The sequence below is a fragment of the Sceloporus undulatus genome, chromosome 2, assembly GCF_019175285.1.
Source record: "Sceloporus undulatus isolate JIND9_A2432 ecotype Alabama chromosome 2, SceUnd_v1.1, whole genome shotgun sequence".
Lineage (NCBI taxonomy): Eukaryota > Metazoa > Chordata > Lepidosauria > Squamata > Phrynosomatidae > Sceloporus > Sceloporus undulatus.
The window spans coordinates 182,695,778-182,767,866 of record NC_056523.1 but is presented as its reverse complement, the minus strand read 5'-3'; the positions used below and the strand labels follow the sequence as shown (position 1 = coordinate 182,767,866).

The following is a 72,089-nucleotide window of genomic DNA, read 5'->3' as shown; positions in this document are numbered from 1 at the left end:
GGATTTGTCCTGCAAAACCTATCCCATAGTTCCTCTGGAAAGAGCTTGGGTCCCAAAATTCGCTTTGCCAGAGCCCTCCCATTGATTCTGTGCTCTGAAGGGATTCTCCCTGGCTGTCTTGGGAGACATGAAGAGGGGAGTCTGTCCTGCAAAACCTATCCCATAGTTCCTCTGGAAAGAGCTTGGGTTCCCAAAAATCGCTTTGCCAGAAGCCTCTCCCATTGATCTCTGTGCTCTCTGAAGGGATTCTCCCTGGATGTCTTGGGACGTCTCTTGCTTTATTTGGCTTTCACTCTCTCCTCTCTCATAGGTCTGCAGCCTTTTGACGCTGGGATTGTTCTCTTTTCTTCTTTTCTGTCTTGTGTCTCTATCCCACTTAAACTGACTGCCTTCTCCTCCTTGATCCCATTTTCCAACCCTGTGTGTGTGTTTGCACACATGTATATATATATGCATATGAGTGTGTGTGTGTGTGTATATATATATATATATATATATATATAAGGTAATTATAAAGTAACAACTTTTTGAATTTATGAAAAAACCCTCATCTGTAGTTCCAAACCCACTGTAGAAATAATACAGTTTGAGACCCCTTAACCTGCCCTGGCTCAGTACTAAGGAATTATGGGAACTGTTGTGTTTGTGAGACATTTATCCTCCTCTGCCAGAGAGTGCTGGTGCTATAATAAACTACCATTCCCAGGATTCCCTAGTACTGAGTTATGGCAGTTAATATGGGGAGACACAGAAGAGGACGTTTGAGCGATTAAGCGCCTTCATTGGTCCATTTGAGGAAAAAAAAACGCCAAAAATACATCAGTTCACAAACAGTCAATGAAATGGAAACGATGCCAAAAGATAAATCGCTTCCAAATATTCCGGATTAACGTTACATCATTCTGACGTACTATTGATTGACAGCTCCAAATAAGGTATGGAGGAGAAGAATCGCTTTATTTAAACACCGATTTCATGCCAAGTAGGAACGACTGCAGGTAAAAACTTCGATTTAAAAAACCAGATGGGAACGAAGAATAAAAGCGATTCGGAACGCGGGATAAGACCAGGGTTATTTTGAATCGGATCTATTAAAAACGTTGTATTTTAAATCGTTTTAAATCTTAAGTGGGAACATCCCCCTAGATACCAATTTAGCTTTACTTAATGGTTTCTTTTATTGTTGTGTTCCTTCAAGTCATTTCTGACTTATGTCATCTCAAAGGCAAACCTATCATGTTTTATTTTTTGTGAGATTTTCTTGACAAGTTTCTTCAGAGGGGTTTGTCATTGCCTTCCTCTGAGGCTGAGAGAGTGTGACTTGTCCAAAGTCACCCAGTGGGTTTCCATCGCTGAGCAGGACTCAAACCCTAGTCTTCCAGAGTCAGAGGGTGCATGTACAATGTAGAAATAATGCAGTTTGACACAACTTTAACTGTCATGACTTCATCCTACAGAATCCTGGTATTTGTAGTTTTATGAGGCACCAGCATGGAAGATAAAGCTAAAAAACTACAAATCCCAGGATTCCATATGATGCAGCTATAGAACCTAAAGTGGTGTCTAAGGGCATCATTTCTACAGTGTAGATGCACTCCGAATCCAGACTCACACCACTACACTACATGGCTCACTCTTTCACTCTACTGGGTGCATATTGTTGTCTAAGAAATGCCTGATGTAAATCTTCAAGTTGAGGAGGTTGATGAGGCTAAACTTGATACCCTGTGCTGCTTTCTGTTAATGTCCCTCCCTGCTGATAGGAGAAAGTAGAGGAATGCCGAGCACTTATCAAATCAGGGTTTGAAAAACGACGCTGGGCCATGGCCGAAGAGGAGCAACTGCTTTTGAGGCAGCTTCATGAAGAGGAGCAAATGACAGTGAAGAAGCTGCAGATGAACTGGGCCTTCCTTGCTGAGCAGTGTGCAGGGCTGCAGCAGCTGATCCTGGAGATGGAGCAGAAGTGCCAACAGCCAGCAGCCTCCTTCCTCAAGGTGAGGCTCTCAGGGATAGCCAAGAGAGTTTCAAGAAGTTACTTTTGTATGTATTTGTTTTTGTATGTGCCTACAAGTTGCCTGTTAACTTATGGTGAGCGCATGAGTTTCATAGGGTTTTCTTAGGCAAGGAATACTGAAGAGGTGGTTTTGCCACTTCCTTCCTCTGAAATATAGCCTAAAGCACTGGTATTCACTGTCTGCCTCTCATCCAAGGTCTAACCAAAACTGATCCTACTTAGCTTCCAAGATCAGACAGGATCTGGTGCCTTTCGGGGACTGGTTCCCAAACTTTGGTCCTCCAAATATTTTGGACCTCATGTCCCCAAATTCCTGATTGTTGTCCAAGCTGGTTTGGACTTCTGGGAGTTGACATCCAAAGCACATGGAGGGCTAAAGTTTGGGAATACTGCTTTAGGATATTTAGGGCCAAGAGTATCTTTGTGTACTTAATAGATTTACATTACCTCCTTCCTCCCAAGAGCTCAGGTTCATGTATGTGGTAATTCTTTCCCTTATCCATTTTGTCTTCTCAGCAACCCTTTGCGGTAGGTTAGGCTGAGAGAAAGTGACTGATCCGAGGTTCCTGAATAAATTTCACAACTGAGTGGGGAATTTAACTGTGAGTCTCCAGAAATCATAGTTTAGTATTTTCCCCACTTATCTTCATTCTCTTTTGTGTAAAAAGCATTCTAACAACTACACCACACTTTCAGTCATGCAGAAACATTAAGCCTAAGAAGCTAATGAGAGGTTTTCTTGACTGGAACAAATTAATAGTCAAAGAAGAGAAAATACTAAAATTGTTTCTCCCATTTGGCTTTAGTAACCAAGTAGATGCACTTGGGTTCAGAACTTGATTCATTCATAAGACTAGATTACTTTATAGGGTACAGAGTCAGCAGTGATGACTGCATACCTTCTGAAGATTTTCATACCAGTGCTTTACCACTGGTAAAACACCAGCAAAACATTTAAGAAGTGTGTGTGTCTGAAAGCCTGATGTGCTTCCTAAATGTCAGGGGATCATCCACTTGCCTCCAGTGTCTTTGAATCATATGGGGAGCAGCATTTCCCATTAATGGAAACTTTGCATTGATGGGAAATGGCTGCTTCCCAAACGATTCAGGGACGCTGGAGGATAGCAGATGATTCCTTGACATTTAGAAAGCGCATCAGGCTTTCACACACATGCACGTCCTAAACATTTTATTGGCATTTTACCAGCGCTTAACTCATGGTAAGCGCTGGTATGAAAATCTGCACTGTCTAAATTTAGCAGGGACAGCCCCAGTTAATCCTCTGTCATCACAGGTGCTTTCAAAATGTCCCAATTCTTCTCCTTCCATTTCCCCCTATGTCCTCAGCTTAATTCAACTAATGCAAGTAGTTTGCAATTGCACTCAGTTAACTCAGCAGCAGAGAGAGGAGAGGGCACAGTTTTCCTTAATAAACTTAGGATATACATTCCAGGGTTCCCCTGCTTACACTAGTAGTTTTATGTGTTTTCATCAGTGCCTGGGTATATCTTTTCAGCCGCACTCTGATGTAGCACAGCCACATGCGTCTCAGTTTTCTTCTGTGAAATGATGGAGAGTATTGACAAGACACACAATAATGACACAAATTGTGTATCTAATTTGTATAATTCCATCAGGCCTCTAAGGAGGATCTCCACAGACTTCATTTATTTATTTATTATCTGTAAGTGCAACTAAATGATATGGGAGGAGCATGCCTGTTGTTGTGTGCCAAAACATGCCAAGTGAGAAGGAAAAGCAGGACTAGATTATGTAGTTCCACACCCAGACAATCCAAATTCTGCACTGAGAAGGGTGGAATTCTGGAGCTTCTATTACTATGATGCAACTTGAACCAACCACCATAGTGGATTTTGCATGCACATTCCATTCTTTTGCTTATTTTTTTTTATGAAATGTGCCAAGGGACTGGAAGTTGTGAATTGCTTCAGTTTTGGAAGCTGTATGCAATTTCAGTGGACTACACCACTGCTGAGATGCTACAGCTACAAGGGCTAGAAACATATGCTTTCCTTTTACTGGAAGTAAATTCTTGGGAAGATGTGTTCTTCTACACCAGCATCTCATTCTGGCCTTTTCCAGAACTTTTTGAGTACCACAAAACCTTAGGTCCAAGCCTCCTGTGATCTGTGAAGTGCCTTGTTACTTCTGTGTCAGAACTTGGAAAGGCTACCCTTTTTTGGATGGCTCCCAAATTTGCCCCTGGCCATATTGGTTGGGGGGATTCTATGACTTCTAGTCTCCCCTAAAAACTTTTTCAAAGTCTAGTCTATGGGACTGAAGTGGAGGTTTAGATAAAAATGGGAAATCTGAGGCAAACATTAGGCTTGTCCAACTGTTTGATGTTGACTAGAGACATGTTGAGTTAAAAAAAACACCTATGCAATTCTGAATTAGAGGCTGTATCCTGTGTCTTTTGGTGGAGCAGCTGCAGTTCTAGGATGCTGCATATATAAGTACCTTGAACAATGCTCACAAATTGTAACTGGACATTTATAGTATTTCTGTTTTCTTCCTAGGATGTGAAAAACACCTTGATCAGGTCAGTATGCTAAATTTCTGTGGCAGTCAAATGCTAATTCTTTCCTTCAACTTCTTTGGGGCAAAATAAGTGTGTATAGGCTTGCAGCTTAACAGTTTTTATAACCCCGAAGTTCTACAAAATTGTTTCTTTGGCTTTCTACTGGATAACTGGAGATCTATTCTCCCTAGGAGTGAAGGAATATCCCTGCGAGAACTGCAGCCCATCTCAATGGATCTACAGGACTCCTACAATGTCCCTGGGTTATTGGAGTCCCTCCGAAGATACAGAGGTAAATGTAAGACAATACAGTGGTACCCCGGGATTACGAAATTGATCGCGTTACGAATTTCCGGAGGATACGAAAAGTTTCCATTGGAAAAAACTGTTTTCCGGGATACGAAGGTTTTTTCGGTGTTACGAATTTTTTTTTCGGCGCGAAATTCAAACGCGCGGCTGCCAGCGCTAACGGAAAGCCCCTTTTCGGCTTGCGAAATGCATCGGGTTACGAAACGCGGAACGAATTAATTTCGTAACCCGAGGGAGCACTGTATAAAACTGTTCTTGGTGTGTGAGTGTGATAGTAAATCTATTTTTCAAGGCTTATTTGTCATGTGTAATGTTTTGAGATCCTTGAACTGTAATTGGAAATGAGGGATTAAGCATCTAAAGGTTTAAGCATAGATCTAAACAAGATCCTCATTCTGGTGCCAGAGGAGAAGGATAAGGTGGATCCCCATTTTACACCCCTAAACTGCCTCCATTCCACCAACAAAAGCCAATAAGGCTGAGCTGTGAAATCTAACTTCAATTATGGTAACAGGACAGAGTCACCAAGATAGCTCTGGCCTCAGAATGCAACAGGAGGTAGCCAGAGCAGTCAAAGTGGAATAGCAGCACTATAACAGGGTAGTGCAGAAATGTGATATATTCATGAAAATGGTTCCTCCCACAGGCAGCCCCCATGGACAGGGTGGCTAGTAGCAGAACCAAACGGTCATGTTGTTGCTATGGCAGTTATGTATTGGATGGTGAGGCTGGTTTTGAACTCTGGAATTTCCCATTTAGAATGAGTTCCAGTGAACTTGTTCCTGTGTGCCTTCAAGTTATTTCTAACTTATGATGACACTTTCATGGAGTTTTCTTAGCAGAATTCATTTAGAGGAGCTTTGCTATTGCCTTCCTCTAAGGCTGCCCACTATCACCCAGTTGGTTTCCATGGCTGAGCAGAGATTTGATCCCTGGTCTCCCAGAGTCCTAGTCCAGTACTCAAACCATTATTCCATGTTGGCTCTCATCCTTTTAAAAGTGAAGGGAAAGCCCTATGCTTTAGAGTTCCTAAATAGACATAATCATTTAAAACAGATAAGATGGACAAAAGGTTCATCTGGATCAGGAGCACATGGTCTTCCAGATGTTGTTGGTCTGCAAGTCACAGCAGCCCCAGCTAGTATATTATTTATTCATAATAATGAAGGATGATTAAAGCTGCAGTTCAAGCCCTGGAGAGATGCAAGATTCACTCATCTAATCTACATATGCCTCACTTTGATGGACAAATATGGACAGATATGTTGATTGGGTATAAGGCAGCTCCAGTAAACTTTGTATGCTTTGTATTAGTGTTGTCACGTAAGATCTGGACTGACTATATGTGTTTCTCCCTGCAGTGCCAGTGACCTTTGACCCCGACACAGCAAATCCCTACCTGCTTCTATCAGAGGACCTGCTCAGTGTTCAGGTTGGAGATCGCAAGCAGGACCTGCCCAAGTGCTCTTCCCGTTTTGAAACGTGCACATGCCTCATGGGTTGTCAGCAGTTCACATCCGGGAGGCACTACTGGGAAGTCTGTGTGGAGGGCAAGACCAGCTGGACACTTGGGGTGTGTCGAGAGTCTGTGAGCCGCCAGGGGATCTTCACACCCTCACCAGCCATGGGGTTCTGGACAGTGTGGCTGAGGAACAGTGATGAGTATGCAGCCCTCACCTCTCCCCTCACAGAACTCACACTGAGGACCAGGCCTGGGACAATAGGCATTTTTCTGGATTACGACACAGGAGAGGTCTCCTTCTACAATGCTGACAATGGATCGCACATCTTTATGTTTTCAGACTCCTTCTCAGGAACCCTGCGGCCTTACTTCTACCCTGGGGTAAGGGCTGGGGGAAATGATGCTCCACTCGTCATTCAGCCAGCCAGCCATGAAGAAAAATTTCCCCATTCTTCCAATGAGACCTTGCCATGTTATTATATGCAGAACTCACTGCCACTGGATGATGAATTTATACTAAAAACGTAGGTTTCTGCATGTGTAGCAGGACATTACAAGAGAGAACGGGTTGGAGATAATGGTTTGGACATGTAAGCTAAGCCATGAAATGTTCCTTCCGAGAACCATACATGCCATAGTTAACCAACCAATGGAAGTCAAAAACTAAACTTTTCCAAGCTATGTGACTTCCAATGGACCGCTAGATGTGAAGTTGTCAAGCAGTTATTGCTCACAAGAGATTAGTGACTATAGAGGGAAGGAGGGGTAGAAATGCAACAGATTGTGCTGGAAGATGACTGTATTATCTACTTTCTCATTGGAATGAATGGAATTATGGCTTAGTCATCAAGACCTATCTACCTTTCTGATCAAATTTCCTGAATCTTCTTAGGTTGCTTAGGGCTTTCCCACTTTTATTTCCATAAACAACCATACCAGATCAATCAGACAGAGAGTTGTGCCTAAGAAAACCCTCTCAAATCCATGGGGTTGCCATAAGTTGACAGGCAGTCTGAAGATGTGCAGACAAAGATGTGTGGTGTCCGTGTGCATGCATGCACACACAAAGCAAGATTTGTTTTTTACCCTCCGCTCTAAAATTATGGTGCAAATGCAACCATTGACTCTTGGGATCATACTGCAAGTGATGCTAAATGCCTTAATAACAACTACGTCAGAATCTTGAGAAGAATTAATATTATCCTTGGACAGAGGGGTGATTGGCATTCAGTCCATAGTGCCTAGGGAAGAGAGATTTAACCAGATCCGTTTGTAGTGTAGTGGTTGAAGTGCTGAATTGAGACTCAGGAGATCTAGGTTGTAGTCCCCAATGCAGCATGAAATTCACTGGATGGCTTTGGGTCAGTCATTCATTCTCTCTCTTATTTTGGCTTACCTCACAAGTTTGTTGTGAGGACTTGCCTAAAGTCATCCAGTGGTTTTCCATGGAAAAGCAGGGATTCAGACTCTGGTGTCTGAAGTCATAGAGCAGCACTCAAACCGCTATACCACACTGGCTCTATTATGAGCTTATGCCCAATGGCGTAAATTGGACCAATTTATAATATGCTTAGCAGCAGCACTAATCAGGAAATATAGCTGGTTAAAAAACATACCTTCTAACTGTCCCTCTTTTGCAAGGATAGTCCTGATTAATTTTGTCCTTCCACTTTTTCAGCTGCTTTAAAAATGTCCCATTTTCTCTCTCCTCCTCTCATCCCCTTTGTACTCAGCGAGTTTCAGTGGCTGCAAACTGAGTTCAAACTGCAGAAGTAGTTCACACTCAATTAACTCAGCAGTGGGGAGAGAAGAGGAGAAGGTTGGCTCTTGCCCTTCTCTGTAGATTCAGGCAAAAGCAAACTTCTATAGCCTCACCTAGTTGGTATCTTTTCTCTCATTAATCACTTTTGCCATCTTGATCACACTGTTATTCCTTGGCTACACATGTCCCAGTTTCCATCTGTAAAATGTTGGAGAATATGAAACATCCCTGCCCATGTACTACAACCCTGATGAAATTCTTCTCCCTTCTGTTTGTGCCTAGTATTAATACATGTCAGTCCTCCACATCTGAAGCTTTGGCTTTTGTGAATTTGATCATTCACTATTAATCATTATTAATTATTAATATATTGTCTCTAGAAATCTTTAGGTTTTCTAGCATGACTCTGTGGCCAACCTCTGTCATTTGCAGAAATAGGCAGGATATAAATCATATAAAAGTAAAATAAGAAGTTGGACTGGAGGACTTACCAATTTCTAGAGAGAACATTTCTCTAGGCATTTGTAGGTCATTAGCACAATTCTATGCTCAGTTTCTGGCAGATGTTGACCATAGAGTGTGATAGAGGACCTAGTCATTGCTAAAGAGATGTTCTTACAGATAAAAACAATATGGTTTTTTAATTTGCCTTTTCCCAACTTTTCCAGGTATCTTGGATCCCTAACCCCAGGGAATGTGGCAAGTCCATTATAATTTTGTTACAAATGGGATAGCTTTCACTGTATCATATCCTTTCTACTTCGGCTGTTACCTAGAGGTGTTTGTGTTTTTAAGAACCACAGACAAGGATCTGTGCTGGCTCTGAATAAAGGCATCTAGGCTTTATGAGCTGGACAAATTGCAACATGAGTAATTATGAGGACAGTAAAGATATGGAGAGTGTGCAGTAATGCCAGTGCTGATGGTATATAGCAGTGGTTCCCAAACTTTGAACTCCCAGATTTTTGAGAATTCAGCTCCCCTAATTCCTGAATGTTGGCCAAGCTGGCTGGGGTTTCTGGGAGCCGAAGTCCCAAACACCCAGAGGACCAAAGTTTGGGAACCACTGGTCTATAGGTTATGAAAAGAATGCATATCATCCAAAGGAAAAGATTTGCATACTAGGTACCTGTGAGTGATCTCATTGCCATGGCATTTGAAAAAATGCTGTCAAAGAGCTGGTCAGAGTTCACGGAGAAGTAAGTCAATCAGAAGTTCTTAACTGAGCTTTAAGAGTACTTGATGTCATCTTTTCAAATACTCTTGATGATAAATTAAGTCCCCATTTGGGGCTTCCCTTCCTCTACATTGCTGGCTTTAAGCCCAAGATACTGTACTAGGCAAACATGCCAGATATGAAACTCTCTTCTAGTTGTGTGAAGAATAGGAGGTGGCCAAAATGGTGATCACTTTCTCCCCATAAGAAGTTTTAGGGGGGAGGGAGATAGTGACCAAACAATCCTACCAGGAACTGCTTTTTGATTTCAAGGTGGTTTGGCCAGGGGTGGTCCACATGTGGTCCACAGACAGCAGGTACCCCCAATGCTTTTATAGTTCCCACCATAGTTCACTGTGGTGGCAAGTAGGAACATCACTGTTTTTAAATATGTAAGCAAGAGATCCAAGAAGTGTTCTTATTTTTAAAGAAAATTATATTCCCAGAGAGAGCTAGTATGATGTTGTGGTTTGAGTGTAGGACTATGACTCTGCAGACTAGGGTTCACATTTCCACTCAGCCATGGAAACCCAATGAGTGACTCTCAAAGGAAGGCAAATACTCCTGGAAGCCTCCAAGAGGTTATCTCTATCTATCTATCTATCTATCTATCTATCTATCTATCTATCTATCTATCTACTCTCTCTCTCTCTTTTTCTCTCTATCATCTTTGTTTATCTATTTTACCCAAAACTGGAACTCAAGATTACACATTTAAAAAGTTACAATTAAAAACATACAAAAAGCAACATTAAAACTCTCATATTCCCACCATCCATACCTGTGATATTGGAAGGATTGACAGTAAGGCCTCTCCTGTGTATCTTAGGTACCGGACAGTGTTGTATCATAACAGCAACAACTCTGCCCTTGCTGCCCCAATGACAGTGAATTCAGCAACAGCAGGAATTGAGACTGGCCCTTAATGGACTGAGAGAGTGATCCAAATGGACCCTCACCCCAACCTTCCAGAAGTTGCCCAGTCCAAGTGGACTAGGGTTCCTGGACTGATAAAAAATGACTCCATATTTAATTGCATTTTAACATAATCTTTGCCTAGTGGGGAATTCCAGATCACCTAGTGTGATGTAATCCCTGTGAGAAACCAACTGTGTGCAGCAAAAATAGCCACAAGGCACTACAGCTTTGTCTATTTATACCACACTGGCAAAAGCAATGACTGTGTTGCAATAATTTCAGCATTTCTTCTCCTAACTGTCCTTCTTCCTTCCCTGCCCCAAGGTATTTTAAAACCACATTTCCTTCCTGCCCTTCTTTAGCCTATTTCATTTTAACAACAACAAACCTATGGTGTCACATTGAGAGAGTGGGAGTGGCCTAAATCAGGAGTGGGAATTATTTGGCTCTCCAGATGTTGTTGAATTGCAGATCCCAGCATCCTTCACCACTGCCTACACTGCTTAGGACTGCTAGCAAGATACATGATTAACTGAGGCTGCCAGATATTTTTCTAACATGATTTGTGCTACATGATAATAACAGGCTACATAGTTCCATTTTACAGATAAAGTGATAAGACTGATGCTTAGTCCTGTCTAGACTGGCAAACCTAAATTTGGGGCATATTATATCAAGTTCCATTTGGGGAGGGGGTGCATGTGACTGAAAACTTATATGTAGAGTTTGGAATGTAACTTTTAAAATAGAACTGATTATATTACTCTAATCATCCAACACATTGTTACTTGTTAAAGCAGGCCAGAAAGTAGTTTTCACTACTAACACACAGTGATGCATTCAAGTCTTTTACTCCAAGTCTCAAGTTAAGTCTCAAGACCCTACCTTCAAGTCTCAAGTAGAGTAGTGAGGTCCTTGCAAGATACTTTCAAGTCACGTCTTAAGTCTGGGAGCCAACTTTTAACTGAAAAAAGGGAAGGAGGACATGTTTCTCAGAGGGAAATAGCAAATATGTTAAGCAAAGGGCATGAGGTGGGGCTTGAGGATGGCTTAGCAGCCTGCCCATCTGCACATTGGAGGACCCTTCTATAGCTTTTAAAATGCTTCAGAAGGATCTTTCTGCTTCAAATTCATTGCCTAACACATTTGCTATTCCTCTCCAAGAAACATGCCCTACACTTGGGGGGGGGGGGGGGGGGTCTTCCCTGTTGCTCAAAGTGAATGATACCAGCAAGTCATTTGTTAAAAATATACAAAGTGTGAGTTGAGTTGAGTCAATCTATCATTTACTGCCAAGATGAGTCCATGTAGAGTCAGTGAAGTGAGTCTAATCCAAGTTGATCAACTTGGCGTCTGCATCACTGCTAACACAATTGCTGCTACTATTGGGGAAGGGCACTTGAAAATACATGAAAATGCTCTGTTTTCCCCCTCACTTCTGTTCATCATAATCCTAAGTGGATTTCCAAAAATGGGCTTCCCCACCACCACTCATCCACACAGGGATAGTGTACCAGATTATGTGACTGCCCAGTGCACAACATACAGAAACTTTACGGTGAGTACCTAGAAGTTGTCATACACTCAGTCCCTCTTTCTTTCCCCATCTCTTCCTCCACAAACAAGTTCTCCAAAATTATTGGAGAAACTATTCAATCCATTGGAGAAACACCCCCCAACTCTCTCAAAGCTCACACCAACCCAGCCAGTCCAAGTGCACACCCTGTACCCCTCTTTAAAGCAGCCAGTCTGATTCGGCAGCTGGCCTGTGAAGGCAGCGCTGTTCCTACACCCATGCACTCACATTGACTCTCTCTTTGGGTTGAATATAGGAAGGCAGGAAAGGCAGGCTACTCTGTAAAAAAATAAAATAAACTCCAGCTAATTGGAGACTTTAGTGTAGCTCATGTTGTCAATGTGAATTCTTTCTCTTTGTGCTCCTCACTAGCTGCACCACACATTACAGAGGGGCAGCACACTCACTTGATTTCTCCTCCTCTGTCTCCATAAGAGTCAGAACGCAGCCAGGAATGTGTAATAGGCAAAAAGCCCATGGCATGACAACAAAAAGTAGTGCAAGACAGACTTGTCCATTGCACACAACTTCTGTAGTTACCAACATAAGCCAGATGTTACTTTCAGCCTCTGTTTCTTTGCACAGAAGAAAGCTTTGGAAGAAGGCTAGGTTAGACGTCTTCTTACCTCATTTTCTACATGGAGGAATCCAGCCCCCTCCAAAATGGAGGAATCTTCAGTGCTGTGAACCATTGCAATATTTCCGCAAGTGACCCCTTTGTGAGCAATATCAAAGGCTGTTTCCAGTGATACTTGTATCAATATCAGACCACAGCTTGGTCAGGAACTCCACTCTCCCTCCAGACAGCTCAGTGTATTCAGTTTCAAATGCTCTCACCATGGCATCCATTTTGTGATGTCACAGATGAAGAAGCACAAACATTCTGAAGTGGTGGTTGCACCTGCAGTAGCTGAATGGTTAAATGTAGTGTAATATTTTAACCACTAGAGGTCTCTCTGTACTCATGTTCTCATTCTCAATAGAATAGAATCTAGAGCTAAGAGAGAAATTAATTTGGTTTGACAGAAGCAGCAGCATTTGTGTAAGATTATGCCAAAATATGAAACTTTCTTAATTGGATAGAATAGATTGTTTTTCTCAAAGTTGGGTTCTCCAGCTGTCCAACCTGATACAACATGAGGTTCTCCATACTGGAAATATCAGTGGTCTTTGGATTTAGCCAGCACTATCCAGGTATAGGGTGACCCATCAATGTGTGTCTGTGAGATCTTTGATTGGATAAGATGCATGGCAACAAGCACATTTTATATGTAATCTTTCCCTATTCCTTTTTAATGTTGAAATAAAGTAATTAGTATGGCACGATGCTTTCAGTCATCAGTGTAGTGTTCCACTCTGTGTCTTTACACTAGCAAATTCAATGACTTTCTAATGTAATAATGGCACAGTACAGACCAATGAGAAATGGTGACCTGCCGGTGCCTGTTTTTACTCCGGAGGGATGGTGCAGCCCCCAAACCACACGCCATCACTCAGGAGTAAAAAGAACCTGGAAAAACCAGGGTCATTTTGCGCTGCTGGAGTGACGTCACGAGTGTGGCAATGGTGCACTCATGACGTAACTGGCACGGTGTGACGTGTAGATGCTATGCATTACATCATAATGGAGGCGCCTGTTCCAGCGGTAAATTCTCACCTAGGTCTTGCGCCCACTTTATCATTGAAGGTTTGACTAATTCGTCATAGAAATCCAGTTTCAACAAATATTCATAAAATCTGGAGATTCTCTTAGATTTTTTACCAAAAATTATTTTATCAAATTCCAAAGGGACTAATTCAATACCAACAGTTTCATAATCCAACGTAAACCTCTCTTTTAACTGCCGGTACAAAAACCAATTCAAACGAAATCCTTCTTTTTCCAGGTCTTCAAGAGTCTTAATAGAGACTACATTGCTCTTATTATCCTTTACCAGGATGTCCCTGTAGGTGATCCATCGGCCTGTAGTTAGTATATCGTTTCTATGAAAGGCCTCGTTAACCGATGTACAATTTTGGAGTTTGGGATAAATAAGTTTTCTAAACTTATTCCAAGTTCTTAAAAGAGCCCTCCTAACGAAGTGGTGTAAAAAAGCACTGTTAGCTTTAATCTTGTCATAGGACAGATATGCATGAACACCAAACACATTATCAGTCATCTCCAAATTCAAAACATTCGTATCATCCAATTTAAACCAGTCCACGAGCCACTTGAAACAGCAGGCGTAGAAATATATTTTAAGGTTTGGGAGACCAAGACCACCACGACATACCTCGTCCTGCATGGTCTTAAATCGCACCCTAGGTTTCTTACCCCCCCCACAAAAATTTACCTATATCCCTATTCCACCGTACAAAGGGTGTCTCATTGCTATAGGGATAGTTTGAAACAAGAATAATATTCTGGGGAGAACCATCATCTTGACCGTTGCAACCTTTCCCAGCCAAGACAGACCAATCTTGTCCCAACGACAGAGATCCTTCCTCACCTCTTGCCAAACACTACTGTAATTATTTTTAAATAACTCAGAATTTTTCGTAGAAAGCCAGATTCCCAAATATTTAACCTTAAACTATCTTAAACCCAGAGCAATCCTGAAGAGTTTCGCTTTCATCTTTATTTAAATTCAATTTCAGCATTGCTGTCTTTTCTCTGTTTAAGATTAAGCCCGAAACATTTCCAAATTGATTCAGAGCTTGCTTAATTACAGAAATATCTTCAATAGGGTTTGATAGCGACAAGACCAGATCATCAGCGTAAGCCCGCAATTTCATTTCTAAACCTTTTAATTTAATCCCTCTTATCTTTTTATTATGCCGAATTTCGTCATTAAGGATTTCCAGGATCAAAATAAACAATAGAGGGGATAAAGGGCACCCCTGCCTGGTACCTTTATAAATCCCAATAGGTTTCGATCTATCCCCGTTTATAATCAAAGATGCAGTTTGCCTTTGATAGATTTGGTCAATCCAGCTTTCAGAATTAACACCTAAGCCAACCTTTCTACACACTTCTTTCAAGAAATTCCAATTGACCCTATTGAACGCCTTCTCGAAATCGATAAATACCAAAGCCAATTGATTGTCACAGCGTTTCTCATGAAGCTCTATCATATTTATCATATGTCTAACATTATTCTTTAAATGACGACCTGGCAAAAACCCTGACTGATCAATGTTTATATATTCATTCAAAATAAGTTTTAATCTCTTCGCTATGGCAGCCGGAAATATTTTATAATCAACGTTAAGCAGAGCGATGGGCCGATAACTTTTAGGCTCCGGAATACTATCAACAGGTTTGGGAATCAAGACAGTGTTTGATTCCCTCCACGAACTGGGTGGACTCCCTTTTTCAATATTATTAATGACCACTACCAACGGGTTCAGCAGCTCTTCAGAAAAAGCTTTATAGTATTCCGCAGGAAACCCGTCCGGACCTGCGGCTTTCCCTGGTTTAGTTTCCATAATTACATTATGAATTTCTTGGGCGGTAAAGTTTCTATTAAGGGATTCAACTTGCTGAGGAGAAATCTTTCGGATGTCCTTTTTGTCTAAAAACTGCTTAATTATTTCTACAGAAGTCACATCCTGCTTAAAAAGATTAGAATAGTATTTCACAAATATTTTCTCAATCTCCTTCTGTTTATAATGTATTTTAACATTATATTTTATCTTCAAGATTAATCTTTTCCTTTGTTCATTTCTCAACCTATACGCAAGGAATTTCCCAGGTTTATTTGCAGAGTAGAAAAAATTTTGTCTACTAAATTTAAGTTTTTTATTTACCTGTTCCGTTAGAGCTAAAGATATCTGCTTTTGTATAAGTTTCAGTTCCTCTAATATGCTTAGGTTTCCACTATCGCCCAACAATTCTCTGTCCTTCTCTTTTAATTTAGCTTGAAAATCCCTTAAGATTTACCTTTTTCCATTCAGCACCTTTTTTAATTAAAAAAAACCCTCTTAAAACAGCTTTGGAGGCATCCCAAACTGTTTCTATTGGAACTTCCCCATTTAGATTTTCCTTAAAATAATTCTTAAGCATCGTTTTAGCTTCAAGCCTTAAATTCTCATTTTTCAACAAGAATTCATTTAACCTCCAATTATATTTACTGTATCCGGTTTTCAGATCCAACATGACCGGTTTATGGTCCGAGGTAAAATTGGGTAGCATATCAACCTCCAAAACCTTAGAGCACAAATTAGATGAAATCAAACACATGTCCAATCTAGCCCAAGAATTTTGAGCAGGAGAAAAAAAAAGAGAAATCCTTTGCATTTGGGTTTTTTACCCTCCAAATATCAATTAATCAGCAAAAACCAACCAGATCAAAAAAGCTTTTCGGCAATCTGCCTTGTTTAGGTTTAATAGGACATGCAGAGAGCCTATCCAACAGGGGTGTCCAAACTCCGTTCCAATCCCCCATTAATATTGCTGCATCAAAATAAATATCCTTAATTTTATTCAGGAGTTTCCTGGAAAAACTGTCCTTATTGTCTGTGGGGGCATAAAAACTGGAAAACTCCCGTTTAAAACATACCGTGTGTGTCACTATTAAAGAAAATTACTATAAGATGCAAAACAGGTGGCATCTGACCCCTTTAAAACTCACCAAGATATACAAGAATCAGAACCCTTTGTGTTGGAAATGTGGTAAAACCCAGGGTTCCTTTATTCATATGTGATGGTTCTGTGAGTTTGCCAAACAGTACTGGTCTCAGATATATCGGAAAATGCAGTTGATATTAGACTATAACTTCCCGTTTGATCCTAAATTTTTTCTTTTGAATATGATTTTGGATGTCACTTTTGAGAATAAGCATGGGAAACTGTTATTCTATATGATTTCAGCCGCTAGGATGGTGTATGCTTCCCATTGGAAAGGATCTGTTCGTCCGACATGGAAGAAATGGTTGATGAAGCTGTTGGATTTTATGGAATTGGACAAACTTACCTGCTATGTGAAAAGCCTTGACTGGGAGAAATCAAAAATAGTCTGGTACCCCTTAGCTTCTTTTATTAAAAAGGAAAATGTATCCCCCAATTTTATTTGGTAATATGTTGTTAATTTCTTGATACTGTATTGTAATTGAGGGGTTGACTGTAAACTCAGAGTAAATTCATAAGAAGAAACTGTGAAAATTACATGGATTACTCCTATGTAGTTATTATAAACATGCTTGAAGGTGATGTATGTTTTTTCTAGAAAAAGTGTATTAAGGACCTTATCTTGGCGTTAGCACGTCTTGTTTTCCTCTAGGAAGTACAGATGTGTGTTGTATGTTTAGTTGGTTAGGTTCGATGTGTATTTCTGTTTATAGGTGTTATATGTTATGTGTATTTGATGTTTGTTTTGTTTGTTTTGTGTGCTTGTAATGTGTATTTTGTTTCATGTGTTAAATGTTTGATTTTATATAAAAATGTTGAATAAAGATTATTAATAATAATAATAAAACAATGGAGGTGCCTGTGTACACGGGACACTGCCATTATTGTGCCGCTGTCACGTTTTAGGGTCCCCAACCCTAAAATCAGCGCTAGCATGACGCTTTTGCGTGGTCAGTACCATGCCAACATTATCACAGAAGGAGGTCCCTCTAACCATGTTTACTACTGGGCTGGGAATGTGTGACTGTGTGACTGTGACTCTTATCATCTGTATTCAACACAGCTGATGATGATGAATCATGAGAGCTCCAGTTCCAGAAAATCTGCAGGGCCACACATTCTGTATCCCTGTGTTAAATATTCTAAAAACTAACCTTTGGGGCTAAATAAGAGTGGCCCTCCTGAATTAAGTTAGATAAATAGGGCACCTTTCGCTCAGTTATGCAGAATCATGTCCCACAGAATTAGAAAGGCATTTTACCGGAGGAGAGGGTCTGAAGCCAGAACCCTGTATTGAAACTATTCAAATTTTCATAGGACTGCTAATCACTTTTGCGAATGCTCTTCCACTCTTCCCCCTTCCAACATGTCCCTCAGAACAGGTTATTCTGGAAATCTAGACAGTGAGTTCTAGTGGAAAGCTGTCTTGAAAAATATGGTGCAAATGCTTGACAACAAGAAAGAGAAGTGTTTTTGCTCCCCCCCCCCCCCCCTTGGACAGATGTCATCACCCACAACAAACATGTAATGTAACAGAAGCTAAGTCTTCTCTCAGCGTAACTAACAACTTCTAGCAAAGAAAATGAGAAATAAAATTAGAGTATTTGGTTTTATCATAAGAAAATTACTGACTTTCCCAGTTGGGGAATCTTTCTGAATGCCAGCCATATGGGCATCTATTATAACAGCCAGAATGCACACCTATTTCTCCCAGACATGACTGAGGCTATCTGCCAACTCTCTCCAGTGTACCTTTACCTGTGATTTCAGCTATCAAAATTTAGCAACATTCCTTCAAGTGAATGGGATGGAAAACCAGTATGGCTCCCTAAATGTTGTTGGATTCCAACTCCCATCTGTCTTGGTCAGTCCAGCAGATGCTTAGAGATTATGGGAACTGGAGTCTAGCCACATCTTAAGGGCCACCAGGTTCACAACCCTGCTTAAGCAATAATAGAAACTTGTGTTTCACGAGGCAAGGAATCATCACAGAGCATTTCTTACCATTCATTGCAGCTCCTCCTTCACAATCTCAGAAGCTTAATTACTTCCTGCAGGAAACACAAGTCCAAAATCCTGAAGAAACAATTCACAATCTCTCTGCACAATGATGACATCATTGCTGACCTCATAATGTGGGCTTTGAAAAAAATGCTGATAGTGATTCCATCCAAGAAGCACAAAAGGACAAAGAAAGGCAGGTTCCTGATGCAGATGACTTACCAGGACTTCTCCCTTTTATGTTATGGCTTCACCTTAAGATTTCCACATCTTCCCTTCATCAGTGATGATAGTTATTAATTATGGAAGGCCACCAATGTGTATCTCACTTTACATACACAACACACTCATCTCAGCCATGCTTTAGGACTTCATATTCCAACCAAGATGAAAAGCAGAGAGATCACAGAGTTTGGGGAAAGAGGGAAATGCAAGAATAAGCCAATGGAGGAAAGGAAAGCAGAAGAATGGAGGCAGCATAATTAAGTATACAAAGTAGCCTTCTTTAGATGCTTCAGATCATACTGTTTTGGGGAATGATGGAGGTTGTAGTCCTACAAGTGTGGAGGGTATCATAATACTGGGATATTTGAGATGTAGGTCGATCCACATATATTATTCCTTGCTGCACTTTGTGTTCATTTCCCCCAGTCACCAACAGCGTATTTTGCTATCATAATTCATATCTTTCTAGTTTGTGGTGTGTATGGTATACAGATGGTGTGTCATATATCTTCATACATTCTCTTTTGCATCCACAGTTGAACTTTGTGAATTTCCTGGGTACAGATTAGTACTGCTTCTTGAATGGCTTAGACGAATATATCATGATGATATTTGTGATGCACAAATTTGGGTCCTGATGGTTATATTAAGATCAGCAAAATCCACCCTTAGTTGCAAACCTGAGTAACCTGAAAATTCACAGCACCTTCTTTATGTTGCCTTTATTCATACTACCTTTGGTCAACTTCTCTTTGCTGAATATTAGTCACAGGTTATCCTGGGACAAGGAATTCAATGAGGAGAGAACTGTTTCTTGTTATCACACATAGTACACACAGGAAAAGAAGAATCAACTAGATAAACTGCTCAAACCTCTGTTATTGATTTAACTGTGCCCAGTGTACACTTAATAGGGTTGCCAGGTGTCCCTTATTTTAAGAGATGTCCCCTATTAAAGGTAATAGTCCCTTGACATGAATGTCTAGTCATAACCGACTGTAGGGGGCGGTGCTGATCTCCATTTCTCAGCTGAAAAGCCAGCATTGTCTGAGGACTGCTCTGGTGGTCGTGTGGCCAGCATGACTGCACTGAACGCTGTTACCTTCCTACTGAGAAGTGAACCTATCTATATACTTGCATTTTCATGCTTTCGAACTCCTAGGTTGGCAGAAGCTGGGACTAGTGACAGGAATTCACCCTACTATGCAGCACTTGGACCTTGAATTGCCGACCTTCTGATCTTCCGATCATCAGACAGCATCTTAACCACTAAGCCAGCACATTCCTGTGTCTCCTATTAGAGTATTGAAAAGATTCTTCTTTTTATATAGACTGAACAAGGATGTGGGCACTTCATAAAGATAGAAATGTGTGCATCATGAAATGTATGAATATAGACAATATGTTAATTTTACAGAGAAACATATGGCTTAGTTAAATGAAATCAATACTTTCATCTGGTATTTAGGAAATACACAAACTAATTAATACTGCTTCCTGATTGTCAGCCCTGCATGTTATGAATTTCAACTGTCCCTTACTGCTCTTATGAAAATACTGAATCATGTGCTGGTGTACTCTAGGGGTGTAAGTCTGTGCTTATTCTGTTCCTACACACAAGAATGAACATTTCCCATTTTATCTCCACTGAATGAGATTTCAAGAATTTTTGCACATATGTGGACCACTTTTCATCTTCCAGGATGATTTTGATGATGATGGTGGTGCTGGTGGTGATATTATTATTATTATTATTATTATTATTATTATTATTATTATTATTATTTAGAGCATTTATACCCAATCCTTCATCCAAAAAGGCTCCCAGTACTGTTTACAAATGATTGATTTGACAGTTACCTTCCCTCAGGCTTACAGTTTAATAAGATAAAACACACATGGAAAAGGGAATGAAGGTGGTAGAGAAAAATAAAGACATTATCATGTGAGCCCCATTCTTGATGCAATTACATTAATTTTTTTTTAAAATGGAAACATACCGATTTGGGAGCAGCCATTATTGCATATCTTCACAATAGAATGACTGGAGCTGTTTCTGCCATTGATGCTCTCATGCTCTCTTCCAGACTCGCCTTAACCCCATCTCTCTGTCCTATGCCTCATTCAGCATGTCTTTTGGGTTTATTTCTATTTTTTAATACAATTCCAGAGTTAAGCTAATGTGATTTAATTTTTAAAAAGAAAATAAAAGAAATAGCAAAAGGAAAGGAAATTAAAGGAAATCAACCCACTTGAGAATAGAGAGGGGAATGGGACAGCAGTGCCACGGGGAGCTTATTGATGAGTTCTCCCCATCAATGAAAAGGGATGCACAAGCAACATCTGATAGCTAAGCAGAGATGATGCCATGCGATAAGTACTGACAAAAGCATTATTCTGTAACTTTAAAGGCTTGTGTGATTATCTCCTAAACCCTACGATATTGACTGCTCTTCTCTCCCACAGAGACCATAGCAGTGCCAGTTGGGATGGAGGGAGGACCTCTCACCAGACACTGGGACCAAGGCATGATGGAGCTGTGCCTGGCTGCTCTTCTCTCTATCAGAGGCCATAGCCAAGTCAGTTGGAACAAAGGGAAGGATTTCCAAAAAACAATGTTTGCCAAACAAACAAACAAACAAACAAACAACCACTGAATTTTATGCAAAACTATTGGTGCTAAAATGTTATTTGAGCCAAAATACAATGTGTTTATACAAATGATTTAGCTTTTATTTTTAAAACAAAACAAAACAAAAAATCCCTGTGATCAGGGCAAACCAAACTCAAGAACAGAAAAGTCAGAGAAGGAGAGAAAATGAAACTTATGCCATTTGTTCCTGTTTAGAAAACTTTTGGACCTGGACATTGACTTCCTGGATCATAAACTTTGTTGTTTAGCAACATTCCCATTTCAGAATTCACTGCCTGAAAGCAACAGTTGGAACCCTTGCCCCCAAAATAAACCTATTACAAATGACAATATCATAGCACACATCTTTCCTAGAGGCAGAGACATATTACCAAATAAGCTGCTACAAACGAGAATTTCCTGCCTGATGCCTCTGTTAATTTGATTTATATCACAATGCAGCTTACCGATTTGTATCTCTAGTAAAGACGGTGTGGGCTTGTTTGTGCACACACCTTTTCTCACTCTGTATGATGCCATGCTATCTCATTCCATATCCTCAAAGCTCCTCCCTTGCATTGCTCCACATGAACCGCCCATGTGGATATGGGCATATATATAAAATTAGGCAGCAATGAAAGCTTACTCAGTTTCATTGGTTCTATTCTCTTCTCTTCATCTCTTTGAGACTTCAGCATGCATGTTGCGGGGAAAATGAAGACTTGGGCATTTATTCTCCTGATGGGAACAGTCTGCAGCCTGTCCTTTGGATGTAAGATTGTGGAAATCTTAAAGGATGTTGGCATATTTTGATTCCTTAGGGTTTTGGAGGAAGGGGGGAAAGGGAGGGAAGGAGGGCAGATGGTGCTTTATGGTCTGATTCTGCAGTGTGCTGTAGTAGAATTTATTGAGGAATTAGAAGTATGTATACATGTCTAAAGAGCCAGCAGGGGATAGTGGCTTGAGTGTTGGGCTAAGGTGTAGTCTGCAGTGCAGAAATGATGCAGTTTGACATTGCTTTAACTGTAATGGCTCAATGCTATGGAATTTTGGGATTTATAGTTTTGTAAGATCTTTATTCTTCTGATAGCACATTGTGTATCAGAGAGCTCTGGTGCCACAACAAACTACAAATTCTAGAATTCCATGCCTGAGCCATGACAGTTAAAGCTGTGTCAAACTGCATTATTTCTGCACTACAGATTACACCTAAGACTCTGGGAGACCTAGGTTCAAATGTCTGCTTCACCATAGGAACCCACTGGGTGACCTTAGGCAAGTTGCACTCTCTCAGCCTCAGAGGAAATCAATGGCAAGCCTCATTTGAATAATTTTTGCCAAGAAAACCCCATGTATTGTTTTAAAAATGTTGTTAGCCACCTCCAGTTCTATTATTGGGAAGAAAGCAAGATGTAAATACATAAATAAATAAGCTAATAAACCGTAGAGTTCAGATAAGCAGGAAATGATCCGAAAGCACACAGCAGTAGCAGTTTATTTATGTGTTTGTCATATCTCACTTTTCTTCCAATAAGTTCAAGGCAGTGTACTTGGTTCTCCTTCTCCCTATGTTATCTTTGCAAAATTTTGTTAAGGTAGGCGCTGAGCAGACAGGCCAGGAAAGCACCTTGGAGCTCACCTGGGTCAGTCCCTGCATTCACGTGGGGACAGGCAGGTGTTTGCACACCCATCCCCACACTGACCCAGGACCCATGATCGGCATACACTCCTTACCTTGCCAGCTATTATTATTATTATTATTATTATTATTATTATTATTATTATTATAATATTTGTAATTTATTTTCCAAACATACTTAACAAATCTGTACATATCTTATCAAATTTCATACAAATATAATTTAAATAAAAAAATATAAAAAGGGGAAAATACGCATCTCAAGTTCTATAATATTGTCATATTATGCCAACAAAGTTAACACACCATACTTACCCTAGTCTTTTAACAGTAGATATCCTTTATTTCATTTTAGTACTCCATGTGGTCTTATTCTTCCCTATAGTCATTTAGCAGATATTCGCAATTTGATACATACAATAAATGCTAACGATTATTAATATCCCTGTATTTCTGATTTTGTACATTCGCTGTTCTGTCTTATTATTAGATATGCTTGCTCTTTTTTTTTTGTTGCCATCTTTTTTTACCATAATTCGTTACTAGGGACCATTCCTCATCTGATGTCTCTACATCTTTATGATTTAGCCAGGTAGTGAGTTTGTCCATTTTTTCCATATCAAATAGATAGCCAGCCATCACTTTCACTCAGAAGCCCCTCCCCCCATCAGCACATCTAATGCAGAAATGGTGCACCTGGCCATGTGGGTGCAGGCATGTGCCCGCTTTGTACCCTGTTGCTTTCACTCAGAAGTTCCCCTCTCCCATCATCAGATGTGATGATGGGAGAGGGGGACTTCTGAGTGAAAGCAACAGGGTGCAAGGTAAGGAGCATATGTGAGTGTAAAAACAGCTAGGTTTGCAGCAGAGTTTCTAGGAAACTCCACACAAAACCAGGGGTATTTTACCCCAGGGTAAAGGCTTTTTATCCCAGGATTGGGTTGGATCCTCTGGATCTTTGTCTGGTCAGGCAGAATCAAGCCTGATCCTATCCCAGGGTTTTGGTCTGCATTGTCCAAACTAGACAACATGAGGCCAGGGGGAGCCTGGGCCTTTAGGCCCATGTGGACAACCCCTAAGAGAGCAAAGTCACCCAGTGAGTTTCAATGCTGTATGGAGATTAGAACCTGGGTTCCTAAGTTTCACCCCAGCTGTGTAACCTCTTATAAACTGGGAAATTTAAGCTATAATCTTATAAATGCCTACACGGTAAATCCGATGGAGCTCTATGGCTCCACATTTGTGTAAAACATGTATAGGATTGAACTTTTCACTTACAATCCCAAACATACTTACTAGGGCAAAAGTCATATTCAACACGGGGGGTGGGGTATACTTTCAGGTAAGTAATGCTAAGATTGCATCACTAAAACGGGTTCATACATATCGACATGTGCATCACTTGATTGCACTCCACTAAATTGCTGCTGACGTGGGGAAACTGATTTTATTGTAATGCACTGAATTTAATGTTGTAATGGGATAATAATTATATTCGGTCTCTTGGATTTAAATGAATGATGCATGCAAGTCATCACTTTATATTGCAGTTAACAGATGAATTGGTCACGTAGCTGTGAACATTTGTCAGAGATTATTCATGTGTGCTTGTACCACATCAAAGTCTTCTGTTTGGGCTAAATTGCTTGTACAAGAGTATATTCTCAAAATGCTCTGTCTCGAACTACAGGGTTTGCTTCAGGGGTAGATTCACCAATGATGGTTGAAGAGCTTTTGAAAAGATAGATATCTTAGTGATGGAAGTGCTTGTTTATCTCATTCTGACATGTAAGAATGAGCAACATTCTTCTTTTTACCAGGGAGGTGTTGAGAAGTTTTTGTTTTGCTTATTTACATGCCCTTGGGAAAAACATTCAACCTTGTGAGAAAGTTGCTTGTAGGAATCACAGGAACATTTTTGTGTGCAAACTCTGAAAGATTGCTGTCACTTTCTTGCACAGATTTCAAAAAGTGTAAAGACTGTATGGCTTGTTTCCATCTAAGAAACCAGTCTTTCTGTGCTTTCTGTGTGCTATGCTTGATTTGGCTTTGCCAAACTTTCCTTTGCTGTGATTTGCTTTGCTTTGCTTGACAAAAGGGAGAAGAGGCAAGTTTTGTCCAGAGACATCTTGGGCAAAGTGCAGAACTTTGATGAAAAATAATAAGGCTTCTTCTGTTACACTTATGTTGATCAGTCACTGTTGAACCTACCCCAAAAATGAATCCTGTGGTTCTAGAAATTGCTAGGGATAGAGAAATATCACACAGTTGTTGATTTGTGCTTTGATACATGGCTACACCCTATCTCATGTGTAATGTTGCAACTTTTCATTGCATCCCCGTGAGTTATCTGTCATAATGATTCAGTATAGCTCAGTTGTGTATGTTAATAAGGTGATGGAACTAGTGACTTTGGAGAAGTAAATGATGGTTGGGAAATATTTAGCCGCCTTAGGTCCCACTTTTGGAGAAAGGCGGGATAAAAATAAATAAATAAATATGATTATCTCATCCTTGTGAAGTTTCCCCATTTTTCATCTGTATTCTCTTTTGATCCATCTCTATATAGTGTTGCAAAGCATTTCCACATGGGAATTTGTGCATTTTTACCACAGTTTAGATGCATTTAGTATCCATTTTTTCTACTATAGGCAGCTTGGAACTGTCTAAAATGGATTTGTGTGTACTGGAAAAATTTTGTGCATTTTTGAAATGTATACATAATTTTTCCATATTCCCCCCCCCAAAAAAAATACATTGCAGGGGTTGCAAATCAATGAATTTCAGAGATGTGTTCTGTTCCACTGGTAGCTGCAGGAGGTGTGAAATGGTTATTTCCATTTGGAAATACAAACTCAATCATTCTTATTCTGTCCCAGTGGGAACCAATGTGATATTTTGACATTTGAGACAGACAGAAGATGGTATTGCAACTACCAGTTCAGGAATGATCCAACAACTCAACAGCAGGGCCTCACTTGCTTTTAAAAAAATTACTCACCTAAATGTAGTTTCTCAGCCTGCTTAACTGGATACTTTAGCACTGTCTGTGACTTATTGCTTGTCTGTTTCCTCCAGACCACTAACTCTTATAGACTGGTCGGGTTATGTGGCCAGGTTCCAGAAAAGTTTCTTCCTGACATTTTGCCAGCATCTGTGGCTGGCATCTTCAGAGAAATTCTTGAGTGCATGATGTAGTGATTTGAACATTGGGCTACAACTCTGGAGAGCAGGGTTTGATTCCCCGCTCAGCCATGGAAACGGCATGAACTGAAAGCACACACACACACACACACACGGTCTCAGGAAACCCTATAATAGGTTTGCTTTAGAGTTGTCATGAATGGGAAACAAACTGAAGGCACACAACAACAAACAAACAAACAAACAAACAGCAAACAAACAACATTCTTCTCAGATGATTAAGTATTTAAACAGATCAGAGTTTTCCAGTTAAACTGAGAAGAGGTACAGCCCTAGCAGAACTTTATCAAATAGTTTCTCTGAATGCATACACTAGATATGCACAGTTATAGCTGTTCAACTCTACTTTAACAGTTATGCCTTTAGCCCATGGAATTCTGGGATTTATAGTTTGATAAGATACCTAGAATGTTAATGTTTCCTGGTAGACAGCTGTAGAAATGGTGTTCAAAAGCTCCCTAGGTTGCCATAATTGTCCTCTAAAACCCAGGACAAAATGTAGGACAAAATCTAGAACAAACCTTAGGACAACTGCAGGACAAAACTCAGCCCAAAATGTAGGACATTAAAGAAGAATGGAGGACCTTAAATGTCCTACATTTTGGGCTGAGTTTTGTCCTGCAGTTGTCTTACAGTTTGGTCTAGATTTTGTCCTACATTTTGTCCCAGAATTTAGTGGACAATTATGGCAACCCTACGGAGAGAATTTAAAGTCCCTCATCAAACGACAAATCCAGGGATGCTCTAGGATGAAGCCATGCCAATTAAAACAGTGTCAAGCTGCTATAACTGCGTACTGTAGCTGCACTCTAGTTCTCGCATTTGCTATGGAATGTAATTCATAGGCTTCTGGCATTATGGTTAGAGCTTAACTCCAGATTGCCACCTGGGGCAGTGCTTTTCTTGCAGCCTGTTCCTCCTCCTTTTCCTTCTCCTTTACTACATAGGCACCTACCTGGTTAACATGGCTTTTGATACTGTCAGGCCACTGATTGAAGGCTTGCCTGAAGGGAAAGGTCTTTGATGGCTGTTGGAAAGGGAGAAGAAACTGAGATGCTAAAAAATAGGTTTGTAATGTGTGTAAAGGAGGCTGCTTCATTATAGAACAAGAGTTGTCCTAATTCAATGGCTAGAGAATGTGGGCCTGTGTTCTGTAACAGCTCCATAGTTACTGGTGAATGTGGTGAATATTGGCCAGTTTTGGGTGAGTAAATCTAGGTAACTGTTCCACATTCATGATCATTACTTGGTCATGACTGTGACACTATTGTTGTGATTGAAACTTCTCTCCAAACTACTTTACAGGGCATCAGCTGCATGGGGAGGAGATCCATTCTGGTGGTGATCAAAGTTCAGATGAATGATGTTTCCATCAGTTTGTGGGGGTATATGGGCCAGGAGAAGTTACTTCTTTAAATATACTTTACTAAGTAGCTTAACTTAGCTTCACTAAACTAAATAACTGATGTTGAATACTGGCCTTTAGTTGAATGGCAGAAGGTCCCAAGTTCAGTCACTGGTATCCTCATTCTATAAGATCATGTAACAGGTAATGGGATACAGCCACAAACGCTGGAGAATCACTGCCAATCAGAGCAGATATTATTCCACAGGAAGGACAAAGAGTTAACAAGTGTAGGGTGGAATAAGGCAGCTTGCCATCTCTCTCTGACAAAGAGAACTGCATTTGCCTTTGTCCACCACCCACAACTATGGTGCTTGCTTAACTTCTTGCTGCTTGCTTAACACTAGAAGACACACCTTGTGCACATCTGTTCTGGTCCAACTGCCCTTTCTTGATGCTGGACCAGTTGTTCAGGAGAGGTACTTAATGGGTCACTTAATGCCACATTGAACAGGTTTCACCTTCATCACACAGGCATTAGCCTGGTCAAAGTGTGCTGACGATTTGTTCACCTCACTACAACAACAAAATCACTAAGAGGTGAGGAAGGCAAAAGTGATGAAAAGTGTAGTGAGCAAAGAACTCAGGGATTCAGGGAAGACACAGAGCACCTGAAATCACATTTCTTCAAATGTATATCAGATTTGCTTTGTATTTTGATTTGTAATTTTAAAAAATCAAACAGATATGTGTTTGTGTGTGTAACAAGAACTGAACCTCTCACATTAGAGCTCTGTACCAGCTTGAGATCTTCCAATGTATATGTAGATCTGGAATGGAAAATTCAAGGGCGCTACTGTGTCGATGTCTACTGTTTTATAGTCCTTGTTTTAGAGTTATTTTAATGACATGTTGTTAATTTTATAAATTCTTCCCTTTTTGTTTTTAGACTGTATGCTGTAGGCAGGCTTCTATCTGTATTTTGACTAATTACTTTGTATAGTGCCATGTAAACCTATGGTGCTTTATAAATAAACATAAACATAATAATAATAATGTCATTTATTTATTTATTTAACTTATATCCTGCTTTTCTCTCAAATGGGATTCAAAGTGGCTTATAGCATAAATCAAAACAGAGCAGTTATAAAAAATATGAAGCACAAAAGTTTTAAAAAGCATTACACAGTACGCTCAATTAAAACAGTCTTTTAAAAACAGTAACATTTATAACAATTAAACACTTAAAATGCTCAGTGCATATTAAAAGTGCACATCACACCACTCCATCCTATTCAAACAAGCCCTGCTTAAACAAGGAGGTCTTTGCCTGTTTGCAAACAGACAATGCAGAAGGAGCAGATTGAACCTTCCATAGCAAGAAATGCCAAAGCCTAGGAGTAGCCACTGAGAAGGCTCTCTCCCCACCAACCAAGCCTGGGAGGATGATGGGAAGCAGAGAAAGCCCTTACAAAGTTATCACATGGGAGGAATTTCTCTTAATTTCAAATGAAAAGAAAGTGGGACCAGAACACATTCACATGAATTCACTAGTTCAGTGAATTTACATGAATTCGAATTGCGTTCGAACTGACTTCCCATTGCCTGAAAATAGCTTGCCATTGCCTGAAATTGTGTGTGGTAGTCTATCAAACAATAATGTGAAACCCCATGATTGTGTTCAGACTGATTTCTCATTGCCCAAAATTGTGTGTGGTAGTCTATCATGCAATAACATTAAACCCCATGATTGCGTTCAGATTGCCATTGGATTATACTTCCAATTTCCCTTGTCTGATAACATCCATAGATTGTAAGACTCAGGCAGACTCATATCATCCCTTGCTAACATAACCAACAGAGAAGAATGCTGGGAACTGCAGTTCATTAACTTCTGGAGGGCCACACCATTCATTTCTGGACAGCTTATTTTGAGGGTTTAAATTTTATTTATAAACAAAATTCAAACATATTTAATCAAAGTATCAGAAAGAAGACATACACACACACACACTGGCCAAGGTATGCTATGGGAACAACTTAGTTTTTAAAATGCAGAGTCTATCTCATACCTTATGTAGAACAGAACCTAAATACAATTGCTTGACCTATCTAGAATAGACTTATTGAATTCATGGGATTTATATATGTCTTAATTTACAGTTTTGACAGTTGATTCAATGGGTTTACTCAGGTTTGGACGAACATTAGATTTAGGCCAAAAATCAAGAATGTCACATTTCTGATTTCTACTGATGTGTGTCCATGTGTGTGTCCATGTGTGTGTGTGCCTCCATGAATTTCATAGGATTCACAGGGCCAAGAATACCTAGAAATTGTACTCAGTGGCAAATCAATGCTTTGAAAATCACGCTGTCATTAAAGAGCAACATGTCTCTTTTCCCACACATTCACAGCAGGCTGGGGATTTCAGTGCCTCCCTGAAGGTTATCTCTCTTATTGTGATACACATAATGACAAAGAGTCTTGTGTCATCACTTTGTCTGCGTCTTTGAGATCCAGCATGAAAGTTGTTTGCCCTGGAGGAATAACCTATATTGCACATCTCTTGTGCTGGCAACAAGTAAAAACTTGTATGATTTTAAGTTGTGGCACTACAGGTAAAACTATTTTATTTATATACTTTCTTCCACAATGGAGCTCAAGGGGGGATGTGAGCATGTGCAAAGGGGTTTCCAGGGATCATCCATCAAGGTAGGGGAGGGAAAAGAAAGATACATTTTACTGAGTACATTTTATTGGGATCCTCTGTGTGTGTGTGTGTGTGTGTGTGTGAACTGTAAAGTCCAAGATGTACCCCATTACAATAAGGGGAAAACTTGTAGATCATAGAATTGTATAATGTTAGAATCTTAGGGTTGGAAGAGGTCACAAGGATCATCTAGTTCTACCCCTTGCCATGCAGGAATACACAATAAAAGTATTCCTGAAAGATGGTCATCCAATTTCCATTATAGACATCCAAATACAGAGAACCCACCACCCTCTAAAGAAGTCTCTCCCACTGTTGAGCAGCTCTTATGGTAAAGAAGTTCTTCCTAATGTTTAGATAGAGTCTATCTTCTTGTAATTTGAATCCATTGGTTCATGTTCTATTTCTCCATATTTACATACTTGCTCTTCAGATTTTTTGAATTTTTTTTTGCAGCCAAACAAAGACAGTTTTAGAGGCTGAGCAGAACAAGCAACATGCTCTGTTCATATGTTGAATTTCCATTTTCACTGTGTCTAACTTCCCTTGGCTCATGCTTCACACATTCCATGTCCTTGTTTTATGTGTGGTGCTGCTTCTGATGGGGTTTGTCTTTCTGAGAGCATTTACTGTTTGCCTTGTCATTTTTGACTGTCCTTAGTTGCTCTTGCAAGTGTATTTTCCTTTAGTTTAGTATCTATCTCTCTGTTAGTGCTCTTGTCCTGCTTGTGTGACAGTTTGTGTCTCCTCATAGGGTTTTCTAGGTGGGACATTACACAAGGAGGACCACCTACACCACCCTGTCTGCAGTGCTAACAAGTGTTAGCTATGATGTCCCTGCTGCTCTTCACTTTAGTGATATCCACCACCACTGCTGCCACCTAGTAGTTGTTTTCCTTTGTCATTCTCTCTCCCCCATTATTGTTGACTTGATCATTTCCCTACCCTTCTCCTCCCGCCTCTCTTTACCCTCCTTTTTCCTTCCCCCTCATGACCTTCTTTATTTTAGCCTCTCATCTGTCAACTGGCCCTTGTTTGATTTTCCTTGTCTGTCCTCTCTGTTTTCTCCTCTCCTCCCTCTGCAAGGCAGGGCAGTGGAGCAGAGATGGTCTGTGCCAGGGCTGAGATGGACTTACATGGCTGGGTGGGGATTAGATGTGATCTTTTCCCACCTCTCCTTGCTGCTTCCTGAAGCTCTTTCAGGATGGAGTTAGATGGTGTCTTACCCTGTAGTTTTCCATGGCTGAGCAGAGATTCAAACCCTGGTTTCCAGAGTTGTAGTCCAGCACTCCAGCCATTACACCACACTGGCTTCCAAGCATAGCTTGTCAAATTCAATGTGTATTTTAAGAATGTCAGCCAGTCTGCTGATGTGGCTATAAGAAAATATGAAATAATAAAACTCTTCAGCTTCTAAATTTGGGATGAATCCAAACAGCTTCTTATTTCCTAGAGTCTTGGGGCCCAAAACAGAATATAGGTTATTGAGTTGCTTGACCAGCCTCTTCTCTGGAATGGGCAAAGTACTGTATATTCATACAGTTAAACAAGGAATTCTAACTATAAAGAGAGAAAACAATTTTGTCTGGTGCCTTCAAGGTCATTGTGGTAGGCCAATAAATTATGGAGCTCCAGAGTAGGCCTCCTTGCTATGCTGGTTTGTGATGATGGATGTTGCAGTTAAAAAAATGGAACTTCTGAAGGGCATAACACAGTGGAGAAGGGGGCTTCAGACCTGACCTTTACACACTACACAATTACAGTGCTATTATTCCACTTTAACTGCTTTGGTTTCATCTTATGGAATCCTGGGGTTTGTAGTTTGGTCAAAGGCACATCAGTGATTTGACTGAGAATGTCCCTCCCTCAAATGCCAAACCCAAGATTTCATGGGATATTGCCATGATAGTCACACTAGTATCATAGTGTTATAACTGAGTGGTGTGAATGGGATCCAGGTCTTGGAATTCCAGTTAGTTATAGTGAAATATTGCGAGTGTCGGCACACAGAAAGTATATGGCTAACAGTAAATGGACAGGAAACGAAAATGAAGGAGAAAGACTGCAGGGATAAGGGTATCCAAATGTTTATTTCTGTCTCTTCCCATTCCAGTGTTTATAAATACAAACATTTTTCTTGCTGTGGATTTAGCAATTGGGGATGGGAAAACCATGAAAATAGTCTGCATGTCTCACTGTGGTTAAAATAACAAGAGTGAGTACATTAAAAAGGTGAGGTCCTTAATACACCCAAATGGCGATTGATGTGGGATAACAGGGAGTCAATTAGCAGAAAGAAAACAGGTAAAGGCTGGCCCAGTTCCAAAGAGCTGTTTCAAAAGTATTCTTTCTTCCTTCTAATTTTAGGAGCACGAGTTGTTCTAACATTGTTATTTCATGTTATATTTCTACACTTGGTATTTTACCACAGTACTGAAAGCTCCATATTTGTCAGGGAACCCCTGATCACAGGTTAGCTTCAGAAACAAAAATCAGAATCCAGATCCATTTGATCTGAATGAACAGCTTTTATTTGCAGGAAAGAAACCTTAACAAGCAAGTCTATAACATCTTTGTCAGATCCAAAATCCAAACATATTAACAATACTTTTATAGTGATATATTAAAATCCCTCTCCAATGAATTGTTGTAACAAAATGATTGGATGGACTTTCCCGCCATAGAACAATGTCATAATGTAATGGTTAATTGTCCAGGTGTCTGGCATTCTGGCAAAGTCCTGGGAAGATAGTTCTTTTCACCACCACATAATCACAACAACCTTGAACAAAAATGAACCTGCACTGACTGGGTAAACATACACCATAACAACCTATGTCTCTATCTATTAGCTTCACTGTTCTGTTATATTAAACTCTATAAAATGCTAATATCAAAATATCACTATCAACAATATAAAAGCATATGGGTTTATAGCATTTTAAATTTAACACATTAATCACCCCTCTAGCCAACCCCCTTGCTAAAGACAAGCCTTGAAAGGATACTTTAGCTTACGTTTTCTTGTCTCAGACATGGTTGCACTATGTGAACTCTGAGTTCACATAGCTACAGATCTTGCAGTTACAGATCTTGCTATAGGAATGGGAACAGTGGCCCCAATAAGGTTTAAGTTCCCAGCTGAAGTCACATCAAGACAGGCTTCTCCTATTGCACCATCTTTCAGGGTGGAGAACCTTTTCCAGAGGCAGAACAGTTTTAGCACATGCACCCTTGGACTAGGTGGACTTATAATTGCCTGATTAATGATCCTAAAGATGTGCTATTTCCAGTAGTGGCTAATTAGAAGTAAATTGTTTGATACCTATGCAATGAGGCTGTTATCTGATGCTTGTTGCTGCTTGATTTTCCCCAGATCCTCTGAAGTAAAGTAGCAGCTATTGGCTTTTTACTCAGTGGGGTAGTGAATCCACTGTGGGTTTTAATCCAGATGAGGAATCTTCCCTCTCAGACAACTCCTTTAAAGTTTGGACTAAACTCTACAGAGGATTCAGAGCCCACTAATTTGGAAGCCATAAGTCACCATTGCTACCTAACTCAATTTTCTCTGCATGCTTCAGTCAAAGCAACCAGGCCTCTCTTTTACTCCACATGGGGTAGTGTATTTATTTCTATTTTTAATTACATGTATATCCCACCTTTGGGAAGAAGTGGGAAACCTCTAGTCAGTGAATCTGAATTCATTGGCTGCTAGACAGGACTGGAGTGAACCTGAATGGAGGCTTCACTCCAGTTGAGCAGTTTCCTATAAAGGCAGATCCCCAGTGCTCTGGCCTTCAGTTGGATTCAGAGCTTTTTACCAGCTAAGAGAGCATCCTGCTTGGAGGTGTCTGCCTTGACCACACTCCCAGATGACAAGAGAACAATGCAGAGGTGGCTGCCATCCTAGTAGTTTGCCTGGCACATGAGTTAAGGCTTTGACCACTACAGAGATCAATTGTTATCCAGATCCGGATGTACATACTGTATGCACAAAGCCTTTGTGCAGCTGTATCAAATAAAAGCTGTGGCCTACCTTGTTGCTACAGTTAGAACAGAATATGCATAGATGATAAAAATTGTGAAATGCTCTTAAAGGCATGGAAGTGCCACTACGTTTGATAGTCCTGATGTGAAATCAGTATTTATGGCAAGAAGCTACCGTTAGAACACAATATGGAAAAACAGAATGGTTCCCAATTAGCAAAGGGGTCAGACAAGGATACATTTTATTACCCTACTTGTTCAATTTGTACACATAAAATATAATACAAAGAGCAGGGTTAGACTTAGAAGGAGGAGGAATAAATATAGGAGAAGCAAACATCAATAATCTAAGATATGCATATGACACCATATTACTAACGTAAAACATCATAGACGGAACAATTACTAAAGAAAGTCAAGGAAGAAAGTGCAAAGGCAGGCTTGCTGCTGAACATAAATAAAACAAAAATAATGACAACCTAGATAATGAAAAATTGAAATAGAGACATTCCATATCTTGAATCAAACACTGATCAAAATGGAGACTGCAGTCAAGAAATAAGAAGACTAATTATGGGAAAGCTATCCATTAAAGAACTAGGCAAGATCCAAAAGAGTAAAGATATAAAACTGAGCACTAAAGTTAGTATTGTGCAAGCCATCATATTCGTCATCATCATGTATGGGATGTGAGAGCTAGAGAGTGAAGAAAGTAGATAAGAAGAAAATCAATTCATTTGAGATGTAGTGCTAGAGAAAAATGCTGAGAATACTATGGACAGCCAAAAAAGTGGGTCCATGAACAGATCAGGCCTGAACTCTTCCTGCAAACCAAGATAATCAAATTAAGGCTTTGGGTACATCATGAGGAGGCACGACTCAAGAGAAAAGACAATAATGCTAGGAAAGGTAGCGGCTACTAGAAAGAGAGGAAGACTGTATGCCAGATGGCTAGATTCAATCAGGGAGATCACATGCCTTGATCTACAGGAATTAAGCAGAACAGTGGAATAGGGGGGCTCAGAGATGTCTCATTCATATGGTCACCATGAATTGGGGTTGACCAGAGAGCACTTAACAACAGCCACAGTCTTGTTCCAAGAAATTGGTTGTGTTTGTTTTTGTGTATAGGTGGAACAGGACTCGCCCATGAGGGTGCAAAGATGGCTTAGGTGGTTTTAGGCCAGGAATCAGCACCCCTGTTCACTTGTAAAACATTTAAAATCGCCTAAGATGTTTTGTTGTCTGGGATGGAGCAGCAAATAGTATTTCTGCTCCACTCCTATCCTGTATACTCATGATAAGGGATTTTGTGCCCAAAGTCAGCCATGTTTTGGAGGCACATGAGGCAGACAATCCCACTAACACTTCTAATTATACCTGCCAATTATTTGCCAATTTATGTCACCTACAATCTGTTGCCTCTGCCTTGTGGTAAGGTTGGATTGGCATTTAAAAGGCTAGCCCTGTCTTAGGTTTTGCCAGTGCACCGTATACTCCAACTGTCCCGTTTTAACAGGAAAATTCCTAATTAATACTTTATCATCCCACTTTTTCTGATGCTTTTATAATGTCCCAGTTTCTCTTTCTTCTTTCCAGTTTCCCTTTTTGACCTCAGTTTACTTCAGTTATTGCAAATGAAGTTCAAAGTGCAAAAGTAGTTTGCTCTCACTGAATCATCAGAGGGGAGAAGGGGATAGAGTGCTGCCCTTCCCAGTAGACTCAGGCAAAAGCAAACTGTGGCAGTCTTTCTGATTAATGACATCTGCCATCTTAACCACACTTTGATATCACTTGGCCACATATGTCCTACATTTCATCTGTGTTTCATCAGGTTGACAGCTATTCATAATCTTTATGCTGGTGCTTTATGCCTCACTTCCCAGTACATGAAAATGTTCAGCTTCCACAGTAATTAGTTATGAATCCTTCGTGTCCTACCTTTAATTTCAGCTTTGTATGGTCCCCCTGACTCCTGCAAAGGGCGTTGTAATGAGAAATATAACCCCGAGGATGTTTGCCATTGCAACAGTAAATGCAAAACGCATCAGAACTGCTGTGAAGACTACAAGACCTATTGTGGGCAAGGTGAGTGGGAACATGTATGCATCTCTGTTTTACTGGTGTTTGCTTGGGTAGATAATGATATGGAACAGGCCTGACTATCACCAAACTCTTCCCTCTTCTAAAGAGTTAAGAGTAATGTCCCCAGTTAAAAATGTGAGGAATGAAATGTACTATCCCAGGCTGAATTTGCACTGCAGAAAGAATGCAGTTTGACACCACTTTAACTGCCATGGCTTAATGCTATGGAATCCTGGAAATTGTAGTTTGTTGGTCATCAGAGCTTTCTAACAGAAAAGGATAAATATCTCACAAACCTACAAACCCCAGAATTCCATAATATTCTACCTTGGCAATTAAAGTCTCAGTTTGGGGTTGTGGGGCTAGCAGTTGATGTGGTTTCTTGTACTTATTTATTTATTTGTATCCCACTCTTTTCCCAGGATTGGAAGTCAGAGTGGCTAGTCTTGTACCCAGTGGGAATACAGCAGATCTACATGGGATGGGGGGATGTTTGAGGGGGAAGTTTTCTGTGTGGCCCCAGATCAGTGGCAACTGTTGGATTCCTTATCAGTGAAGTGGTGGATCTGGTCCAGGTTTTACTCTGAACTTCAAAGGAGCTATCCTGTACCGCAAATAGCTCCAACTTCTTGGATAGCGCCTTTAAAGTTTGCACTAAAACACAGAGTGAATCCACCATCCCACTGGCATGGGAACCACAGAGGTAAATGTGTCCATGGCAATTATATGCATGCAGTTGCACAATCTACTTCCATTTTTCCCCACCCCAGTCTCCATTTTTATCACTACTTATGGTTTCATATTGGGAGAGAGCAGTGGGTAAGGTTGCCAGATTGAAAACTGGGAAGGGGCTCCTGTGCCTTTAATGGTTATATAGAAGAGGGAATTTCAGCAGGTATTGCTTGTTACCTGGTTGCATGATGAGCAACATCTGCTCAAATTTCCTCTTCTACACAAATATTAAAGGAACAGGAGACATTTCAAGTTTTCAGTCTGGCAACCCTAGCAGGGGCTGATCATAGGCTTAATAGGACTCAAAATTGTGGTTAATAGTTGGATTTTCTGTTTGTTTGCCTACTGTCTCTCTGAGGCAACTGCATCTCACATGGCCAATGATGTTTATAAAACAGGTAGGTCTCCTAGTCAAAACTTTTGCAGAAGAGGATAGGAATTGCAAATAGGACTGATTGGTCAATGACTAACCAGCAGCATCAAGAAGGTGAAGGGATTTCTGTGACTTGCCAATGAGGACGATGCGTCTAGGGGCTGCAAAGTTTTACATGAGGGAACTCTTGAAGATACCCCCCCCTAACACAATACCAGAAAAATCAATTAATTTTCTCCATTAATTCATTTGTAGTATTTCTATCCCTCTTTTCCAACAAGGAACTCAAAAGGGAAATAGTCAGTCTTCCTCCCCATTTTTATACTTAACAACAATCCTTTGAAGTTGGTTCTAGAAAACTACACAGTTTTCAAAAACTAAAAATTATTGCTTTGATTGTGTATTTTGGACTGGATGGTCTTTATGTTGTCTTCTTCTGAGAAGAGGTATTCCCAGGAATCACTAGGAGTCAAATTAGATGATGATGATGATGATTATGACGATAATGCTTTCCCCTCAATATAGGGACTCAAGGTAGCTAACAACAAATTTAAAACAAAACAAATTAAAAACAACACAAAAGTGTTTAAAAATATAAATAGAAAGCTTTAAAGTCAATTAATGTCATGTGGAACGTATATTTCTGACAATGTTTTTCTTCCTGCAAGGGGACTTGCTCAGAGATGCACGAACCAGCAATTAGTCTTGCAAAGTAAAGCCTGTGTCTATCTTCCAATGACCAACTACAAAACATTAAATGCAAAATACATTGGTGAGAAAAATCATGCCTTACAACAAACACACATTTTTCATCACTTGGGAAGCACTTCTAAAAAGTTTCTAAATCTATCATCTAATGGTACCCTGAGGTACTCTTTTAAAAAATTCAAAAAATGAAATTCCTGCTGGCGAAAGAATGTTGAGATGGTTTGGTTTTCATGTAATTATTTCTCCCTTCTTTTGCAGGTAATACAGATGAAAAAGAAATGGGTGAGTACCCTTTTTTTTTTTTTTTTGATGAGAGGTATGCTATATATACTAAGTACAGGATCCCACTAAATGACTTGATTTACTGATGTAACTGATCCCTCTTGTTGATATATCAGTAAAAGAGTTGGTAACCACCAGGTGATGATGCTAATAGTAGAGACAGGTACATGTAAGTGCTAATTTACTAACAGTTCCCAGATTTGACAAGAAGTGCTTGCCAATCAGCAACCATATACTTGAAGAGATTTCCTACCTTCATTACTAATAAGGATGAATAGTTTTCTGTGGGTTTTTTTGGGCTGTGTGGCCATAATCTGGAACAATTTATTCCTATCTTGAGTTTGTTATTTATTTATTTATTTATTTATTTAAAACTATGGGTGCTGGCCATGAAAGCCTTTAACTTCACAGTAAAGATGAACTTTCACCTGTGGTTTAGTAGTAATTTTGAAATTGTATGTGCTCATCCTGACCTCCCCCATAGCTAGGCCCCTAAACTGAGAACAAAAATGCCAGTAGCTGAATGAATTCATATCAATAAACATGTTCTACCACTTCCAATCTGTTATCAGCAGTGAGTCTTTTGCAGATGTAAAGAGTCTTGATTTCTCATTAGAAAGCCCTATTTTTTGTCTTCTTTTTTTTTTTTTAAGATATAGTTTCTGCTGGAAAACTCCATTTCCTGAAATCCTACTAGCTACTGTGAATATTGGAGTTAGAAAGAGCAAGGAAACCTGAATGAGGTGGAGATGGGTGGGTGTGGGCAGTGGTGTTCCACACCGGGTGACATCCAGTGTGGGAGGCAGAACTTCCGGGGGGTGGGACTTCTGGGCCTGGATTTCCAGTGGGGTTTCTGGGGTGGGGGGGTAACCGAAAAAGCCCGTCTGTTGGGCCGGGGCACTGGGAAATGCCTCCATGCAGGGGGGAAGGGAGCTGACCTGGTCTCACCCTCCTTCTTGGGTGTCACCCCCTTCTTGGGTGTCACCCAGTGTGGTCTGCACCCTCTGCATACCCCCCAGTGATGGTACTGGATGTGTGGACAAGGAGTAAATTTCTCCTCTCCTGCTATTAAAAAAAATCACCGCCCCGCACACTCAGATCAACTGGGCAGCAATTATTAAGAGTTCCAAAGGCTAGACTAGTTACTACCACCAGGAAGGCCTTTACCACATTGGCCCCCAACCTCTGGAACTCGCTGCCCATTGATCTCCGCTCGGCCACCTCCCTGGCCCAATTTAAGAAGGGGTTGAAAACATATCTTTTCGAGCGGGCTTACCCCTGACTCTATCCCCCGGTATATTTTCTCACCCCTCCGTCGTCAGCTGGTTGAGCTGGCATGAGTTTGCTTGTTTTTATTGCAATGTTTTAATGTATTTTAATATGTTTAATTGTATGGATTTTCTTGTTGTACACCGCCCTGATTTTTAGAAGGGCGGTATAGAAATAAATTATTATTATTATTATTATTATTATTATTATTATTATTATTATTATTATTGGCTTTCATCTCTCCATACTTGACAATGAGCAGCAGTAGGTGCTTTCTTTCTTACAAGGAAGCAGCTCATTGCCCATGTCTGACTGAAGCACTGAATCATTAGCCATTATTTGCATAGGTAATTGTGATTTTAGCTAGCCAGAAATCAAATATGGAAAGTACTCGGAGGAGGGAATGGATGGGCAAATTAATCCATTACCAGTCTATGCAACTTTCAGATATGTTCACAGGCAACCAGCTCTGCCTTATTTCCATACTGATTTGCACCAAAGGGAGTGGGGGAAGCTATGTCAGAATGTACATTTAAATATCAATTTCTAATATACCATTGGCATTACTGAAATTTATAAATGTAAAGATTTATGCAGCAATGGGATGTTGTTATTAACTGTTGCCAAGTCAACTTTGACTTATGGTGACCATATGAATGAGAGACCTCCAAGTCACCCTCCTATTAGCACCCCCTACTCGGGTCTTGCAGACTCAGGTCCTTGTTTTCCTTGATTGTGTCTATCCATCTGGAATGCGATCTTCCTCATTTCTTACCACGTTCTACTTTACCAAGTATTACTGTCTTTTCTAATACAGTGGACCCTTGTTATACGCTGGGGTTTGGTTCCAAGATCCCCCGTCGGTAACAAAATCTGTGGATGCTAATTTCCCATTAAATATAATGGCATAGCAAAACGGTCTCACTTATAAAAAATGGAAAATCAAGATTTGATATTTGAAATTTATGCTTTTTTAAACATTTTCAAACCATGGATGCTTAAATCCGTGTATAAAAAATCAGTGTATAAAGAAGGGCCGACTGTATGTCTCCATGTACAACAGTGTCAGTTTAGTCATCCTGGCTTTTAGAGAGAGTTCAGGCATGATTTGTTCTAGGACCCAGTCATTTTGCCTTTTCTTGTGGTATCTGTAGAACTCTCCTCCAACACCACATTTTTAATGAATTGTTATTCTTCCTAGCAGCATTCTTCACTGTCCAACTTTCACACACATACATAGAAATCAGAAATCCAGTGGGCCCTTGGTATCTGTGGAGATTTGGTTTCAGAACCCCCCCACCACCCCCCACACACGGATACCAATAACTGTGGATGCTCAAGTCAGTATTTAACATTTAAAATTACCTGGGCAACAAGGTCTGGCCACCAGAAAGGCAGTCTTCCTGCGGTGTTTCCCACCTTTCCATCACAAAGGCGCTGCCAGAATTTAGACCTTTTCCAGACTTCTTTCCCCACCTTCTCAGCCTTCCCATTACAAAGCTTCTGCCAGATGTTAAACCCCTTCCACCTCAGGGAGGAGCAGCTGAAGGAATGGGGCAAGGAGATATAGCAGCAACAGGCTTCCTTGCAGAAAGTAGAAGAGGTGGTTCCCACTTGCGATTTACAACGCTTTAAAATACACTGGTATCAGTTAAATCGATTCAAAATAACCCTGGTCTTATCCCGCGTTCTGAATCACTTTTTTTCTTCGTTCTCATTTACCAATCGATTCGCTTTAAGTGATCCGCTTTCGTTCCTATTCAAATAAAATGGTGTATATATAAATCGGTTTTAGCCTTATTTCGTTCCCACTCACCATTTTGGGGCTGTCAATCCCAACAGAGGCCTAGAACAGACCAGTGCTAAATGCCAGCATCGGGGGCAGAGTGGGGGCGTGGTGACCATACGCTGCCTGTAAAGCCCCAGAGTGAGACAGGAGTATAAATTCTGGCAGAGGCTTATTTGTGAGAACATGGGAAAGCAAGAGTTTGAATTCCAACAGAGGCTTCCTTGTGAGAGGATGGGAACTGAGTCAGACAGGGGTTTAAATTTTGGCAGCAGATTTGTGATGTGAAGGTGGGAAAGAGACTGAGGAAGAAGTTTAAGTTCTAACTGTGGCTTTGGGGCAGGACTGCCTTCCATGAGGAAAAGAAGCATTGGCTTGTCCCAGTCTTGCTGCAGCAGCCTCTGCTATTGCCCTGGAACCACTTCTCAGCCTGGCCATCACAGATTTTTTTAAAAAAATAAAGGTTTCTTCATTTCAGTCTGCAGTTGTTCAAATCTGTGGATATCAAATTCGCAGATACCGAGGGCCTACTGTACTATGGCATGGACAATCCTGACTTTAGTATTCAATGATACAGCCTTGAGATGTTGTGACTGTATTAATGAACATTTGTAACTCTTATCAATAAGCACTTGTGACATTGCCACAGACCAGAACATTATCTACAGATCTCTTTGTCTGCATCTGCATTAGAGAAATAATCCAGTTTGACACCACTTTAACTGTCATGTTTCAATGATGCGGAATTCTCAGAATTGTACTTTATTGTGGCAGCAGAGCTCACTGACAGAGAAGGATAAATGTTTCATGAAACCACAGTTCCAAGAATTCCATAGCATTGAGTCATGACCGTTAAACTGGTGTCACGCTGGATTATTTCTACAGTGTGGACAAGTCCCCCTGTCTTGCTAATATATGTGGGTGGGTGTGTACATATGATCTCTTTGTAGCTGCTTTCTACTACTCATGAAGAAGAGGTTCTGCTCTTTTGGACCCACCCTGGTTTCAGGAGTACATGAGATCTATCTCACCCTTGACAAATCACATATTTGTAACATCATGTCTCATGCTACAATAATTGCTTCTTCCAAAGGAGGTTTTTCCAGTAGTGATGATGCAATCAACAATGAAGAACTACAGCAAGCATCTGAGCAGCTTTACCAAAGTGACCACAACCGGGCACAGGAGTCTGACATTATCCTTAACAAGCAACACGTAGCCTCAAATACTAAGGATCAGGAAGACCAGTCTCCAGAACCGTGAGTTTCTTCACAGAAATGCAATGCATATTTTTTATAAACCCTCTTGAGATGCAGGTTGTTGCCACACTGCAGTTTGACATGACATTAACTACCATGGTCAATGCTGTGGGATTCTGGGATTTTTAGTTCTGTGAGATATTTAGCCTTCTCTGTCAGAGAGCTCTGGTGCCACAACAAACTACAAATTCCAGCATTCAATAGGATGGAGGCATAACAGTAAAGGATGCACCAAACTGCATTAATTCTGCAGTGTGGCAGTAGCCACAGAGTCTGAAAAGTGCAAAGTGAATGTATGCAGACAAGTGACTACTGCAGAAATACATTCTGTAAAGTGAGATGGGATGGGGATAGTTAGCATTCTAGTTTTTACCTTTGAATGGGAAAAGACTTCTTGAAAGCTGCATGTGGATATCCAAGATGTAAGGAATTCTGTTCTTACAAGTGATTTTTCAGTTTACAAATAATGAATACATGAGTATATGTTTAAACAAAGGCAAAGGGGCTATTCTTTTAATTAGGTTTCTGTGTATAACTACCTCAGATGCAAGACTTGTGTTATAGCTAAAATTAATAGTTTTCTGAATGGCAAATATGAGACTTCTAAAACACCTCTTATAGCACTACATGTACATGTGTAGTATTTGGTACCAAAATACTTTTGAGGATTTCAAACAAGTTTCATCTACATACATCTGAGTCTGGAACAGGACAATTTCCTCCAGGAGGTCGTGAAGACCGAAGTGATGAAAGAACTTTACAGTTTTCCTTCACAACAACAGTCATGCTTGATTAATGTTGTAAGCCACTCAGATTGCATTGCGTAGAGGGGCGGATAAATAATAATAATAATAATTATTATTATTATCATCATATCATTATTTATTTATTTGATTAAAATATATTCCACTTTCTCCCCAAAGTGGGACCCAAAGTGTGTTTTAATATACTTTAAAACAAGACAGCTAAAATAATACATTGTAGAAAAATTTAGTCAGAAATAAGTCTCATTGTGTTTAAAGGGACTTAGGATACATTTATACTCTAGAAATACTGCAGTTTGACACCACTGTAACTGCCACGACTCCATCCTACAGAATCCTGGGATTTCTAGTTTTGTCAGGCACCAGCACTCTTCAGCAGAGAAGGCTAAAGACCTTGTAAACTACAAATTCTAGGATTCCATAGGATAGTACTACAGCACTTAAAGTGGTGTCAAATTGCATTATTTCTACAGTGTAGATGCACCCTAAGTCTTCAGTAAATTGCAGTATCTTTAGCTTTTGGATAAAGGAATTAATTACAAGCATTGTATTATTTATAACAAACTACTTCCAGCTCTGCTTACTATACTTCAGGAAGTACACTGTGTACAGCAAAACAGAGGCTTTATTAGCCTGCATCTAGGATGGAATGGTTTGGGAACATAAAAGGCAGAGGAATGGGACTGCCAATCTTGGATGGTGGCTCAGCTGGCAGTAATGTGATAGAGTGAGCTAGTGGGTATAGTAAGGTAGCAGGTGTAGTGTCTCCAATGGCACCAGTTCAATGGTAGAAAAACCCTTACTAGATGTATCTCTGACACCTAACTTGCAAGGGTATAAGGGCCTGCCTGGGGCAAATAAATTGGCAGGTTCTGTGAGGACCAGCCAGCCAGGCCACTATTGCATGTCACAGTGTCAAGATACAAATCTTTATTTATTTTGTTCTTACAAGTAAGAACAAAAGTATCAAACTTTTTCTCCCTATCATCATCATCATCATCATCATCATCATCATCATCATCAGGATTTGTAGAGCCTGTGTGAAACAGTCCCACCCCACCAAGATTTTTGCATAGAGATGAGTTTACTGCACAAAATATAATATTTCTTGTTTAAATGCATTGTTTTTGTCACAAACCAATAGGTGCAAAAAAAAAAAAAAGCCACATTATAAATTTTTGCAAAAGTGCTGAATTTGAAAATTTTCAGCAGTTGGCATTTTTTGTTGGGGTGCCTCACTGTGACAGGATATCCTTTCTTGCTGAAAATGAGACAATTTGTGAATATTCTTTACATCCCTGTCTTGGGGGAGGCCTCTGTTCTGATTTGTCCCTATCGGAGTATGGGATGCATCCTTCATTGGTGAAAGAATAGCCTGTGGAGAGAACAGCCATCTTTGTAACTAGGAAATGATGTTGTTGTTGGTTTGTTTAATTATACAGGCTCTTCAAGTATGTCAATGAGAAGAAGCTCTTCTCTAAACCAACATATGCCAGTTTCATTAAGCTTCTGGATAACTATCATAAAAAGGTTGGGACGGAGGAAGAATTCACAGCAGACCAGCTAAAGGAACAGGACAATTTCCTCCAGGAGATCATGAAGACAGAAGTCATGAAAGAGCTGTACAACTTCTTTCACAACAAAAGTAAATCATTCATTCCTATCGATTTAATGATTTTATTTTATTTCTATAAAAAAGAAATCTCTCTCTACAATTTTGTTTCCTATGACAGAAAAAAAAAATAGCACAGTTAAAGTGATTTAATGGAATAATGAGAACACAGAGAGGTGAGCAAACGTTTCTTGGTTCCACTTTTGATAATTTACTGGAAAAGTTAATTGTTGGACTACAACTCTCAGAATCCTGGAAGTTGTAGTCCAAAAACTGTTCCAAGCTCTGATTAAAATTGGATGTTACCTAGAAAAGATATTTGTCAGTCATTTTAAAACAAGAAAAAATTAACTCCTCTCCATAAACCATTAAACCTGGACCCTAAGCAGATGGGCCATGCCCATGCTATCCCGCCCTGGGTCGGTCCCTGGGCCGCTTGGCAACAGGCAGGTGTTTGCACACTTGCCCACCACTGTGCCATGGACCCACTACTACCATGTGCCATGTACCTGCCTTGCCATCTCATCTGGTGAGGAGACCCACATCATAACTTAGAAGGGCAAAAACAGGGTGTCTGGTTACACCCATCTGCCAGATCCTGACCCAAGGCTAGTGGCCTGTGTTGTCCAGACAGGATGATGTGAATCTGGGGGGAGCACATGACTTTTGACTCATGAGCATAGTTCCCTGGAGGGCTACCATGCCCCCATTTCCCCTTCTTTATCAGAGCTAAATGTTCTGTCTGTGTGGATTGTTAAAATATCAGGTGATTTTTAAAATGTCTGCTGCTGCTTCTTTGCTTCTTGCACCCCAATGCTGCTTGAGAGCCATTATAGTGATTGGTGCTTTAAAGTAATAAGTCTGTAAATGTGTCCTCTTTTTTGCTTTTCAAAATGGTGGTAACTCTTGACTTAAAGCCTCCCATCACAAGTAATGAAGTTTGCCACTCATCTAGATATTTCTCTTGAAAGCAGGTGTGGGGAGACTTTGACCTTCGAGATGTTTTCATCTATAGCTCCTCAGCCCTACCCAACATAGCCAAATAAAAAGATTGCAATAGTTGTAGTCCAAACATTTGTGAAGCCAAGTATTCCCTACATTTTTTAAAATAAAGACAAATTATGAATTTGATCTGTCAACAGTTATTAATTATTATCCTAATAAAATGCACCCTATATCAGAAGCCTATCAGAAGTTATATACTTCTAAATGGGTGCTAAGTGAGTGCTGAAATGGCAGCTTTCACGCCCCAATTATAATCTTCCAAAGCTACTGCTGCAGATAATTTCAAATAGAAAGAGTATTTGAAAATATCACCCCCATGATCAAAAAGTATCATGTGGTATAAATAATGCCATTTGCTACCACTTTAAGTGCTGTAACTCCATCCTGTGGAAACATGGGATATGTAGTTTACAAGGTCTTTAGCCTTCTCTGTTAAAGCATACTGGTCCTTTACCAAATTACAAATCCTGGGATTCTGTAGGATGGAGCCATGGCAGTAAAAGTGGTGTCAAAGTGCATTATTAATAAAGTGTAGATGCACCCAAGGAGAATCCTGGTATGACTAATAAAAACCTTTGCAGTTTGAAGCTTATTCTGTGCATAATTCATACATGGAAATTTTTGGCACAGAAAACAGCATTATACATGCAGGAAACAAACATTATTTCTGCACAGGAAATAATATTTTTAGCAGAAATATTATATTCTACTCAAACAATTCTATTTCCTGTGCTGTAAATGCTATTTTCTGCACAAAAAGTTGAAAATTAGTGTAGACTAGGTCCTAAATTATATTTTCTGCACAGGAAACAGCACCCTCGCTGCTGTGGGTGATTCAGCTTTGAGTATGGTTGAAACTGGCATAATCCTGTATACTCTATAGTTCTCTTGCAGGTGTGGTTACTTTTGTCTTATTTCAAGGGGCAATTCCTGCTTCTGAATGCATCATTCTCCAACACAGTTGGAACCCCATGTTTCATAATAACCCAGCTATGCAGAATAGGAAAGGCCTTCTGACTTAGTAGCTCTTAGCCTGACTTCTTGTTGATAAAGAATTAATAACTTTTCATCTACCTTCCCTCTGCAATCTCTCTCCCAGATCGCTATGACACAGAGTCAGAATTTGTTGCTGATCTGAAGATGATGTGGTTTGGGCTTTATTCTCGGGGGAACGATGAAGGTGACTCCAGTGGCTTTGAGCACGTTTTTACAGGTAGACTCAAAAGAGCATGTAAACAAACAAACAAAAACAAATTCTGCTCTCTGTCCCTTTGAGCATTCTTTACATTTATTTAAAGTCACCATTTGTCTCTTTTTGGTTTCTTCTAGTTTGGTCTAAACAAACATGAGTTCTTTTAATATAGAACTCCCTGGATTTTACCAGTTGGTGTCGCCTCCACATTTACTTGTTCCATTCTTTCTGTGGGCTGTTTGTATCAATATCTTGTATCTGCACTAGGGCTATTCCTAAATTAGCTTGTTTAAATGGAGAAGCACGATGTGTTGAGGTGACCTAAAAGAGAGCCAACATTGTGCAGTGGTTAAAGTGTTGTACTACAATACTGGAGATCAGTGCATGATTCCTTGCTTGGCCAGAAAACCCACTGGGTGAACTTGGGAAAGTCACACACTCTCAGCTTGAAGAGAAGGCAACGTTGCAAAGAAAACCCCATGATAGTTTCACCTTAGGGTTGCCATAAGCCGGAAATGACTTGAAGGCACACAACAACAACAACAATAAATTTGTCCTCTCCCTCTTTTCTTCCCCCCAAACATATATCTTAGGTATTTTATTTTATTTGATTTATATCCATCTTTCTCACGTATGGGACACTTGTAGCTTACAGGCCTGTTACAGACAGCCAAAATAAAGCTGCTTCAAGTCACAGTGGAGGTAAGGTGTTCAATGATGCATGAGTCCTAAGAGTCCAGAAGTCGCACCAAAGCCACCTCCAGCCCTACTGGAGCATGGCTTTGGTGCGGCTTCTGGACTCTTAGGATGCATGCATCATTGAAACATCATACCTCCACTGTGACTTGAAGCAGCTTTATTTTGGCTGTCTGTAACAGGCCACAGTTACAGTAACGGTTACAAACAAAACGAAACTAAAAACTGAAAATCTTGTACTTGTAATGGTAGTGTGGAAGAGAAAGTTTCAGTAGGTGTTTCTTTTCATGCAACCATATGACAAGTAAGACCTTTTGAAATTTCCCCTTCTACATAACTCTCTCCAGGTTTCAGTCTGGTAACCCTACTTGTAGTGTAAAAGTGCCATTTTGCTGATTTGCTGGTGCAGTATGGCTGCATCTACACTGCAGAAACAATGCAGTTTGACACCACTTTAACTGCTGTGGCCCAATGCTATGGAGTTATTTTATCTGTAGTTTTGTGAGATATATAGCCTTCTCTATCAGAGAGCTCAGCTTCAACAAAAAAACTACAAACTCCCATATTTCATAGGATGGAGCCATGACAATTAAAATGGAGTCAAACTGCATTAATGATGCAGTGTAGCAGCACCCTTGGTTAAACTGACAAGTTCTGTTAGTTCCCCAGGGATCCTTTTGATCTGCTGTGTGTTTTTCAATTCACCAAAGCTACTTTGAATAGAGATCACAACTGTTCCTGTTAGGATCATATTAAGAACTGATCTTCCTTCCTTCCTTCCTTCCTTCCTTCCTTCCTTCCTTCCTTTTGTTACAGGAAGCATTCTTGAAATATTCATACTGTGATATGGTTTATTGCATACAAATTACAAATGGGACACATTCTTTGTTTAGGTGAAGTCAAGAAAGGAAAGGTATCTGGATTCCACAACTGGATTCGTTTTTACATTTTAGAGAAACAGGGTGTTATCAACTATTTGAGCTACAACTATGATGGGCCGGTGAGTATGGGTAATACTATCTTGGGGATATAAATACATCCAGTGGTGTCACTAGGGGGCGGCGGTGGTGGCGATGGGGTGACCACACCAGGTGACACCGTAAGTAAGGGGACACCACTGCTCCCCAAACACCTGCTTTTTGGCAGAAACAGGCTTTGACATTCAACTGCATCTCTTTAAAATATTTAAGAGAAGGTGTGAATGTGGTGAGGCTCAGTGGGAGGAGAAATGATAGGCTCAGGTGTATTTTTAAAAATAAATTTTACATTTTAAATTTTAATTTTTTTAAAAAAATCTAATTTTTTAAAAAATATATATTTTTATTCTTTTAATTTTTTTAAAAAACATATCTTCACGTTAACCACATGAAAAGGTGGATACGTAAATATATTTAGGCTGTGAATATGATATTGTAATTTAAAGGTATAATTTTAAATTTCCTAGTTGTTTCTGTCACTATTGCCATTACATTCAGTAATATATGGGAATTATGATTTATGAGGAACATTAGTACAAAGATTCTGCATAGTTTGGTATGGGAAGAGATCAATGGGTGTGTGTGACACCATAAGTTACTATACTGGGTGATCCCAACCCTAGTGACGCTACTGAGTACATCTTTTTTTAAAAAAAATGCCGCAGGATTTGAGTGACAAATAAAATGAAACCCATCAATCACTTGTTTCTGAATTCCAACATATCTTTAAGGCAGTGACAGCGACTGAAGATTTCTGTGGCAGATTCAGAGGGCATTGCTAGACTTAGTCCCACCGGATACAAATATGCATTAAAATTCCATGTTCCATGTTACAAATGCTGGTTTTGTAATCTATTACATATGAAGATCTATTCTATAGCAACAAACATGGCTTTCATTTAAAGCGCCTTACTACAACAAGATTACCCAAGGCTGCCACCTAGTGATGGCTACTGGTAAGGAATGGCTAGAAGATAACAGCATGGTGATTATTGTGGAAAGTCAGTTTTGATTTATGGTGATCATACCAGGGGGTTTCTTAGCAAGATTTGTAATCTGTCATCATCACAAGTGCTCATAATAACATCACCATCAGGGCAAAAATCAGGGTTGAGGAAATGAATGAGGGAGTCAGTTTCTCTCCCTATACCTCTGCCTCCCACATACACAGTGCTTCATAGGTTCGGTGATTTTAGATGTGTGACCTTGTTTCCTTCCATGATTGTGTCTCCAGGCAAAGCACAGGGAAACAGGTTGGAGATGAGAAGCACTTTCAGCTGGCAATAGCAATAGCAAGTACATTTCTATACCGCTTATCAGTGTACTTAAGCATTCCCTAAGTAGTTTACAAAGTATAAGCTAATTGCCCTCAACAATCTAGGTACTCATTTTAGCGATTTCCTTGGAAAGATGCAAGCCTGAGTCAAGCTTGAGCCCTTTTGCTGGTACTGAACTTGCAACCTTATGGTTTTTGTGTGAGTGGCTGCAGTACAGGCATTTAATGACTGCACCATCAGGGCTTTTGCAAGGTCTGGGTGAGAATGCAGGAAGCTTCACTCTCTCTTGCTTTTCTTGTGCTTTACCTAGGAAGAAGGAAGGAAGGAAGAGAATTCCTTCCATCTCTGGGTAACCTGAGATATTAAGGATAGTAAGGATTCCCTTTTTCTTAGGCCAGAATACTTAGGGAGCAGCCCAGAGTATTCTGGCACTGGAGCTGCCAGGACTTCTCCTCATTACCTGGGGCCCTCTTTTGTGACACTCAGTGGCTTTTGAGACACACATCCCACTGTGCTATCTGACACAGTGGCTCCGCCATGCATCACCTTCTCTGAGGCCCAAAACGAGGAGCCCAGCATCGTTCACATGGCTGGGCACTTTGTTCGGACCTCAGAGGGAGCAACATGCAGTGGTAGCTTCCTGGCATTGCAATGGAGGGCTCCGGATCTTCCAGGAGGATATGGAGCAAAAAGAGAGGGGTTTTTTTGTGAAAAGCATTGTAATGGGTTTGGTGCTGAACTAGCTAGATGTTGTCTGGACTGTTTGCACCAGAACTGGGGATTGGGCACTGCGTCGTCCAGACTCCACACTGAGAGGATGGGGGGAAGATGTTATATTTGGACTGTGTGGACAACACATTACACTTCAGGGGTTGAGTTTGAGGGACGAGAGAAGTTTAACCGAAGACCTCAGAAGGCCAGATTAGAAACTTCCATGGGTTGGATCTGACCTTTGGGACAGACATCCACACCCTCCCCATCCTGACTGTGCAAACTATTTTGTGATATATTGTTCAGGCTTGGAAGATATCTCTCCTTTCTTTGGAAATATTTCCTTTTTGCAACTATCTACCAGGAGTCCTGGTAGCACAGTGGTTAGATACAAGTCCTGCAGCCATTCACAGCCACAAGGTTGTGAGTTCAATCCCAGGCAGGACTCCAGGGTCCACTCAGCCTTGTATCCTTCCGTAGATTGCTAAAATGAATACCCAGTTTGTTGGGGGCAATTAGCTTACACATGTAAACCACTTAGGGAGTGCTTATGTGCACTGGTAAGTGGCATAGAAATGTACTTGCTATTGTTATAGCTATAGCAAGCCTCTCAAGTATTTTCTGATGAATTCTTTCCTCCCTCCTCCCCAATTCAGTGGACCTCGTATCCAGATGTGCTGGGAATGCAGTTCAATTGGGATGGATTTTACAAGGAAGTTGGTACATCATTCATTGGAAGCAGTCCTGAATTTGAGTTTGGCCTCTATTCGTTGTGCTTCATTGCTAGGCCAGGGAAAGTGTAAGTATAAATTGCCAGAGGCAAGAGACTTTTTCCTGTAGTGAAACAAAAAGGACACTGAAATGTCAACAAATAATACAGTACAGTGGAACCTCGCCATACGCGAGGGATCCGTTCCGGATCCCGCCGCGTATGGTGATTTCCGCCTATGCTCGAGCCCCATTGTAAACAATGGGGCTCGTGCACGGCGGCGCGCGAGGCGCAACGGGTGCACACGCCCATTCAATTGAATGGGACGCGCCGCCCCTTCCGCCCCGCGTGTGCCAGCGGCTTTGAGCGCCTATGCTCAAAGCCGCCTATAAGAAGACCGCGTATGCAGAGGATCCACTGTATTAGATCAACAGACAGTTTTGGAATGTTCTACTTCTGTGACGTAAATCAATAATATATCAGGTTCTGAATAAAGCAATCAGAACAGTCCTGTTGAGTCAGAGCCAAGGTCCTTCTAGTACAGCAGTTTGTGGTTCTCTGTCTCTTGTTGGGATGCAGCTCCTGGCAGCCCTAGATACCAAAAGTGAGTTTGCAGTCCAACAACATTTTGAGGGTGGGGGAATATAGCCCAACCTGACCTAGTCCAACAGTAATCAGCTAAGCATAAAATCAGAAATCCTCTAATATTTTTGGCCCTGTTATCTGATAATTCAGTGGTATACTGCCTCTGAATAGGGAGGCTCAATTTACCTCTTATGGCTGATAGCCATTAATAGACCTATCCTCTGTCTAAAATTTTTTTGTGAAACCCCACAGCATGGCTATGGCTACATCTTGAGACAGTGATGCTCATGCATTGTGTTGTGCAAGGTATTGTACAAATCCCAAGCCTTTCTCTTCCCCTCTACTTGTGGGGAAAAAGTTGTGGACACAAATATCCTTTGTCACTTCAGATGACAAGTATCTAAAAGAAGTGGAAAATTCAGCCTAGGTATTTGGCAGGGAGCATGAGGCAAGTGGCTCAGGTATGCTAACACCCAACATGCCTATACAAGTTGGGTTTCTGTTTGTAGGTGCTGAAGTGATTTTTATGAATGCTCAGGTCACAGCCCAAGGCAACCTTGTTCAACCCATTTTAAAAAGATATTTGAGCTGTGACCTGGACATTATTTGTAAAGCTGAAGCCACACTCTCCAATCCATTTTTAAAAAGAGAAAGACAATTTGTGATGAAGGCAAAAACAATGGTTTGCAATAATCTACTTAATTCAGGCTAGTATTTTCCCTGTTTGAAATTATTCTAAATTATGAGTTGCAGGTTCAGTTAGAGTGGGGCGAGGAAACTGTGGTTCTCCAGCTTTTCTTTGAACTATGGCTCATAGTCCTTTATTATTGGCCAAGTTGGGTGAGATTGATGAGAACTGATATCCTCAGTACCTAGAAGGGCAAAAGTTCTCAAACTCTGAAAGAGCAAGATGATGACATGTCCATTTTGTGTTCTCCAGATGTCGCCTGAAAATTGGAGGTTATGATTTGGGGATCCAGACATATACTTGGGATAAATCCACCTACGGCAATGGGAAGAAGTACATAGCCACAGCTTATGTGGTGTCCCCATGAGATGACAAGAGACTGAGTGTGAAACATCCAAAGTGACTTGCTGCAATCCACATGACTCCAACTGTACCCTTGTTTCCACCAGCAGACGTTCTGGAATGGGTCAGTTCTCTGATCATCCAGTTCTACATTAATGTTTGTTTGCCCAGGTCATGTGGAGTCTGCCACTGGGTGCTGAGGTTGGAGCTCTGTAAGTCTTTGGACCTTGGAATAATATACATTGTGCTCTGAGTGAGTGTACGTCATACTTCAGAGGCAAAATTCATATTTGATCAAATTCCGAGGATATGCCTGAGAAATTTTAGTAAAATATTTGTTTTTGGACAGCAAACAACGAGGAGGAGGAGTGACGGTGGCAGGAAAATGCTGAATACAGTCAAGTTTCTATATCTACGGCTTCTACATCCATCAATTCAACTATCCACAGCTTGAAATTTTTTTTTAAAAAAAATCCAAAAAGCAAACCTTGATTTTTCCATTTTATATAAGGGACACCATTTCAGTATGACATTGCATCTAATAGGACTTTTGGATCCAGGGATTTTTTTTAATCCACAGGAGGTCCTAGAACCAAATACTAGCAGATACCAGGATCCCACTGTATTCTATTAACCAAAACAAAAATCTGAGGTCAAATGGAGATTCCTACTTAGAAAAAACCACTTAGAAATTTCAGAAATAAAATCCTCCCAAATATTTTTTGATAAAGCAAAGAAAATTTCTCAAGAATGTTACACTCCACTGCCTGTAATTCAACAAGTTTCAGTTTACTGTGATGTGACAAGATTTCTTCCTTGTCTCTTTATCATTTTCACATTACCAGTGTCATGCCTGATTCACTCTGAACTCCATAGTAAAGCTCCATTTTCAGCTTTACTAAGGTATAATTTCAGCTTCAAAATGTGTATACCGTTAAGCCTGCAGAAGCATAAAATGTCTTGATTCAACTGTAATGCTCCCTGCCTGAGTCTCTGAAAGCCAGTACAGTTAAACATACTCCTAGGAAAAGTAAGTTCAAGAACCATGCTGAGCCAAAGTAGCTGCTCTCAGAAGGCCAAGCTGTCTTATCTTAGGTCTACAATGTAAAATAGAAAGAAAAGTTGTTGTGAAAATGGGTGAGAGATGGCAAAAGAGACACCTGTATTTTGGGGTGGGCAAAGGTAAATCTTGGGATCACACCAAGAATGTTTTTGTGGCCCTTGAATGAATCCTATTCTGATTAAAAAGAAAGAAATGAAACCATAAATTGCCACATGGGAAGCTTCTTGGAGCAGCTCAGTGCTATGGAATTCTGAGATTTGTATTTTGTTGTGGCGCCTAAGTACCTCACGAAACTACAAACTCCATAGCACTGAGCCATGGCAGTTAAAGCTGTGTCAAATTGCATTATTTTGGCAGTGGAGATTAGCCTTAAGACTCCCTGTCCCTCTATGGATGTATCCACATTTCAGAAATAAAGCAGTTTAATACCACTTTAAGAGTCATTGCTCCCTTCTGTAGAATTTCAGGATTTGTAGTTTGGTTAGTTATTCAGCCTGGTCTGTCAGGGAACTCTGGTGCCTCACCAAACTACAGATCCCATGATTCTGTAGCATAGAGTCATAGCAGTTAAAGTGGTGTAAACAGCTTTATTTCTGCCTGCCATATGGATTAACTGTATGCCTCTCTCTGGTTTTTCATCACTTTCCTCACCATCCTAAATTACCATGATGTTTAATCCTTCACCACATAGTTGGTATAGAGATTACGAAGATTATTGCATATCGTTCTGGGAACGGATATTACCGCATTGAGGAAAGGGTAACGTGATGGGAACGTGATAGGAACATATTTTACCGCACAGCACATCTTTTTCTTGAACGTTCCCAGAACATTTTCCACGGAGGTCCCTTCAAGCGGAGGAAAAGCAAGCTGCCAAGCTGCCAGGGAGGGGACTGGGCCAAGGGCAGAGCCCCAGCAGCCATTGCAGCTCTTTAAACCGGTTAGAAAGGAAGTGTCCTCTGCTGTCATCCCAATTCCCTTTTTTGGCAGCTTGTCACCCTTTTGCCTCCTGTGTGTGTGCATGTAATGTGTGCCTTCAGGTTGTGAGCTTCCCTCCCTGCTTTGACTCTTGTCTGGCTCTTTGCTATGGAATTCTGTTAGTTGTTTGCTTGCTTTTGTGTGGTGCTCCAAACAGAGGAGCCTTTGTGAGTTCCCTGCTGGAGGGAAGGAGGAGAGGGTCCTGGGCATCCTTGGCATCCCTGCCTCCTGCATGCTGACAGCACAGGAGCCCCGCTGGACATGACACCAGAGGCCCTCTTTTCCCTCTGTTTTGCCCTCCTCCTTCACTCCCTTTCTCGCTGCTTATCCTTCCTTCCTTCTCTCTCCCTCTTTCCATTTTCTCTTTCTCTCTTTCCCCCCCTTTCCTCTTCTCTGCCTTGTCCCACCTTTCCTCCCTTTTTCCTTTCTTCCCTCCCTCCTTCTTCCCCCCTCTCTCTCTCACACACACACCTTCCCTCACTGCAGTCGCTCACCTGCCTGCCTCCCTGCCTGTCATTCTTTCAGCCAATCAGGAGATGGAGGAATGAGAGAACGGATTTAAGAACGGATAAGAATATTGCACAGTCCTCTTTTGGAACATTCTGAGAACGTTACAGCTCGCTGGGAACACATCTAATCCGTCCCCTCCCTGGAACACATGTAGAACACATTGGGAACGTGATGGGAACCCGATGGGAACAAATATATGCGGTATACTTAAATGTGTTCCGTTCCCATCGGGTTCCCAGAACGTTCTGAGAATGCAGTGCGGTATTCTTCACTGTGTGCAATTTAGATTTGCATTTTGCATACACATGCCTCAAATACATAGTGAAAGACAACATTAGTAAATGGACAGCAATGGTCCTGGTAGTACTCAGATGCGAACATCACCTCCCAGTGAGACCACGAAATATGAGAGTCATGTCAGGTTAGCTAGGGCATGCCCAGCACCAACAGAAAATGTAGAACTTTCACCAAGAGGAACTGCACCTGTTCCACAGGGCTCTGGAGCTCAAGGGTAAATACTACCCCATCTGGTGTGTCACTGGTCCCAAATGCAGGAGCCGGCTGTCAGTGGTCTCCACCAGGTAAGGCTCTGGCAGCATCTGCCATGGAATGTGGTGCTGGGTGGTGAACTCCATAAAGTTGCTGGACACCGCAGTCATCACCCCAACATGGGCTGCCTTATCTTGGGTGATCCAGAGGGTGACAGCTACCAGCAAGGGGTCTTTTTGGGGCTCTTTGGATGGCTCCGAGGGGTCGGTACCACACCACCAAGACTAGCGAGCCCACCTAGGCCTGCGGGCTGGGTTTCCTGGAGATGAGGTAAGGCCCTGCCCTTTGGCTGGGCAATTCCGGGCAAAGTGGCCTGCTTTGCCACAGTACAGACATAGACCTGCTTGTCACCTCCGGTTGTTTTCAATCATAGAAAGGTGAGGCCGTGCCCTTCCCAACTGCATAGGCTCAACAGCAGCCTCTCCAGAGGTAAGCATGGGTCTCGGAACCGCAGGAGGCATCCAGGTGGGCAAAGGAGTGGGTTGGGGAGCTACTGGAGGTGTCCAAGTGGGCCAAGCGGTGGGCCTAGGCACCGTCGCCTGACGAGCTCGACGTCCTGCCTCCAGCTTCTTATCAATACGCAATGCCTGTTCCATTAGCAACTGTAAAGTCACTGGTGGTGATGCATAGGCTAGTTCATCCAAAATGTCCTCCGCTAGTCCAGACCTGAACTGGCTCTGGAAGGCAGGGTCATTCCAGCTCAAGTGAGGAATTAACATCTTGAAGGCAGTTACATACTGCAAAACAGTACCTTGGCCTTGGCAAAGCCTATGGAGCTCCCATTCAGCGGTCTCTTGTTCTCAAAGGATCTCCCCAAGCTGTCTGGAATTCCCTTACAAATGAAGCATAGTCATTCAGCAGTGGGCTGTTCTGCCTAATCAAGGGTGTAGCCCACTTGGCTGCAGGCCCAGAGAGGAGGCTGATAAGGAAGACAACTTTCACAGCATCTGTAGGAAAATCCTCCCCTCTCACATTCATGTACAATTGGCAGTTAGCCAGGAATGCTTCCAGTTGCTCAGGCTCCCCTAAGAACTTGTTAGGCAAAGCAATAAGCACTTTCCATGGAGGAATAGCAGGAGCCACCAACTGTGGCTGTTGTTGGAGCTGGTTGATCTGTCCTTGTAAGGTTTTTACAGCTGCAACAAGCTGTGTCACTTGGGCAGCCAGCTCTTGATTTTGCTGTTTTAGTGCCTCCATTAAGCCTGCCTGAAAAGATTTATGGGTTGGCTGACAAGATTGTCCTGTTTTACCTTATCTAGCTGACTGAAAAAGGCAGGAATTCAGAGTAAGAGTCCAGACTGCAAAGTCTTGGCAAGTATCAATTAAGCAACAAAAAGAGTTAAGCATAAACAAAGTCTAAAGTCCATTCTGAGAATCCAGAGTCTAATTCAGGGTATCAAAGATCAAAGCAACAAGGAGCTTTGAGAACAGGTAGTCAGCCACAAGGAAGTGAGGCATCTAGCTACTTTTAAAGAGCCTCAGCTGTTGTCTATTAACTCTCCTCTTGGCTTCCAGCTGGAAGGAATGTCTTAATGATTCTTTGGCTTGTTTTCTCTCATTGGGTTGTGGAATTAGCATGGTAGGATCTGTTGCTTCTTCCTCAGAGCCTTACTTGTCCTGGGTGACTGCAGGGAGGTCCCCCAGCCTAAGATCTGTCTCTGCCACAGACTCACAGTCCTCGGAGTCCCTCTCCTCCTCAGACCCAGGGTAGTCCATGACACCTTCAACACCTGACATTCCTTGTTGGTCTCCCATCCATGGATGACCCTGCTTAGTGTCCAAGATCAGATGGGATCTGGTGCCTTCAAGTTAGCCTAATACCCTCCTGAAATGCCAGAGTTGTAACATTACTCTGTTCCAACTATATTTCTCTCATAGAGTTGGAAGAGACCAAAGGAGGATACTCCACCACACTCTAAGGCACCTTATTCCACTGTAGAACACCTTACTTTTAGGAATTTCTTTCTGGAGCTGTAGAAAACAAACTTGCTGCTTCTTCACTATGGCCTCCTTTCAAATACAGTGGTACCTCGGGATACGAAATACCCAGGTTACGAATTTTTCGGGATACGAAAAAATCCCATAGGGATTTATTGTTTCGGGTTACGAAAGTTTTTTCGGGTTACGAAAAAACTCCGCGCTGTTTTAAATGGAGCCGCGGCAGAGCCGCGGCTTTTTTCCCCATTAGCGCCTATGGGTTTTCGGCTTACGAAGGTTTTTCGGGTTACGAAATTAGCCGCGGAACGAATTAATTTCGTAACCCGAGGCACCACTGTATTTAAATAGGACTATCATATCACCTCTTAACCTTCTATTTTCCAGGCTAAATATATCCAGCTCTCTATGTCACTCCTTTTTGGTTTGTTTAGTCTTAAATCCAAAGACCCTCAAGAAACCAGTGTTTTCTGCATGTTGCTGAACTGATGTCCCTAATGAATAACCCTCAGCTGCAATTTTCACACTATCAGGACTGAACTAGCTACTGGACCGCAGACTGGAATGGAAACAAAGGAAACTGACTTTTACTGGGTCAGTTCATGGATCCATCTAGTCAAGGTTGATTGACAGTGACCAGTTGTAGCCTCCCAGGGTTTCAGGCAAGAATTTTCTCAAGAGTTTTGCCTTCCCAGGAGTTTTCCCTTGCCCTTCATGGAGAAGCCAGCGCTTGAATCGGGGGCCTTCTGCAAGCAAAACATGTACTCTACCACTGAGCAGTGTAGCTCCTTGGGTCGTCATCAGACATCTACAAGATACCAATGTTGTGAGGGAATGAGATGCAGGTGGGAAAGAGTTTTAGTTGATTTCCCCCACCTCTCCCCACCCTAAACAAACACATGTAGGGATATCCTGAATATGGTAACTATGGCCCTGGTGCCAAAACTAGGATTCGGGAGAGCAGAGTGACTACACACTCCCGAATCCTTATACATAATGGTGCTGCCATCATGGTGGCCTCCCATCCACATGGGGGCAGCCATCATGACGCAAGTGAAGCGCAGTGTCAGCATGATGCCACACTTGTGGCATCAATGTGTGACAGTGCACCAGTGACGCACTCCTGGCATCCACCATATGCACCGAAAATAACCTACTTTTAGCTGCTGCGGTGTTTGGCTGCTGTGGTGTCCCTCAGGAGAAAGAACAGGCACCTCCAGCCCCCCTTTTCAGGGCAGACTGTCGAGCCCCTATAATGTAATTAACAATCAGGTAGCCTTCTATTACCTTTTTTTGAGTTACTTTTATAGCACATTATCATGACCTTGTTCATAAATGTACAGTGCAACAATGTCATTATAACCTGTTATAGCATATTTAATATTATATTAAATATTATATTATAAGCACAATGTGTGGCTGTAAAGAAAGAGTTCACATATAACTACAAAGTTTATAGACGATCTATGCCAACTGTCCTTCTGTAACTATTTTTGTAGGATACTATTGAAAGTCAACAATGTTTTTAGGCATCCAAACCCTGGATGTAAATGTTTCTTCCGAGAAGTAGCTGCAGAAGTGAAAGGATTGATAGTGAAGTAGACGTGAAGTAGTAGTAGCAATAAAGAGCTTGATTACCCTCACATATTTCTTTCCTTCTGTTACACACAACAAGAGTTGCAGAAGGCTTAACATTTTGTAGAATAGTTCTTCCTTGGGTAGTTAATGAGCTGTTTCATCCGCAGGGATTACTTCATCAGTTTAGAGGAATTACACTTTCAATAAAGAGTTTTTATTGTTCTTACATGTTTCTTTCATTCTGTAGTACAGTGGTACCCCGGGTTACGAAATTAATTCGTTCCGCCGCCGCTTTCGTAACTCGGAATACTTCGCAAGCCGAAAAACCCATTGGCGCTAATGGGGAAAAGCCGCGATTTCGTGTGAAATAGCGCCGAAAAGCACCAAAAAATTTTTCGTAACCCGAAAAAACCTTCGTAACCCGGAACAGTTTTTTTAATTGGATTTTTTTCGTAACCCGGAAATTTCGTAAGGCGCCGCATTCGTATCCCGGGGTACCACTGTATCCAGTAGAGTGAGACATGACAATTTGCTATAAAAGTGAGCTTATGACAATTTGCTGTAAAAGAACCTTTACAAATGTAATAGAAGGCTACCTGTTTGCTAATTGTATTGTAGTTTTCCCACCCTACAACATCAGCTGGGATTCTGAATGTGTGTTTGGTGTATTGTGGGAGAAAAGAGAGGCCAAGAAAGATAGCTGTGGAGGGAAATTTAAGGCTATAGCTTTCTTATTGGCGGGATACAGACCGCCCCTTTCCCCACCGGATCGGGGCCTAAGCAGCCACAGTGGCAGCCCCGGAGGCCCCGATCCGCCACTTTTCCAGGCCGCTTCCCCCCGGCCTGGAAAGGGGTGTCCTTGGGGCTTCATGCCCTGGGATACCCCAGGGAGCCACTGCCAGGAGAGAAAGGGGCCGCTCATCCCCTTTGCCCCAGCTTCGTTCCCACAGCCGTTTTGTGGCTGCAGGAACAAGATGTTCCCCAGGAAGGAGCTCCATTTCGGAGCTCCTTCCGGCGTTGCAAATAGAGCGCCCTATGCACCCTGTAGTGGCGTGAGCATGTCACGGCCACACTGTGCCGTTTGGACGTGGCACAGCCTTCATGTCAAAATGGTGGCGCTCATCTGTACAGGGCACCTCCATTCTGACCTACGGAGTACGTGCTAGGGTTAGGGCGCATCTGTAAAGGATGCTCCGAGGCAACCCTAGCACATACTCGGTGCGTGCTAAAAGGCCCGTCTGGAGAGGGCCATTATCATTTTTTCTCTCTTTCCCACCCCTCCCCTGGCCCTTACATCATGTTTTGGCCAAAAACTCCTGCTGCTGTTGGATATAACCATCCCGGAACCCATTCACACCACACAAAGTCCTCTATCTCACTTTAATTGCTATGGCAACATTTCATGTAACCCTGGTGTCTGAAGTTGAGGGGCTTTTGGAAACCTTCTCCAGGATACTCCTCCTCTTTCAAAATTACAAACCCCAGGATTCCATAGAAGGCAGCCATGACAGTTAAAGTGGAATCATAGTGCTAAAACTGTGCAGTGCAAAAAGGCTACAGACTTCTAGTATTTGGAGAATATTCCACATCAATATTTCAGGTTGATGCTCAAATGAGAATTACTGTATATACTTACGTATAAGTATAGAAATTTTAGTCAAAAATTGACCTCAAAAAACCTGAGTTGATTTATCCATGGGTCAATGTAATTACTTTTAGCTGTACTTTAACTCATATAAAAAAAGGAACCATCCCCTGGTGAAGGGCAAATATGTAGCCTGTCCTAGAAGCACTGACACCCCCCCCTTGCACTCTCATCTCTCCAGCTTTTAGTTTGAGCACAAACAATAATGTCTGTTGGAATTTTGAAAGTTGTTTGGCATTATTTTCCTTTGCTTCATCCTTTAGATTCTTTGTTACGTGCCCCTATGTTTTCCTTATCTGACTTATCAGCGTCATATGAAAAGCCAAAATTTTGGCCCCCAAACCTGCCCTTGACTTATACATGAGGCCAACTTATAGTGGAGTATATACAATATTCTCTGAGCATTCAAAATGATTGTAGAGAGGTCTGCAGCCACAAGGGGGGGCCAGTACACACCACTTACAGCCCTGGCTTCTGGCAGAATTGATCCATAGCCACATTCAGAGGAATCTGTTTTAGCGATGAAAAGGCCTTTTACTATTTGCTGGACAGGGAATAATAAAAGTGAAGAAATATCTTCCCTTTCTCTTGTTTTTAGAACTTTATCACACCAGCCCACAATATCATGTTAGTATAAGAATGGAAGCAAAAAGGTTTGGCATTCTTTCTCACACTTTTCCTCACTATAGTGCTTTGGTGATCCACAGTTGCCTGATCTTTTTTCTGCACTACCAAATGTCGCCTTCCAGGAGGAAGAGAAGGAATGAGCAATTGCTGCCTTCTGGGGCAAAGGGAGAGAATGAACAATTGTATCTGCCAACCACCTCCCGAAGCCAGCTGTTGTGTGAATGTGGGCACAGCAGCCGGCTTTGGGAAGGTGTTGGTTGCTGCAATCACTGCTTGGCCTCCCACCTCCTAACTTTTCAAAAGTTAAGTTCCTTTCCTATCTAACCAAACTGGCCCTGAGGAAAAAGGGCAAGGAATTCTGCCTCAACTGGGGTTGCCAGATGAATCTTGTACATTCAATGATTGTGTAGAAGAGGGAATTTTAGCTAATGTTCCTTTTCAGGAAATCAGGTAACAAGCAACACCTTCTGAAATTCCCTCTTTTACACAACCATTGAAGGTACAGAAGATTTTTCTACTTTTCAGTTGGGCAACCCCACTCCCCACAGAGTTGTGGTTTCTCTTCCACTGCTCCTGGACTTGATTTTTTGTTTCCTATGGGAGTGAGAAGGAGAATAGGTTAGAAATGCTCCTGTTTCTCCCACGCCCCAAAGACACTAGAGAACCAAAGCTGAAGCTTGGCTTCTAGTTTTCAGCCAAATCAAAGATGTATCAGTTGGGGCAAGCAAGGAAGTAACAGTAAGAGACTCTAGCTGTTCACACATGATCCCTTAGTTCAAACAAGAAGTTTTCTGTAGCCCTTCCTGTCCTTGGTGGCACAATGGCTAGTTTGGATGGATAGACCCAGCCCACAACAACAGAATATTTCATAAGCCAAGAAGCAATTCCAAAATAATGCTCAACATATGGTTTAGCAACACATCAAAACAAAGATTCATCATCTAGACTTGACAGATGGCCGCTCTTGAATGTGGCAAAAATTTTCTCAGTGGAATGAAATGTTGGGCAATGACTATTTTATGTTCTGGAATTTGTTTTGAACAGGATTTAATAGATGCATGTCTCAGATATGCACCTGTGTACACTGGCCACCCTACCTTCAAGGTGGTCGTAAAACAAGGATGAGAATCATGTGTCCCTCCAAATGTTGGACAGCAACACTCAGAACCCCTAGCCAGTACAGTTAATGGTGAGGAGTTGCAGTCTAATAACATTTGGACAGACACTGGATAAAATAATGGAATCACAGAAGAAAGTACAAAAGCCTTCCAGTCCAATCTCCTGCCATGCAGGAAGACACAACTGAAGCACACCCAACAGATGGCCATTCAGCCTCCAGCTTACAATACCTGCAAGGAAGGACACTTCAACTGCTCCATGGTCTAATCTCTGGAGCAGCAGAAAACAAGCTTGCTTCGTCCTCAATATGACATCCCTTCAAATATTTAAACGTGGCTATCATGTCATTTCTTAAGCTTCTTTTTCTCAAGCTAAACATGTCTGGCTCCCTAAGCCACTCCTCAGAGGGAATGGCTTCCAGACCTTTCACCACTTTGGTCGCCCTCCTCTGAAATGCTATCCCTATCCTTAAAAATGAGTGCAACTGATGTTGGCTTGCAAATGAATAGAATTCTGTTCATCTGTGGACACTTATAAAGCAGGTTTCATAAACATTCAGAGAGTTCTGCTCCTATAGAAGCAAACATGAGTAGGCCTCCTTTACAGACTTTGACATTCAGAATGCAAAGGAATAAAATGAAGGATAGAACCCTATATCTTTCTTATGTCGTAACTACATTCAGACTGAAAGCCTGAAAAGAAATATACAGAAAAAATATATTTCTATGACAGCACAAAAAGGGCTGTTTGTATATTATGTGTACAACTGCTCTTCTTGTAAAAAGAGCAGAAAATGTGGGAACCAGATTTAAAAAAACAACATGTCCCCATCAGTGGCATTCCTAGCATTTGTACCACATGATGTAGGTGCTGGGAAGGCAGTGACAGCAGCTTCCCCCCCAGCCACCTGAGGAGACCAGCCATAAGCTAGCCAATGTAACAGGGAAGGCAGGGGGCAGGTGCACACACACACACACACACACTCACTCACCCCTCCTTCTCTGCTGCCTTGTTTTCCTTGGTGGAGAAAGCCAGGGCAACAGAGATGGGGTGGGTGCCAGGAGCAACACTGCACTCCCTCACAGTGGGGGAGGATCAAACTGGATGTCACCCCTCCTCTCAGGTGTCACCCAGTGTGGTCTGCACCTCTCTAGGGACACCACTGGCCCCTAATGGTTTCCATACCAGTGGTTTCCATTGGTAGCCAAGGATTCCATATCAACAGGTCAGTGAATCCACTCTGAGTGGTCCAGACTTTAAAGGAGCTATTCAAGGTTGCATGTGCACTGCAGAGATAAAGTTTGACACCACTTTAACTACCATACTCAATGCTATGGAATTCTGGGACTAGTAATTTTGTGAGATATTTAGCCTTCTCTGTCAGAGAAGTTGCTACAAATTCTGGAATTCCATAACATTAAGCCAGGGCAGTTAAAGTGGCATCAAACTGCATTATTTCTGCAATGTAGATGCAGCCCAAGATGCTGAGCTCTATCACCATCCCACCCAGTGACATGGAAGTCACCAGTGAAACTGGCTAGATGTGAAGAAGGTCTGGAGAAAAACAAACCTCATACTTTTCTTATATTGTCCAGTGACTAGAGACACCTCTTATACTGGAGAGACAAAGCAGATGTTTAAGGCTGGTTGAGATTATCAGCTGGCAAATGGTTCCTAGGGACTCTGCTGCAAGTGTGTCTGTGATGGACATCAACCAGGCTACCAACAATCACATCAGCTGGTTTATATGAATTAACTAGGTTTTCATAAGCCACAATTTCCCATACCTAGATATATTAAGGAATGATGGTCCATTCAGGGTTTTCAATTTTCTTAACTCGGACAGTGGTGTCACTAGGGTTGGCATGCCCAGGAGTGGGGGTCATGCACCCTCCAACCTTCTCCCCTTGGTAATGTAAATTGTTATTTCCTGTATATCACTGAACATAATGATAATAGTTGTGACATAAACAACTAGCTAAATTAAAATGATATCTTTAAATTAAGATATCATGTCTATCTAAATATATTTATGTGTGCATAGTTTAGTGTGGTTAAAGTGAATGCTTTGTAAGATGTGATGTCTTTAAAGAAAATTTAAAAGGAATTAAATTTTTAAAAGATTTAATTTTAAAAAATAAAATAAAAAGAATTTTAAAATTGATTTTTAAAAAATGGGGCCGCTCCTCTCTTCTCCCATTGAGCCTCACCCCACTAAAACTATCTCTACAGCATTTTAAAGGGATACAGGTGAACACCACAGCCAGTTTCTACCAAAAGACACATGGTTGGGGAGCAGTAGTGTCACCCTTTCTTAGGGTGTCACCTTGTGTGGACCACATCCCTGTACCCCTTAGCGATGCCCTTGCCATTGGATGCAAAGTGGGGTGAAAGAGGTCTTTTGAAATTATAAGATTTTTTGCAGCTCAGTCTAATGTTACACAGTAATATTAGACTTGTGTCTGAACCAGATGACTGTTTTTAGTGGGGCTTGTTACCAAATAAATAGATTTAGGACTATAGCCTTAATAAGGTGTACACAGTCCATTAAATGACACATCAGAGTGCAACTCAGGATCACATTCTGGAAACTTTAGCTGTTGTGAAGTTGTTTCCTATGATAATTTATCCACAAGGACAAGATGAGTCCCCCTATTCTTCCTACAGAAGCCAACTGGACTACTAAGTCAACTTTTCTTTGACATGGACTTTAGAATAGCCTCCTTCATCACATCAAGGGGTAGCAAGCTGGTGCAGTAGGCACAAGGCAGAGAGTAAGGGAATTTAGTCCTTTTCTCCTACTGACAAGAACAGCCAGGAGGTTAAGCAAGAACAGCTGGTGTGCAGGAAGAAGACAGTGTGACGGAATGGTTTGAGCACTGCACTACGACTCTGGAGATCAGGCCATGGAAACCAACTGGCTGACCTTGGGTGAGTCACATATTCTCAGCCTCAGAAAATCCTGTGATTGGATCACCTTAGGATTGCCAGAAGTTAGAAATGACTTGAAGGCACACAACAATATAATCAGGAATAGTTAGGGTGATGTGCTGCCACAGCTACCGATCTGCACCTGCCATTTGAGGCATTCACTGGTTTATACCCTAATGGTACAGCTAGCCCTGATCAATGTGAATAGTGCAAGAGGTTAGCCTTACACTAGGGCTCATCTACAGTGTTCTTTAGCCAGCATCTTCATGGCATCTCTTTAGCCTTTCTCTCCCCCACCCATCCTATCCAGTATGAGAGAAGAGCAACAGCAGCAGAAGCAGCCGCCAGAGCTCCCAGGGTGGAGACGCAGCTTGAGCAAGGACCTATTGAATGCTAAGCTTCCAGTTGGAGCCGCTGGGAGCTGGGATGTGAGTGGCTTGACAGATGGCTCAGCTGCAACAGTTTCTGAACAGAGGGGCGGGCCTCCCTCCACCATCTGCCAGGGGGGTCACAGGTGACACCCAAACATTGCAGTTGTGGTTGAGAGGGGGCAAGAGGAGAAAAGTCAGAGAGAAGGGAGGGAGAGAAAAAGAAAGAAAGAAGATGCCAGGGCTTGAATTACAAAAATGCATTGGCCTCCTGAAGGCTGAAGCCTCATGTTTGCCTCCACAGGGCCTTGGCAGAATAAGAGCTTGTTTATTCCAAGTGACCTTGCAGCCTGTTTACAGCTGTGGCCCATGTAGGCTTCCCTAGTAGAGTGGGAAGAGGAGGGAAGGCCATGATGTACTCCTGGCTGATATGGCACATTCACTGGCATGAATGTGCATGTTGCTGAACTGGCCAAGAGGGACACAGCATCCTTTGGTTGGCAGAGTCAGCCAAGGTTTGGATCCCTTTCCGCTGCTGTTTGCCTTGCGGGATTTGGCCTCTATCAAACCTCTCTGTCTTATGGGGAATCTCTTTTTGATTCCTCAAGCACAACACAGGCACAATGTTGTGTGTGGCATGTTTGCTGTGCTCCATATATATGGGTTTCTTAAACCCCCCAGGATAGCTCCATATTAGATTTGCTGCTTAAATTCAATAAAACAACAGTGACAACACAATTTGGCATTGTTCTCAAATACAGTCTCAGTACCTCAGATGCCTTCTTGAATTATTTTTAATCCATGCTTTCAAGTTTTCCACTGAACAGTCACTTTAGCCTAGGAGATTTTCAACATCACCACATAGCAATTAATTTTGTATATTCTTACAATTGCTGATTTCTTAGGATGCTGTCTTCCTTTGGGGGTTTAGTCATATTCTCTCCAGAGTATCTTGTGTGCAAGGGTCAAACATGTGTACTTGAAAATAATTCAGTGCTTTTATATTTTTAAGGTTGCTGTGCCCACAATGTAGTGTGATACTTAATGGAATTTATGCATTAGGTGGGGAAACCTACAAATTGTCTACACAATTCCATTGTGCAATATGACTATGAGCAGAAATGCATGTGTAGGAACATTTAGGTCAACATGGACAACTCAATAACTTAACAACTAATTAACAAACAAATGGTATGAGCTCACAGCAGGTCAACTGAGGCGGGTTACAGACCGCCATTTAGTACGCGCTGTGCGTCCTAGGGTTAGGAAGAGGCGTGCTAGGGTTAGAAAGGTTCTCACCTTCTTAACTGCCCTTCTCCCTAGGATGCGCGGAGCGCATACTAAATGGCATCGCCCGTCCACATGGGCACTGCCATATTTATGCCTTGGACGCACAGTGTCCAGACGTGGCACGGCAGAAGTGACGCCGCGAGTGCACGCCTCACGGCGCCACTTCCAGGGGCTAAAAAGGAGCGCCATTTTGGCGCTCCTTTTTAGCTGCACCGGGAAGCCTCGCAGTCTGGCCGCTGGGGCTTCTTGGCATAGCTAATGGAGCTGGCGCCAGACCACCTGTTTTTGGGCGGTCTGTAACACGCCTGAGTGACTGAACTGTCAATGGAATTGGGAATAATAGTACACAAGTGTCTTACAATTTAGCTCTTTGACACATTAGTGCAAGTACAGTGTTAAGATATTTCTCAAGTTTGGAATGCCATGGACACAGGATCCAAAGGGTTAGCTGTGTTAAGCTGTTGTGGCAATACAAATTATGGCTAAAATCCTGACATAACTATGGTTATGCCAGGATATGTACTTTTGAGGGTGTGGTAGAAGGAAAAATTCAATATCTCCTTCTGCAACATCTTTATCCTGGATAAGCAGCAGCCAGGGGGTTCTCCAATTGGACACTGGGGTTGTACAGACATTCCAGAAGGCACTGGTCTTTAATACTGTTTTAAAATCAGACAGTGTATTCAGCTGTTGAATCTCTTCTGGCAGGTCATTCCACAGTCTGGGTGTTGGACCTTCCTCTTGGACTAGCCCCAGATGGCCTGCCCTAACCTGACAACAGTAGATTAATGGACTGCCCTCTCCATCATCTTCACCAACATGGTCACACTGTAGAATTGTAGGAGTTTCGTCCAACAGATTTGGAAGGCACTTCATGGGGGAAGCTGGTGCAAGCTTTGCTTATGCAGTGTTATGTTCCTGTTGGTATATTTTCCAGAGGGGCTAAGTATTAACCTCTTCAATCAGAAGACATGGTGGAAACAGGTCTCTGGATCTTCAGGGATTGAAACAGAGAATGCTAGAAAGAGGAGCTCAATCCTGGTCTCTAGGGAGGATGCAAGGTCTCTTTTCAGGCCAAGAGGAACAGTGTAGAATGAAAGGCTGGGGTCACCTAGCATCTGTAAAGGCTTCTTTGAGTTTAAGGAGTCTCCTCAAGACGATGGTCCTACTTCTGGAGAGACTATGGCCTGTTACAGACAGCCAAAATAAAGCTGCTTTGAGTCACAGTGGAGGTATGGTGTTTCAATGATGCATGCGTCCTAAGAGTCCAGAAGCCACACCAAAGCCACGCTCCAGTTCTTAGGGCTGGAGCGTGGCTTTGGTGTGACTTCTGGACTCTTAGGACGCATGCACCATTGAAACATCATACCTCCACTGTGACTCGAAGCAGCTTTATTTTGGCTGTCTGTAACAGGCCAAAGTGTCAGTTACCAATAGCCCTGCTAAGGTCTTGAAAACTAAAAGCTGTGGCCTCTTTGACTGAATATTATATGAGTTGTCTAGCTTCCCTTTCACCCCTGAGCATGTCAGCAACTGAACATTCTTTTGGCGTGAATCCGGATGCATAATTAGTCACAGTGCTACTCGTAGTTATCCTTTGCTGTATCCCAGTAGCTCCTTGAATGTCATCTGACCTGGGAGCTTCATCTTCTGGTGTTATCTCTTGTTTCATTTTACGTTGTCTCACCATAAGATTTTCATGGTAGAAGACATTTCAGTTGTGGTTTACAGGTGTCTCCCTCTGTGCAGTACTAGCAAGCATTAGCTATGATCCCGCTGCTGTTGTCTCTGAGAGATCCTCTGTCAGCATCATGCTCCACTGCTGCTGCTGCCCAATAGTTGTTTGGCACATTTAGTCCTATTTACTCCTATTTGTTTACTCCTATTTTCTGTTCCTCTGTCAGATGTTTCCTATTTGGAGCAGAAGGAGGAAACTGTGTGTGTGTGTGAAGTTAAACTGGGGGAATCATCCAATGTAAGAGTAGGCACAGAGAATATAAAACAAAAAAAGAACTTGAGCATACAACAAAGGCCTGTGCAATGGCCTGGGAAGAGAGGGAGGAGCAGAGGCTGGCAAGCTGATTGTCAGACATCTGTTGCCCAGGGAGGGATGATGAACCAGAGCGTTGGAGGCTCCCCCAGGCCTGCATCTGACAAGGGGAGCTTTATCTCTCAGAGGGCTTGCTGGAGCCTCACACCCCACCTGAGCGCGGCTAAGTTGGGGAATTTAAGATGGTGATGATGCCAAGCTGGCTCCTCCCATGAGGGCCTTGGGGTCTCCCCTCTGAGTTGCATTTGCTTCATGGCTCTGCAATGGAGCATCTGGGTGACGGTTGGACAGCCGTCCCTGTAGGTTGTTCCCTTGTGCAGTTCTGAAACAGCAGAAGGGGCTGCCAATGAGACAATGGCTTGGTAAAAGAAAAGCATTCTTCTCAAAGTTATTCCAGCTAACAGGCACCTTCACTCTGATTGGGACAAAGGTCTTGTTTTAATAAGTGCCTTCCCACTGGTAGCTGGAAGAGAGCTTTCTACCTTGAAAGGTACTTTATGGGAGAGGTCCTCCTAACATATTCCATGAAACCTTTGTGAATCATTCAGCACCTTCAAGTGTAGCTTAGCTCACAGGAGGATAATCCTCAGATTTGTAAGATCTATTTCATTGTTGTTGTTGTTTTAAAAGAATTTTAGGAAGTAACCTTTAAAAACTGAGTTGTTGTTGCAGTTCCAAGGCAGCCCAATAAAAGTACTTCTTAGAGTTACTTTTTTAAAAGCCTTTTTGTTATATATTAGCTAAAATAACACTTGACCTTCTACCATGCAGGGATAGCTGTGTTGGCCATTTAACAAATACAAAAATAAAAAATAAAAACAACAACAATTGTATATGTTAGTCCCATGCTTACATGTTTTTTCAGTCCTTAGTAAAGATGTAGTGCTAGGGAGGATATATTTTGCAGGCAAGCTCCTCCTCCTGGCCATGCAGCAATAGGGAAATTTTCAAAGTCCAGGAAATTTCAAGTCCATTTACATATCAACAAGGACTCCTCTTTCGCAATCCAATATGTCTCCATTCCAGTGATGTCACAGGCATCTTTGTGGGCAGAGAACAATGGCTTCCTCAAGAAGTCTCCATGTTTTTGCATCAGGAACATTTTGGTGGTGTAGAGGTAAAACATACAAATTCGGTCCAGATTTAAGAAGAAAAAAATTGTTTTACCTTGGTTGAAGTCCTAGTCCACAGGCTGCTTCAGAGATCCTCTGTTGCAGCTACAATGTAGTATCTCACAATACAGAAAACAAAGGACTGAAACAACATGCAGGCATCTGACTAACATCTCCAATTGTTTTCTCTCTCTCTGCTGTTTGGTTTTTAACATCTTGCTTGATGAAGCCTGTGGAGCTTCAAAAGCTTGCAACAAGTATAGTGTGCATTGGCCAATAAAAGTATCCCTGATGGATTTTTGTTTGTACATAAATACAAGTTGAGTATCTCTTATCTGGAATTCCAAAATCTGAAGTACTCCAAAAAAATCCACAACATTGTCTATTTGAGATAGTGACACCTTTGTTTTCTGATGGTTCAGTATATACAAAATTCATTCACAAAATTAAAAATATTACATATAAAATTACCTTCAAGCTATTTGCATAAAATGTAGATGAAACATAAATGAATTTTTCTTTGATCCCACCTCCAATTCATCTCAATATGGATATAGACATTTTCCAAAATCTAAATAAATAAATAAATAAATAAAGTCTAAAGCAGTTCTGGGCCCAAGCATTCTGGATAGGGAGATTCAGACTATTTCTAAATTGCCACTTCCATCCACTTGAATCATAAGTCCACCAATTCAAGAATTCTGAGCTCAAGAATTTGTTCTGAGTACCAGAAAGGATGACATTCATGCAGTTTGGGAAAGTTACTTTTTTGGGCTACAACTTCTAGCATACCCTAGCCAGTATAGCTATTCCAAAGTCAGAAGTTGATTGGAAGAAATGCAATGGTAAATGTATATGTGATGTCAGTTATGATGACAATCTTCATAACCAGACACTACAAAAGAGTTTAAAAATGGAGGTAGCTGTGTTGATCTTGATCAGTAAACCAGTTCCAGCAGGATTCATTTCCACTGAGAGCTAGCCCTTTGTAAAGCTCATGGGCATAAATCTAATTTTTAGTTCCATTAGCAGATCTGCACAACTTGACAGTAGGTAGGGGCCAAAATTAAAATGGGCTCAACTTCTTCGGGCCACAGATAGGTTTTAATTAAATAATAATTAATTAAT

At 41.4% G+C, this 72,089-nt stretch overlaps 2 protein-coding genes across 3 annotated transcripts in view; both read left to right on the top strand.

Annotated features, from left to right (window-relative positions):
* Window positions 1–9,734, top strand: part of LOC121920833 (E3 ubiquitin-protein ligase TRIM58-like) — a 20,120-nt gene extending 10,386 nt beyond the window's left edge. The window contains exons 3-7 of one of the 2 annotated variants that reach the window (XM_042448059.1): window positions 1,764–1,994; window positions 4,555–4,577; window positions 4,748–4,848; window positions 6,227–6,708; window positions 8,758–9,734. In XM_042448059.1, coding sequence (XP_042303993.1) covers window positions 1,764–1,994; window positions 4,555–4,577; window positions 4,748–4,848; window positions 6,227–6,708; window positions 8,758–8,823 — 903 coding nt within the window. In that variant the 3' untranslated portion in view covers window positions 8,824–9,734. Of the gene's footprint in view, window positions 1–1,763; window positions 1,995–4,554; window positions 4,578–4,747; window positions 4,849–6,226; window positions 7,174–8,757 lie in introns of those variants that run through there. The other variant, XM_042448058.1, reaches the window with a different exon arrangement.
* Window positions 9,735–21,969: 12,235 nt separating this feature from the next.
* On the top strand, window positions 21,970–54,069 carry ENDOU (endonuclease, poly(U) specific). The gene is made up of 9 exons (XM_042453229.1): window positions 21,970–22,038; window positions 36,108–36,242; window positions 38,311–38,334; window positions 42,483–42,648; window positions 44,855–45,057; window positions 47,129–47,242; window positions 48,811–48,917; window positions 51,539–51,681; window positions 53,117–54,069. Exons 1-9 carry the CDS (start codon window positions 21,981–21,983, stop codon window positions 53,229–53,231), a joined length of 1,065 nt encoding a protein of 354 aa, XP_042309163.1. The 5' UTR covers window positions 21,970–21,980; the 3' UTR covers window positions 53,232–54,069.
* Window positions 54,070–72,089: the final 18,020 nt, after the last annotated feature.

Excerpts from the sequence above, each read along its gene's own strand:
- ENDOU (XM_042453229.1), top strand. The coding sequence starts at position 21,981 with ATGAAGACTTGGGCATTTATTCTCCTGATGGGAACAGTCTGCAGCCTG. Across the intron at positions 42,649-44,854 it reads GAAGACCAGTCTCCAGAACC|GCTCTTCAAGTATGTCAATG; the intron begins GTGAGTTTCTTC and ends TTAATTATACAG. Across the intron at positions 47,243-48,810 it reads CTTTGAGCACGTTTTTACAG|GTGAAGTCAAGAAAGGAAAG; the intron begins GTAGACTCAAAA and ends TTCTTTGTTTAG.